Source organism: Balaenoptera borealis (genome assembly GCF_965194805.1).
Source record: "Balaenoptera borealis genome assembly, chromosome: 6".
Classification (NCBI taxonomy): Eukaryota; Metazoa; Chordata; class Mammalia; order Artiodactyla; family Balaenopteridae; genus Balaenoptera; species Balaenoptera borealis.
In genome coordinates, this window is record NC_138863.1 from 32,117,460 (window position 1) to 32,189,548 (window position 72,089).

At 40.3% G+C, this 72,089-nt stretch overlaps 1 long non-coding RNA gene and 1 pseudogene across 2 annotated transcripts in view; one reads left to right on the top strand and one right to left on the bottom strand.

The window, feature by feature from the left end:
• Window positions 1-1,454, bottom strand: part of LOC309631132 — a 372,959-nt gene extending 371,505 nt beyond the window's left edge. Inside the window, exon 1 of the long non-coding RNA XR_014246083.1 lies at window positions 1-1,454. This exon is cut by the window's left edge and continues 5,350 nt beyond it. This is a non-coding gene — a long non-coding RNA (uncharacterized lncRNA).
• An 11,944-nt stretch (window positions 1,455-13,398) lies between these two features.
• LOC309631119 (large ribosomal subunit protein eL38 pseudogene) lies at window positions 13,399-37,245 on the top strand (annotated as a pseudogene). The gene has a single exon. The product of its transcript is annotated as a large ribosomal subunit protein eL38 pseudogene (transcript).
• Window positions 37,246-72,089: the final 34,844 nt, after the last annotated feature.

Here is a 72,089-nt window from a genome sequence, read left to right on the forward strand (position 1 = left end):
ATGGAATTATCAATTTAAACATGATCTAATTAGGCCACCTTCTGGTTGAATCTGCACCTGACTTAAAATTTGTACGAATAGTGTTAAAAGAAATTTAAACGGCAAACATCTATTCTTGGTTTTGTTCTTAAAGGGCTGTATTGGCCTAGATTGTCTACAGGCTCAAAATGTTTGGGAATCTTGCAGAGTAGCTTTGAGAAAAACATGTAGTCAGTTTAAGTTCACAGTAAATTTTCCTCAGCTGATAGTGACTGAAGGAACCAGTAAAACACTAAACAATTTACTATCAGGTAAGTTCCGAATCGCCCATTTTGGAAGTAAATGCATCCAAAATCCATTGAACCAAGACGAACGAGGACAGGCAAGTAACATCATTAACATCTAATTGAAAGCAGCAGGGCAGAAAGTCCTGAATTTTCTTCCTTCCTCTGCTAGAATGTGATGGGCAGTCCTGGGTGATATTTTTATGGTATTTGTGCCTCGTCTTCCCCTTCTTTGCTCACAAGACTCCTTTGAATTAGATGCAAGCATTAGCAAGTGTTTTGAGTGTCTTGAAATCACCACCTGGGCAAGTATGTCATCTAAGGTAGAGGCTTGTGTACAAACATAATAGACAATGAGGTAGAGTGATAACAGTGGTCCTAAGCTGAGTCCCAGCCTCACCACAGTGGCAAGGGAAGGCCAGGGACCGAGACTCTCAGATCCAAGTTGCGGAAGCATGGTCGAAGGTGAAGGCCCTGAAGCCAGACCACCTAGGTTTGTCTCCCAGCTCTGATACTTCCTAGCCAGGTAATGCTTAGAAAGTGTCTTTATTGCTCTGAGACTCAGTTTCCTTTTCTGAAAATGAGTGATATTTAAGAATGCTGTTGCAAATATTAAATTAAATAATGGTCATAAAGCACATACAACAGTAGTTGGCATATGAGAGCACACAGTTAATGTTGGCTATTTATCATTATAACTAGGTATCTCTTTGTCACTGTAAGTCTCTAGATGGTTTAATGCTTGGATTTACTAATAACATTGATTGCCAAGCCTCTAGTTTCTCCCTCCTCTGAACCACCTTACAGATGCCTGCCAAGTAAAGCTTTCTAGTAAGTCTCTTCCATCATTTTACATCTCTGCTCAAAAACTTTCACGGGCTCCCTACATCAGGAAAAGGTCTGAATTCATCAGACTAGCCAGAAACACTGCGTATAGCCTGGCTCTGAGCTGCTTTTCCAACTTTCTGCTCCAGCTAGACTGATGGCCCTTTTCTTTGTATCACCCGTCTGATACATATTTCTATTTCACTTTTCATATACAATTACTAGGTACACAATAAGTGGTTAGAAACTATTTGCTAGTGTTATTTTTGCTCCGGCAGACAGCTGTGGTCTAACTAGAGGAAAGGATTGCCCAGAAACTCCAGTTTGAGCACGGTGGATGCTGGGAAACTCAGCAACAGTAAGAGGGGTAAGCTAAGGCCAGTAGCATGGAGCTACCATAATGGTTAGCCTCAGATGTGCTCAAGGAATATGTACCATGTATTAAAGCTATTAATATCCCTAATGAAGAGTTTAGAGAGAAATTCTCAGGTGAGAGGTCTCTAGGGCCCTAGAGGATGGAAAGCCATAGTTGTATCCTTGACGAAATATTATTATCCCAACTGTAAATCTTATCCATTCAAGCTTCTCCCCATAGGGGCACCCACTTTAAGAAGAATTTATTTTGATTTATTTACACAAAGCAACAAAGTAATCTCTCTTTCTAATCAACAAAAACTTCCGTCCCTATTCACAGAACTGACTTAAAACTCACTGTTATGATGGCTTGCTTCCTTTATGGTGCCACTGGGGTTTGGAGAGGACATAGCATGGAGCAGAGTGTGCCTGGAATTAAGGAGAGGCCCAGAGTAATGTGCTGATAACCCCTGAGGTTAGGGCGGAATGACAGGCATTCGCTGAGTGTTTACCCCTAGCTGTTCATTGAGGAAGTGAAGGGCAGCCCCCCTGACAATTTCCAAAATGAGTATCTTCCTTCCAAGGATGTGGTCTTCATTTTATGACAAGAGAAAAAGAACAGAGGAAAAAAAGGAATTTTACATCATGACAGGAAGTTTAGACAATAGCTTTCCCTTATGTAAAGCAGTTTTACCAGACACTTTCAACAAATAAATACAGCCCGAAATTTCAGACCCTCAAAGTTGAGTTCTCACTACATAGCAGTCACAAATTGATGCCCCTTGAGTAAAATGCAGCTCACAGAAATGTTTTGTTGGGTCAGCGTGGTGTTTTTTTAAAAAAAATTTTTTAATACCTTTATAGCAGATAAGTGTGTTGCAGTTTGACACAGTTCCCACCATTCCCTATAGTCTAACAATCTCTAACGTTTATATTATCAACCAGAGCCTTCCTAGAGGCATTTGAGTTTGCAATTCCAACCAGAGTCTGCCTCTCTGATGGGCCTCTTATGGATGGACTTAGGTGATACACCCAGCATGTGACCCTCACACATACCCTCATTTCTTTTCTACCTCTGTACATCATTTTCTTCAAGTTTCTATCAGTTTTGTACTTGGTTCCTTCTCTGTGCAATATACTGCAGAGGTCCCTGGAGGCTCTTTTTTTTCAATCATGCAATGAGGAGAGGCCACCCCCACTTTACACTTTACACTCTGCTAACCTCAGCCCTCACTTTATCCACAGGGCTCAGCCAGATTGATGGGGCTTTAAGAAGTCAGTTCACACCAAAAAACCTAGCCTTGAATGTGCCATCAATAGCTTTTGGCTAGACAATATCCTAAGGAGAAGAAATTATCTTCTCTAAAAGGAGATGTAGAAGATGATAAACTGGAATCTTAGTTGTTCGCCATTTTCAGCCTGTCCTAAAACCTCTCCCCAGTTCTGTCCTACCCCCTGCCTTGTCTGGCCCACCAAGAGACTGAAGCAGGCTTTGTTGCCTTGGGTTTCACCAGAACATTTCATGTTGAGTAAAATGCATGGCATTCCATTTTTTGGCCATGAGAGAGGAGAAAGGACAGAGTCAGCTTTTGACATAAACAAGACCCATCCAGTAAATAGCCGGAGGAAGATGTTGGCAACATGCAATTAGCCAGCTGGCCATCCTCTATTTAAATCCACCCTCTTCTCTAAATGCCAAGTTTTGAAGAACTAAATATTTTAGCATACCAGGCATAGTTCAAAGCCAAATTTTGAACTATGTTTTCACGTTGCCCCCGTCTCCTTAGCCAGTTGCACGTACAAACTATGGGTCAAGTAAGTTAATACCTCAAATAGAAGGGTGCTGAAACTTTTGGTTGGAGCCAGTTGTGAAGTCAGTATAAACATTTCTTGAACTCTTGCTCAAGAAGAAAACTTCTTGAGTCTTAATTATCTTTGAGGCTAGAACGCTCAGAGCTCATCTCACAATCTAGGATCGCTCCTTTGGTTAGACAAATATTTCCTTTATGCCTGAGTTACAAAAGATATGCTTCGTTATCGAAACAGACCCAAAGCATGCATGAAAACCATGGCTGCACTTGACAAGACTCAGGTCTCATCTTTTTTGCCCTTGCAAATCCCAGTCTCCTGTGCAGAAGCCTGGGAAGTAAACAGTCTTTCCTGGGATTTTGATAGATCTACAGCCCAGGGCTCCCCCTTCTTTTAGTTCAGCATTCCACATGCCACCTCCTCCTCATCTCTCTCCTCAACTTGGAATGTAGTTACTTCAATTAAACTAAATGCAAATGATGTAGTCCTAATCAAAGCAAGAACATTTCAGCTCATTAATTTTTCTTTTCACCTTCTGATATTCAAGTCTGAAAATCTCCATAAGTTTGGATATTCTTGGTCAAGAAATGGATAGTAGGGGGTCACAAACATAAAAGGGTTGAAGTGTCTTATCATGGAAATGTAAAAATTCTGTCTCACATTCTTCTCAGGTTCAACAGTGAACAGCTGATTTGTGACTTCAGGAAAAATGACTCTCCCAAAGGAATAGCTTAAGGCAACCATTCCACTTTGGGGTATTCATTTACTGAGATAATTTCCAATTTTGTTATTATTCATTGCTCTTTACAATGCATAATAAACATTTTTTAAAGTTCTAGTTTCAAAGAGAAGCGATAACATGTCATGTTTTGCTCTTCAAACCCCAGAGCTAGACGTTGCATATAAAATTTCATTTATATCCTCTTAGGAGTATTTAGTCTCGCCAAATATGCTACCAGTTCTTATGGGCTTTACGTGTCAGAAAAATACATGATTAGGACAACTGTATGGTGTAGCTCAGTGTGTTTCTCACAGAACATAGAGCCAACACATTTTTTTCTTTTATGACTCCTAGGAGAAAAATGCTTGCCTTTTTTCCTACCTACTTCTTTTCATGCCAGACTCTCTGATGTGGATCTGGGGTCAGATGCTAAGTAGATACCATGAGCCAAAGACAACCAGATATGCAAGTGATAAACAGCATGGGACAAGATGGGAGTCATTTGATAGACTTCAGCAAATTACTCTTCTCCTTCACTAACCCCAAATTCTTCTCTCCCCATGCCTGGCAACATCGCCCTATTTCTGAAACAGTTTCTTCCTTTCTTGTTCTTAGCACCCACCTGCTTGGCTCTCCTTGTTCCTGCCCAGTTGCACTGACCCAGACCCTCAGCTCCTGGCTACCTATGGCTGGTAGTGACTCAGGTACCCTCTCTGCCCAGTCGTTATATTATGTTGTGTACACGGGCAGGTTATTGCCACATCACTCGGTTTCAAATCCCCTGTAGTTTCTGTTGTGGGTTGAATTGTGTCCCCGCAAAAAGATATATTCAAGTTCTAACCTTGGTACCTCTGAGTATGACTTATTTGGAAATAGGGTCTTTGCAGATGTAATCAAGTTAAGATGAGCTCATACTGAATTAGGGTCATACCGAATCCAATATGAATGATATCCTTATAAGAAGAAGGAAATTTGGACACGGGGACACAGACACACGGAAGAGACACACAGAGATTGAGAGCACCATTATAAAGACAGAAGCGGAGACTGTATGGTATAGATGCCAGTCAAGGGATGCCCAGAATTGCCAGCAACCACCAGAAGGCAGGAGAGAAGCATAGAACAGACCCTTCCTCAAAGCCCCCCAGAAGAAACCAGCCTTACTGACGTCTAGATTTCAGACTTCTGGCTTCCAGGATTGTGAGAGAATAAATTTCTGTTGCTTTGAGCCACCCAGTTTGCTCTACTTTGTCATGGCAACCCTAGGAAGCTCATACAGCTTCTCTCACACTTTAGGCGAATTGCTCAGCTCATTTAACAAATATTTATTCAGCACCTACCGTCTGCCAGGGGCTCTGCTAGGTGTTGTGAAGACCAGCACAAGTGAAACACAGTTTCTGCCGCTCGGAGACTCTGACGCAGCCTCATTGGTGAAATGATGTCACGTGATACAGGCAGTGCTAGAGGCGCGCACAGCGAGGACCCTTACTCCAGCTCAAGGTTAAGGGGGACATCTGAATGAGATAACACCTGAGAAGAGCCTTGAAGGACTCGCTTCCTAGAGGAAATCGGCAGGAGGCAGCCTCTCCTGTTCCACACGCACCTCTGAAAGCAGCCTCTTCCTGCAGCAAAAGTGTGTAAATGGCAAGTTCAAGCCATGTTGTACCATAATATGATCTTCCCCAAGTGCTTTTCCACAGCCTGAAGTTTCTTGCCAGTTGGTTTTATGAAAAAAGAAAAATATAAGTCCGTTTCTTGTTAGGCTTATTGGGTAGGGATGGGGAGGAGCTATTTATTTTTTACCTTGTATATCTAGAGTTCATACAATTGGAAATATTAATGCAATAACATTTTTCTTTGTAGATATTGTTGCCCTTTAAAACACAAAATTCTTTGGATTAAATTCAAGAAGGTTAGGTGTAGGCTTTTTCAGAAAGGAGAGTTTATTGGGTCCTTCCCATTGCAAAAGTAATATAATATATAAAAAAGTAAAATAACTAAAAGAAAAGGTGATGCACAGATAATTAGGAAAATAGAAAACTAGAAAGATGATTTTTAAAAGATACTCTTAGCCCCACTATCTAGAGGCTATCATTGCATTAACATTTCAATGGATTTCCTACTAGTTTTTCATGCATAGTTTTTATTTTGTTTGTTTCTTTGTACTCTGTAAACAATCTTGTATCCTGCCTTTTTCACACAGCATTATAGCATAAATATTTTCCCAGGACTTTAGAAACTCTTTGTAAACGTAATATTAATGACTATAAAAAGCTTGGTTGCATAGATACCCATAGTTTACTTAACTGGGCTCTGTGTTGGCCATTTAGATTAGATCATAACTTTTTAAATAGCCTTCAGATAAACTTAATGAGTTTTAAAATGGAGATTTTAAGTAATTTCATCATAGACACAGTCATGTGATGATACAAGGACTATTTTATCATGAGGAAGTTGACTTTAAAACAAACAAAAGAAGACAAAGATGTTGACAGCATCAGCAGCTGTCCGCTCTGCCTCCCCACTTCCCCCAACGGTATGTGTGAGTGTGTGTGTGTGTGTGTGTGTCCCCACCTCACAGATTTCCCTTCAGTGGCTCTCTATTGCTGGGCCCACTCTTTTGCCCCTTCATGTCCTGCTTACCCCAGTTTCCTAGTCAGCTTGGCATGAAGAAATAAGTACTCTGGAGCAGCACCCCTCTCCTTGGGCTGAGTACTGATCAAGTCTCCCTGCCATTCTGGCCTGTGATGGGTGCATCATGTTAATTCAGGGTCCTGCTTTGCACCCCAAGTCATACCCTGTGGTGTTCACTTGAGTTTTCCTTACTGCTAACCTGGCTCAGAACACTGGCAGATCTCATATTCTTCCCAAGTCACCGTTCCCACCCACCTCAAGATGTTCCCTAATAAAGAACCTTTCTCATTCAACTACCCTAGACAGTGTCTCACACACACACACACACACACACACACATTGATACAACTGAGCTTCTGCATCAGTCCCTATTTCTTCAGTTTCTCTTATAGTAACCTATGTCCACTGATGCCCTCCCTAGCCCTTGACCTGAACCTCAACTGCTACCTGATACGCAGATCCCCTTACCTGTGCCTGGTACCTGGGCTTTTGAGAATCACATACTTGTGGGATACCCTGCTACTAATTGAATCCCTTGAAGGGATCAGCCATTTGCCTGATTTGTGGCTAGAAATTACTGTGCTCCTTAGGTAGAACACCTTTGCCCCCCCAGCTCAAACTTTGCTATTGGATAGGCTCACCCTTCTCCCCTCTCCCAACATACGTCAATGCCCATCTTGCTGCACAGTGGGCAATGCTAACAGCAATTCCAGGCCCCTCCCCACCATTCTGACCAGCTGTGAATGAACAAGACAGCCTAACAACCACTTTGAAAGATACTTGGGTACCAGTGCTACATACAGGTCAACCACCTATTTACAATTCCCAAAGGCAAAAAACTGACAACTCAGAATTCTTTTCATAACTCATTTGGCAGCAAAACCTGACTGAATTAGTTTCCTATGGCTGCTGTAACAAATTACCACAAACTTGGTGGCGTAAAACAATAGAAATGTATTCTCTCACAGTTTCAGAGGCTAGAGTCCAAAATTAGTTTCACTGAGCCAAAATCAAGGTGTCAGCAAGGCCACACTCCCTCCTGAGGCTCTAGGGGAAAATTCGTTCCTTGCCTCTTCCAACTTCTGGTGACTGCCAGCATTCCTTGACTTATGACTGCATCACTCCAATTTCTGCCTTCATGGTCACATCACCTTCTCTTCCATGTGTATCAGATCTCCCTGTGCCTTCCTCTTATATGGACACATTTGATGATATTTAGGGCCCACCCAGATAATCCAGGTTAATCTCACATGTCAAAATCCTTAACTCAGTCATGTCTACAAATATCCTTTTTACTACCAGGTAACATTTACAGGTTCCATGGATTAGGACATGATATCTTTGGGTGGCCATTATTCAGCCTACTATATGGACGTAAATGAAAATGAAGCTATTTATGATCTATATTTATCCCTTCTAATATGAATAGTCTTGTCTTGCTAAAAAAAAAAAATGTTCATGTGTGACATTATAGGATGCTGCCTTAGACCTCAGTAGGGTTAAGTATTATGCCAGATGGGCACTATTTTTCCTTTCTAAAATCAGAAAAATGCTGCTTCATTCTGACACACGTTTGGCCACAAAGTTTCAGGTAAAGGTTTGTGCACCTGTTTCAAGTCCACGCTGTCTGAGGCATGACATAAAGTAGGTAGTTCTGAGTTACCTTGCCTCAAGAACAGAGGTCCTTGCCATCAGCATAGCACTGTATAGCCCTTTCACATTCGCCATCTCAGTTACCCCACGCATCAATCCTGTAAGGCAAGCAGTGCAGGTATCATTACCCCTGTTTAGAGGTAGGACCCTTGAGGGGTTGAGTATCTTGCCCAAGGTCCCATAGTTTGTCAGTAGCAAGGATGAGAGCCAGAATCCGTGGTTTTGATTTTCAGTGCAGCGTTTCCAGTTCATCAGAACTGCCTCCCCATAGAGAGACAATATGAAGTGAATTACTCTTGAAAGCATGCAATTTGAATATTTTTACTGGTGAAGGTTAGAAATAGCACTTTGAATCCTGTCAAATGTTGATTCAGATAGGCCCTGAGCCAAGATCAAACAGAGGAGACAGGAAAGGTATGAGAAAATATTGTCTAGGAGCCAAAGGCAGCTATGAAGGCTACATTGCTTATTGACCTGCCTTTTTATTTCTCTGTATTATTTGACTTTCTATGTACGCATTGTCTAGTTTTGCAATTCAGGAAGAAAAATCTGCATTCCTATGGAAATTCACATCATGTTACAGGCAAGTTGACATATCATTTATAAAATGAGGATAATGGTGCTTCCTTTGCAGGATTATCATGATAATTAAATGCATGTGAAGTGCCTGATGAGACTTAATAAACATGAATTCCCTTCCCTCCTCCCTCTGCCACTTTCCCCTCCTCTCCCACCAGTCACAGTTCAAGGAATCAACCCCATAAAGTTGAGTCTTCTGAGACTGTCCATTTCAACATCCCCACCTCCCAGGATGCTGAACTTGTGTATAACCTGGCAGCCCAGCTTCCACAGCCTAAGTCCTGACCAGTACCACTTTGCACACAATGCCATTTGAAACCTACATGCATCCCTGCCAGCCCCGGGCAGGAGCCAAAGTGTAATCCTCTCATTTCATCCCTCTCCTCCCCGTCTTTACATCCCCATCACCCATGGTATTCTACGTCTTTTGTACATGAAACAAAATGAAAAGGTAGAGTGGATAGCATGCCGAGAAAGTCTATGTCTTAAACAAGATGAGGATTTTATAGTGTTATCAGCTCTTTTCTTTTCTTCAAGCCCTTTATTATTCTTTAATTACAATGTATAGCATCTAGTAGCATGTTGTTTAGTCTCCACATGTTTGTGCTTTTCCCATTTTTCTTCTTGTAATTGATTTTTAGTTTCAAACCACTGTGGTAGGGGTGGGGGGAGACTTGATATAATTTCTATCCTCCTAAATTTGTTAAGACTTGTTTTGCAGCCTAGCATGTGATCTATCCTGGAGAGCATTCCATGTGCACTTGAAAAGAATGTGAATTCTGCTGTTTTTGGATGGAATGTCCGGTAGATATCTATTCAGTCCAACTGGAATATTGTGTCATTTAAGACCACTGTTGCCTTATTGATTTTCTGTCTGGATGACCTATCCATTGATGTAACTAGGGTGTTAAAATCCCCTACAATTATTGTATTATCATCAATTTCTCACAATGTGTAAAATCTAATCAACCTTAGCATCAAATTTCCATGATCTCCTTGACTCTAATCTGTACATGCATTCCAGCCAAATATCACTGACTCCAATGGCCTCATCCAAGGTCCTGTCACCACCTGCAACTGCTTCACCTCTGAAACCTTGAGCACTCATCTCCAGGGTTCTCCTTATCATCCATTTCTCTATACCTGCACTCCAGTTCCATATGCTCTTCCTTGAGTTCAACTGAGAGTGGGTCAACCCCTTGGGGGTATCACTTCTCTCCCTATCCAATCTCCAGATTCCAATATCAATAGCAACCCTAACAATTGGCTCGCGTGCCTAGAGCCCACGAGCCACAACTATTGAGCCCGCGTGCCACAAATACTGAAGCCCGCACGCCTAGAGCCCATGCTCTGCACCAAGAGAAGCCACCACAATGAGAAGCCCACACACTGCAACGAAGAGTAGCCCCCTCTCGCTGCAACTAGCGAAAGCCCACGTGCAGCAACTAAGACCCAACACAGCCAAAAATAAATAAATAAATTTATTTTAAAAAATAAATAAAATAATGCATTTTTTATATTTAAAATAAATAAAATAATTGCCCCAAATCCTGAAGGTTGACTGCACCATTAGGATGCTCACACCTAGACCTGAGGGGTGGCGGGGGCAACTGTTTGCAGCAGTGTGGGCAGAGCTTGGATATGCAAGTTGGGGTGGCCACACGTTTGCATATAAGGTTCTTCATAACATGACTGCAGATATTAGAAGAAAAGTGGTAAGCCATGGCCATGGCTGTTTCTCTCCATGCTGCCACATTCCAACATGGAACTCGAGGAGCAGGAGAATTCCGGGTTATAGTGAAGCTATATTTTTCAAGATAGAAAAGTAAAACATACATTATTTAACAGTTTGTTAGCTTAATTTATAACTTCTAAATATTTAAACATGTAGTATGTGGCCTCCGTTTGTACTCTTCTGCAACACCACAAATGTTAAGACTAGGCCTGTGTGGGAGCTGAGTGTTCGTATTTAACAAAGGCAGCAACTAACTTTCATGAACTTAGATGCCACCTCCAGTGGATCCATAGCACCTGACTGGGGAACTGCACTGAGAGTCAGCAAGGAGGAATTCCTGGAGAGATTAGTGATGCCTGCCCTGGGCACACCTAACACTTCCTTGACCTGTCACACCTCCTCATTTCATGTAGGAGAAAATTGAAGTCAAGAGAAGTTAAAATGCTTTCCCACTCTAGTGAGGGGCAGGGTAGCCCCTGGATTCAGGTGCTCTGACTCCAGATCTGTTCTTGTAATACTGGAGGTAGGACATCCTCATCCTCAAAAGACATATGAAGAAAGGTCTTCCCAGGTTGCCCACAGAGCTCCTGGGCTTGTGTGCAGAAAAAAGATATAAGAGAATGGAACAATTAATTCAAAAAGATGTCATCTGAGAAAAATGCAATTAGGGATTTTCTAACAAAGCCAATTGTGTTCTGAATTACTGAGAAATTATTCTGGTTTAATTTTAATGAAAAGGTTATGAACAATCAGTTTGGAGACACAAGGAAATATTTTACTAGCAAGACTGAGTTTGAGGAATCTAAATGGGGATAAACTAGTTGGGTCTTCTCAATGGACTATCTTAAGGGGACAGACATAAGCTAATACTTAATGTTACTCTTGTAACAGGTCATAGGACATAAGTGGCAAACATTAGGTGAATAAAAGAGGTGACTGATGTGGTCTGGAACCTGCATCTGTGGTTGACTAGCTGCATGGCCTTAGACAAAATAACTCCCTTAATTACTCTAAACTTGAGCTTCCTCACTTATAATACAGGGGCAATCATATCTAGTTTATATTGCTATGACAATCAGAGATAATAATGAGATAGAAGACATAAATGCAGAGAGCAGGCATTTGTGTCATTATCTATGTTGACTGTATCATTCATCCAGTCATACAATAACCCTTGACTGAGCATCTATTATGCACCAAGCTCAACTGTGCTGTGGGCCCTACTTCACCATCAAAGGGAAGAGAAACAAAGCCAGATACCACCAAGTACCCACCCAACCCAACTACCATCCTCTTTTTGCACATTCAGGCCTGTCACCCCTGGAAGCCGTGTTAGTTCTGAGAATGTTTCCAATCTTCTTCATGGGAGTATGACAGAACCTCTGAGGACCATTGCAACAGATAGCGCTTTGTTTAGTGTAAGAGGCAGTTCAGTGCAATGGTTAGACAAACTGTGCAGCCGATGGCATGTGCAACTTTCAGCTGTGCCACTTACTAGCTGAGTCAGTTACTTAACCTCTCTGTACCCCAGCCTCTTCTTCTGTGAAATGGGAATAATAATAGTGCCTCTTCATAGAGTTGATGTGAGGTCTAAAGAAATTAATATATGTTAATGTAGCTAAGACAGGGCCTGGCAAATACTCAGTGCTATATAAATATAATTATTATTATTTAAATCGCCACTCATCATTGACATCTAAGATTCTCCTATTTCCATTGCAAACATGGGCCTGTGCATTTGGAACTGTTCCTGCACTGGGAGTTGCTTAGAAGAAATGTGGTGTGAAGAACCTCAAACTATTGGCACTACACAGGTAAGCAAATTATAGGTTCTTAGGAAAATTCCAGTACGCACCCTGGCACCACTTAACACAGGGTCTAGCTTACACATAACAACCTGTTTCACGCCTGAGTCAGCCTAGTAATTCCCCTTCAGTCTCAAGGTTGAGAAAAACAACCACATGTTTAGAATGAAAATACTCTTTCCAAATCCTTTGAACCAATGATTTCCCTTCTGTAGAACCATCCTAAAGTAAATTACCATTTGAGAGAAATTGAGGGACTTCCCTGGTGGTGCAGTGGTTAAGAATCTGCCTGCCAATGCAGGGGACATGGGTTCAAGCCCTGGTCTGGGAAGATCCCACATGCCACGGAGCAACAAAGCCTCTGTGCCACAACTACTGAGCCTGCGCTCTACAGCGCATGAGCCACAACTACTGAGCCCGCGTGCCACAACTACTGAAGCCTGTGGGCCTAGAGCCCATGCTCCGCAACAAAATAAGCCACCTCAATGAGAAGCCTGCGCACCGCAACAGAGAGTAGCCCCCGCTCGCCGCAACTAGAGAAAGCCCGTACACAGCAACAAAGACCCAATGCAGCCCAAAAATAAATAAATAAATTTACTAAAAAAGAGAGAGAGAAAATAACACTCCCAAAATATTTTTTTAAAAAAGAGAGAGAGAGGGCTTCCCTGGTGGCGCAGTGGTTGAGAATCTGCCTGCTAATGCAGGGGACACGGGTTCGAGCCCTGGTCTGGGAAGATCCCACATGCCACGGAGCAGCTGGGCCCGTGAGCCACAACTACTGAGCCTGCGCGTCTGGAGCCTGTGCCCCGCGACGGGAGGGGCCGCGATAGTGAAAGGCCCGCGCACCGCGATGAAGAGCGGTCCCCGCACCGCGATGAAGAGTGGCCCCCACTTGCCTCAACTAGAGAAAGCCCTCGCATGAACCGAAGACCCAACACAGCCAAAAATAAAATAAAATAAATAAATAAAGTAGCTATAAAAAAAAAAAAAAGAAAAGTGCTTTAAAAAAAAAAAAAAAAAGAGAGAGAGAAATTGAAAGATATGCATACAAGCATCTTTGTAACAGGAATTAAAACTGAAGTTTCAACTGAGGCACAAAGATATAAGTGTTGCTGCATTCCAAAAGAAGTATGAGTCCATGTGCAAATTACTTTTAAGGATTTAAGTAAAAACTGGTTACATAACTCTTTTAAATTCTTGACTCACATTGGAGATGTTAAAGGGCTGAGAGAGAGTGGGGAGAAGGAGGGTTTGGGGAAAGACCATCTTGGGGAGGAAATTGTGCTGTGGGTCCCTCTTCCACACCAAAGGAGGAGGTGGTGCTTCCCCTTCATCTCAAACCCCAGAGGGGGATTCAAAGGGACCATTTAAAAAGCATGGTATGGAAGGAGTGGGGCTCCGGAACAACTGTAATGATGGATGCTCTGGTTGAGAACTGCTCTCAGAGGCCATCCCTTATTCAGTACACAAGGGTCTGGATCCCTGACCCTGATGAAGTGTGGCACTCAGCTGAATTAACCAAGGACTACCAGACAGGTTCTAGAAAATGTCCAGAAGTAAATTCAGTCCATATAGCTACCTTCTCCCCTTTCATCAGGGTCTTAGAGACCCTACCTCAGACAGAGAAAGTGGAATGGACTGACCTGTACCCCTGCTTTTCTGGAACATTGTTGTGGCACCCCCATTCTCCCATCTTCCTTTTCTAAATCATTATTTTTTTAAAAATAAAAAGCTTGGTATGTTTAGCTATGTTTGTTCATTTGTCTTCTTTTTTATATTCCACATATAATTGAAACCATACATTAGTTGTCTTAATCTGTCTGACTTATTTCACTTAGCATAATACTCTCTAGGTCCATCCATGTTGTTGCAAATGGCAAGATTTTACTCTTTTTTATGGATAGTAATATTCCACTGTATACATATACTACATCTTCTTCATTCATTCATCCATTGATAGGCACTTAGGTTGCTTCTATGTATCAGCTATTGTAAATAATGCTACAATGAACATAGGGGTGCATACATCTTTTCTAATTTGTGTTTTCATTTTCTTCAGATAAATACCCAGGAGTGGAGTTGTTGGATTGTATAGTAGTCCTATTTTTAATTTTTTGAGGAATCTCCATATTGTTTTCCATAGTGACTACATCAATTTACATTCCCACCAGCAGTGCACAAGAGTTTCCTTTTCTCCACATCCTCACCAACACTTGTTATTTGCTGTCTTTTTGATAATAGCCATTCTGAGAGGCATGAGGTGATAGCTCATTGTGGTTTTGATTTGCATTTCCTTGATGATTAGTGGTGTTGAACATCTTTTCATATGCCTGTTGTCCACCTGTATGTCTTCTTTGGAAAACTGTCTATTCAGATCCTCTGCTCATTTTTCAACAGGGTTGTTTGGGGGTTTTTTTGATGTTGAGTTGTATGAGTTTTTTGTATATTTTGGATATTAACCCCTCATCAAATACATCATTTGCAAATGTCTTCCCCCATTCAGTAGGCAGCCTCTTCATTTTGTTGATAATTTCCTTCACTGTGCAAAAGCTTTTTAGTTTGATGTAGTGCTGTTTGTTTATTTTTGTTTTCATTTCCTTTGCCTGAGGAAACATATCCAAAATAATATTGCTATGGCCCATGTCAAAGAGCATACTGCCTATGTTTTCTTCTAGAAGTTTTATGGTTTCAGGTATTACACTTAGGTCTTTAATCTATTTTGAGTTTATTTTTGTATGTGGTATGAGAAAGTAGTCCTGTTTGATTCTTTTGCATGTAGCTGTCCAGTTTCCAAATACCATTTATTGAAAAGGCTGTGTTTTCCCCATTTTATATTCTTGCTGCCTATGTCATAGAATAATTGCCCATATAAGTGTGGGTTCATCTCTGGGCTTTCTATTCTGTTCCATTGAGCTATGTGTCTGTTTTTGTACTGGTACCATACTGTTTTGATTTCTGTAGCTTTGTAGTATAGTCTGAAGTCAGGGAGTATGATTCCTTCAGCTCTGTTCTTCTTTCTCAAGATTGTTTTGGCTATTCAGGGTCTTTTACATTTCCATACAAATTTTAAAATTATTCTACTTCTATGAAAAAAGCCCTTGGTATTTTATAAGGATTGCATTGAATCTGTAGATTGCCTTGGGTAGCATGGTCATTTTAACAACATCAGTTAATATTAATTCTTCCAATCCATAAGCACAGTATATCTCTCCATCTGTTTGTGTTGTCTTCAATTTCTTTCATCAGTGTCTTATAGTTTTCCAAGTACAGGTCTTTTACCCCCTCAGTTAGATTTATTCCTAGGTATTTTGTTATTCTTGATGCAATTGTCAATGTGATTGTTTTGTACATTCCTCTTTCTGATAGTTCATTGTTAGCATTGTTAGGTTTCTGTATATTAATTTTGTATCCTACAACTTTACCAAATTCATTGATGAGTTCTAGTAGTTTTTGGTGGCATCTTTAGGATTTCCTATGTGTAATATCATGTCATCTGCAAACAGTAACAGTTTTACTTCTTCTTTTGCAATTTGGATTCCTTTTATTTGTTTTTCTTGTCTAATTACTGTGGCTAGGAAGGACTCCAATACTGTGTTGAATAAAAGTGGTGAGAGTGGGCATCCTTGTCTTGTTGCTTATCTTAGGGGAAATGCTTTTAGCTTTTCACGAAACATAACAAAACAGATAGAGTCAAACAGATGGTTGCCAGAGGGGAGGGGAATGGAGAAAGGAGAGAAATAAATGAGGGAGATAAGAGGTACAAACTTCCAGTTCAATATAAATGAGTCACAGGTATGGAATGTACAGTGTGGGGAATATAGTCAATAATTATGTAACATATGTTATGTTACATTATGTAACATATTTGTATGATGACAGATGGTAACTAGACTTATCATGATTGATCATTTTGAAATGTACAGAGACATCAAATCATTATGTCATATAAGAGGAACTAGCATAGTGTTGTAGGTCAATTATACTTCAAAAACAAACAAACAAACTCATAGAAAAAGAACAGATTTGTGGTTACCAGAGGTGGGAGTTGGGGGAGGGGGAACTGCATGAAGGCAGTCAAAAGGTACAAACTTCCATTTATAAGATAAATAAGCACTAGGGATGTAATGTACAACACGATAAATACAATTAACACTGCTGTGTGTTACATATGAAAGTTGTTAAGAGAGTAAATCCTAAGAGTTCTCATCACCAGGAAAAATTTTTTTCTATTTCTTTAATTTTGTGTCTCTTTATAAACCGTGATGTATATAATTCAAATCATTATGCTGTACACCTTAAACTTATACAGAACTGTATGTCAATTATATCTCAATGAAACTGGAAGAAAATAAGAGGTAATAAAATTGAAAAAAATAATGAAAATTAAAAGGTTGTTTTGCGCTCCCTGAAGTTCAGAGTACAAGGCACCGGCTCCTAACGCACACTTGACTCATATTTGAGAACGTTGTAGTGACTGGCAGCAGGATAGCGAGTTTAGTCTGGGAGGTAATGCTATAGATCAAATGTGCATGTGCGTTCATCTCAGGAACCCACTGCAGAACTGTCTCCCTGAGGTCATGTTGAAAGGGATGCCACATGGGTGGCAATGTTAGAACCCCAACAGAGAGCTTCTCAATGAACTTATGCCATAGATTTTACATCCAAGTACCCAGGACTGTATGTACTATCCTTGAAATAACTTAAATTAGGAGCCAAGATAAAATATGGCAATTCTATAATATATACATTTGTATAATACTATAACTGGAGAAAGAATGACCGACTTGGAGAAGGAACCAGAACCTGAAGAAAACACAGAGAGCTGTACCATTCCATACCACTCTCCCTGGGAGAGAGCATGTCGGTTTTGCTCCCTAGCAAGAGTAGTGAGAATGTTTCTTACCCAAAAGGGCCCCCAATCCACACACAGAGTTTGGAAATCTAGGTCAACCAGCATCACGCTACCACCTCACTACCTCTGTTTTATCCTGCTTCCTTTCCTGCCTTCTTCATCTATACCCCAGGCACAACTGGGGGTACCCAAGGGCACTGCTTAACCACCAGCAATCAAGAAGCCCCTGCCCCCCACAGTCATGCAGCCTAGCCTGGGCCACTTCTCCCCCGGTCCTCTCCCTTATTCAGTGTTTGCAAACTGTGTTCTGTGAACCATTAATTCCAAGACATGCAATTCCTATTAACACATTAAATATGTTTAATGCCTTGCAGAAAAAGTAATTCCTTGAAATGTATTCAACCCAGGATTTTCCACTTTTTTTTTTTTTTTTTTTTTTTTGACCACAAACAGTGGTTAAAAATACAAAACAAAACACAATTCAGCAGTTCAGCTTCTTGCCGCTCGCTGTTCCGGCCACGCTCCCCGCTCCGCGTCATCATGCCTCGCAAAACTGAAGAAATCAAGGACTTGCTGCTCACAGCCAGGCAAAAGGACGCCAAGTGACGCCAAGAAAAATAAGGGTAATGTGAAGTTTAAAGTTCGATGCAGCGGATACCTTTACACCTTGGTCATCACAGACAAAAAGAAGGCAGAGAAGCTGAAGCAGCCGCTGCCCCCAGGTTTGCCAGTGAAGGAGCTGAAATGAACCAGGCACGCTGATCTGAACTGTATTAACATTTTAAAAATTAAAAAAATAAATTAAAAAATCATCAGTTCAAGCAACTAGTGTTCTGGGGAATCCTGTTTGGGAAGTGCTACCCTGATTTTCAGTTCAAATATTATTACTATGGAACTGGGTAGCTCTGGGAGCCCACTCCATTCTTTCCAGCAAGACTTCCTGACATAAATCTTGCTGCTTTGCCCCTTAATAGAAAACAGAGGAGGCTCACCCCACCCATTTTAGCCGGAGATAGCTAAAATGAAGGGAAAATAGAACTTTGATTGAAGGTTGCATCCAAGTCAGAGGACTTTTAGAAGCAAAGTTATAGCTTGGAGAGTTTCTCTGGACTTTGTTACTTTACACCTCAATGCTTTATCATTTTGAGGGCGATTTCTCCACTATGTCTTGGGTAGATACCACTCTTTGCCTTGCTGAAGTCCAAAGCTGGAGTGCCTTAAATGAACACTGTGACTGATCTAAACCTAGGCAGTAAGAGCAAGTTGTGTAAGAGGAGCGAAAAGGAATATCTATCTAACCCTATAAATTCAGGCACAGAGATCTCCCTGTTCCTTAAAGTTGCCTGGAAGTAGGGACTCCCTAACTCCCTTCCTATTAGCAAGGCCCCAAGGAGTCATCTCCAAGGCCAGTTAGCTGCACAGAAAGCCTTCAGAGCCACTAACACAGTGGTGCATCTGGTGTGGGCGTAGGTCCTTTTCTCTTTGCCAAATAATTTCCCACAGGGATGCCACCCAGTGACCTGAAGTCCTCTGCGGGAGTTGACATACCACTTGGGATTTCATCACACACACCTAAACCTTAACCCTCCTGGTACACAACTTCATTCCTCCTGACCAAAAGTGGCCAAGCCTTGTATCCTCTGACATAGTGAGAATTTTGTTGTTGTTATTTTATGTTTGTTTGTTTGTTTGGGGGGGTAGGTATAATTTCACTACATAATGATTGAAACTTTCTTCTTATACATGTGCAATATTTATTTCACCCAATTTTATGTTTCGCAAATACTAATCTCTTAAAACACTGACTTTATCTCCATGTTCCCACTTTTGAAACTGAGCAGGGAAACTCCCGAATGCTAAGCATTAGCAGATAAACGCTTACATCCAGAGGGAATCGAAGACATTTTTAAGACCAGCTGGAAACCATTTCATAAATGTGTGGGAAGTGTTTCCTTTTATAATCTATATTCCACTTTAGAGCTATGTGCAAGAAGTGTGTGGTTTAAAACACAGTAAGTGGACAAGAAAATACTGTGACCAGAGGAAAAAAATATGCTATATTAGAAAAAAACACCAAAGGCATAAATAATATATTGAGAAGGTCACTCAGTGTGAGCGTCCAAGTCACTCAGAGTTATTAAAATCATTCATTATTTATGGACCCATTTTTACAAACCATCGTTCTGCCTTTCTCCCACCTGTGTTCTGAATGAATGATGTTGTCCCTCTTGTGCTGCTCTGGTTAATTCAGAACTTCAGTAATTTTCCTAACGGAAAAAAAATCAAACTCATATAAAATGTTCACTGATTACCTGGCAGAGGACCTGAGACCATATTCAGGATGTGATATAACACATTTATTTGATTGCTATCATTTTTCAGCACACATTGGAACTCTCCAGAATTAGTTTTGCCTCCATTCCAAACCCTGTTGGCACAGCTCTTTCCTAGGTCCTCTGAGGGAGTAAAAGTATCCACTGTTGGAGTCTTATCCAAGGAAACAGATGATACAAGTGAATAGATCCAAATGGAAACAGTCTAACATGAATGTCACGTGAGAATTCACCTTGATGCAAAGGGAGCCTCTGAGAACAGTCCCAGGCAAATCATGCCTGAGGCCACAGAACAAAAAGGCTCAAAGACTCAAAATTGAATATGCTCATATTGCGTGTTTTAGTAAATCAATTAAAATACACCATTAGAAGCAAAGGGAAAGAGATGGGGTAAGTGAATACACTTAGAGAAAGCTGCAAGTTAATGGAAGGACCACACTCATATCTCCTCTCTCTCTCTCTCTCTCTCCCTCTCTCTCTCTCTCTTTTCAGACTTCCCCATGGATGGTGTGATTATGAGGACCAGAGATTCGGATGCAGCAAGGGGGACCATAGACAGAAGGTACCCTGGGCTGGTGACACACACTTACTATCTCAGAGAAACACAGGCGCAAGTTCACCTGGCTACAGCTATAGCTTCCCAATAACTGCTGAGAAGCTCTGGGGTTTATGTTCATTTCTTGGGCAGAGGATATGTGGGACCAGAACGGGTATCACCAGTGGGTGGCCAGCTTGGGGATGACATAGCTGTCTGCCCAGAGGTGGCATGATCATGACCTGACATCTTCAACCCTTTCTATCTATAAGCAACATGCTTGTCTTTTCCCATAGATATTTTATTTATTCTATCTTTCTTTAACATGTTTTAAAGACTGCTAACTTACTATCTGTATGTAACACATCTTATGAATTCTGCTTGTCTCACAAGCTATTTCCTTACTCATCATCTGTATATAACATCCTAGGAGTTCCACCAATATCTCATAAGTTGCTGGCTTACTTTCCATGCATATTCAATATTTCTTGTGAGCTTTATCTTTCCCATTTGCTTTCTTGCCTTCTACAGCAGAATTGAACATATAGAATCAAATGTAGAGGCTATGAGCAGTACGGCAAATGGACTTTCTCTTGTGCCTTTCAACAGAACACACAGAGAACATCACAAGAGGCAGTGAAATACTAAGCATTGTCTTCAGCCTTCTCTTATATTTTACAAACTTTGATTCCTTCCAGGAGAGCATGAATAATTATTTTAAGTGTATTTTGAGTATTGGTCTTGGGGGCTTGACCTAAAACAGGGAAGACTGATTACCCTATAAAATCCCCAGAACCATGGACTGTTTCAACTCCATTTTGGGGTCATTTAGTTGAGCACATGCAAAAGACAACCCTTAAGCTAATTTCTCCTCAGAAAAGTCACTTAGAATGAATCAGCCATGTAGCTAGAAAAGAAGCCTGGGAACATCACCCCACTGAGACAAGGTATAGAATTAACAGTGTAGAAGCTGGTAACGCGAATGCTCAAGTGGTCAAAGGACTCGGCAGTCCTTTCACTGGGATGCCAGAAACAGAATCATTCCATGAGATGGAAACTCAGTCAAGCCATCTGCTGACACCTAATCTCCTGTATACGGCCATCTGTGCAAGAAGGGCAGGATAAGATACAGAAAGAAAGAAAGGTAAGGAAGACCTCTGACCTGTTTCAAAAGGGTCCCCTCAAAGCTTAGCTTTCTCCAGTACGGCACAGAGAGTGAGTCCACGGCCAGTCTCTGAAGACACACGCACAGAGGGTCAAATCCCAACTCTTTAACCTTACTAGCTGCATGAGCTAAGCAAATTACTTAACCTCTCTGAGCCTCAGTTTCTCCATTTATAAATTGATCATTATAATTACACCCACTGTAAGGCTTATGGTGAGGATTAAATGAAATGATTTACATAAAGGGCGTGGCACGCTAGAGCCTAACACATGCCATTCGGATGGTTGCTGCAATCATCGTTATTACAATTGTTGTTGCTATTATTATTAGCAAGGCCAGCCTTAGAGTGAGAATTATATTATTTTAGGAGTAGTGCTCCCAAAATACTGGATAATGCCCTAATGTCTTCAATGAAATAAAGTCTTCTATTTTAGAATTGGTGTAGGACCTTAAAATGAGACTTTCTCCTTGGAATTGTGACATGTTGATTTAAATTCACACAAAGACCTAGATGTCTATGGCAAATTCCTTTTCTGTTGGAGGTTTTGAAAAGGATAGGATAAGAAATAGAAGATACCTGAGAAAGAAGAAAGTCAGAATGGGAAGACTGGAAACTTTCATCAAGTTGCACAGCCTTTGAAATCAAACAGAATGGGGTTTGATTCCAGACTCAATCACACCAGCGTCAGTGTGACCTTTTGTAACCTCTCTGAACCCCTAAGTCCTCATTTATAAAATGGGGATAATTATGGTACCGACCTCCTGGGGCTCTTTAAGTGTTCAAAGAGATACAGCATATAAAGCACATTGGCTGACACTTAAATTCTCATTAAGGATCATAAGGATCGTTCCTGCACATTTACAGTGCTGCCTGGAACTGACTTGTTTTCTCACACTGGGTTCTCCCTCCTGGCTAGTGCTGGCTTTCCTACAGACCATGAACAGAAAGATCAGAGATTTTTAAGATTAGATTTCTGTGTGAAAGAAACAGCAAAGAGGAGCTGTATGTTGATGATGCAATTTAGCTAAGAAATCTAGACGCTATCACCCTGCTACCACTGCCAGGAGATAGCTAAAGTCTCTCTAGCCCTGGATGAAATTCCAGACTGGAAGTCTTCAGTTCATCCAGACCTGGGTGACCTTCCTAAGCCCTGGATTTCCCGGGACTGCAAAATTCACCTAAGGTCAGGCTGGTTAGCAGATAGAGCTAAGAGTTCTGCTCTGCTCTGTAGTCTGGAGTCTTCTCTGAGCCTCTGGGTCTTTCTCAAGAACCTGGGCTCTGCTCAAGCACTACAATTTCAACTGGTCCCCCAGATCCTTGGGGCCATCCCTGAGCCCCCAGGGCTGAGCCCAGGCGAGGGAGGGCAGGCAAGAGCTCTCAGTGCTCTTGCACAGCTAAGGTTTCTGGGTCTACCACTTTCTCGCCACTGATGTGTTCCTGCTCAGGTCCCTGGGAGACAAGGGATGGTGCCCCACAGATCTGGGGAATTGAGGCTTTCCTAGTAGCTCAAATTTAAAAAGAGAGGATGAGCTATACAGTCTGAGAATTCCAAGATTGGAGGTAAGGAGTGAGGAACAGGTAGGAGAAGCATCTAGTCAACAAAGTTCTCTTTACAACATAATGAAAATTATGAACAGTTTATATGGTGCTCACTGTGTGCCTGGCAGCGTTCCAAGGGCTTACTTCATTTAACCCTCACAATCACCCAACAAGCTGGTAATCTTGTCCCCATTTTACAGTTGAGAAAACAGGAGCAGAGAGGCTGAGTAACTTGCCAAAGATTGCACAGCCATTAAGTAGTAAAAGCAGGATCCAAAGCCAGACATGCTGGCACTGGAGTCTATGTGCTTAACCATTGTGCCTAAACCATAGTGACAGCAAATGTTTATTAAACTCTATATTCCAGGCACTGCACTAAACTCCTGTTTTACATGGACCATCTTCATTTAATCTTCACAGTAACCCCATATGATATCACTTTAATTCCCATTTCACAGATGTGTAGCTGAAGTTTAGAGACACTGATGATTTGTCCAAGGTCTCAGAGGTCTAGTTTGTCCAGATCTACAAAGAGGAAAGCTATGAAACCGAAAGAACCCCTTTGCCATCCCATACCACAAAGCCAAAGTCTTGAGTTGTTGCTAATGAGTAGACGTTAGACAGTTTTTGCCACATCTACTTCAAGACTCTTCATTTTTATTGTTTATGGATATTAGGGCATATTTTTTTTAAAAAGGGTCTATATGAGGCTAGAGGCTTCACGTGTGCTTTGTTTTACTGGTCAGTAAAAATCTAGACTGTTCATGCTGCATCAACCATGGTTTTTATTTGTGTTTCTTCTACCCAGTTGTAAAAGACATTAGCTAATGAGTTCTGTGCTTATGTCGGGGAGGGAAGGGACTCTATTATTCCTCAGAACAATGGCAGTCCTTTCTACGTCCTCTGATCATCTGAAACCCATCCCAGCTAATGAATCTTGCATATAGTAAATGATTCTAGTTTTCTTACTGCCTAAAAATAATAAAGCAACTTCTAAATTTCCATATTTTTGATGATTTTGTTCCCCTTTTTTCTTTTTGCAACTAGTATTTGACTGCAGTCACTCCTCAGTGTCCTCTCGCTTCCTCAAGCATGGTGAGTTGGTGGTATTTTTGGTTTGGGGTTTGAGGCAGGGGACGTTTGGGGAGGAAGCAATGGAGCAATCTGTGATTTCTTCTTAAGTCATACGCACAATTGACATTGATTCTGAAAAGAGCGAAATTAAATGGGAAGGGATCCACCAGGCCTGACTCTGAGGTAAGCCCCACCGGAAAACCTGGCTGGCAGAAGACACAGCTGCCTGAGTGATGGCAAAGGGCTACTGCATCCTGAAAGTGAAGAGCGATGTTGTTGGGCGTGGGAAGGATTTTCCTGGGGTTGTCCCACAGGAGCCAGTGAAATATGTCAGGTCATCTCTCGGCAGCAACGGAGGTTGCTTCCCTTTTGAGCTCCAAATCAGGGCTGCACCCTGGCCTCGTTACTCAGACCCCAGCCCTGCCCTGACAACCAGCAGGACCTAGACTGGGCTAAAAGAGCCCGGGCAAGCCCAGCACCTCAGCCTGCAGGAGCTCTCATTTGTGCATTCGTTAGCCCTTGGACAGAACCAGAGATCGGGAGCCAGAAATGCCTGGAAAATCTATCTGCCCTCGAAGCACAAGGAAAACAGCAGGATCAAGAAATGGTCTCCGCATTTGCAAACTCTTGCTTCCACTTTCTTTCCTTCTCTCTGTTTTGTAGACCATCTTTCCTGTAATTCACTTCCTGAGTTAAGGCCTCCTTCTGTTTCTCTGTTTAAATCAAGTGAAAGAGCATTTATCTAAGGCCAGGCCCTACGGGGAGTGCAGAAGTAGATCCGACAGACCCCTGCCCTCAAGGGGTATACGACTCATTGGAGAGATATGGAGAGCCCCAGGGTGGTACTTAGGGGCCAATCAGGACCACCACGAGTACATTCGATGTGAGAATCTGAAAAGGCACCCCTTTGGCATGGAGAAAGGAGCATGGGCTGGATGTCTCCCACACACAACTCCTTGAGATGAACACAAAATACATGTGAAACATGAGGGACAACCCTGGGAACAGTAATAAAAACTTTCAGTCCAATGTAACCCATGGCAAATAGGCATAGCACAGAAACCACCCGACATAGCCAGAAAAGGGAGTAGTAAATATTGGTTAGTTTTATTTGGAAGCCTTTGTGTAGAAGGTGGGCTTCGGGCTGGTAGGGTAAGCTGGGAGAAGGTCACTATTCCCGACAGGGCAGGGCATTCCAGAAGGAGAAAAGTGGACACACAGAGACACGGAGGTGAGAGAGAACATCAGTGCTGTACTTCTTCAAGTCCTTTCTTTTTCCCTTTTGCTCTTAAGTGCCTTCATTTAAAAGATTTCCTCAGATTCCTCAGTTGCGTTAATCCATCTTTTTTCGGCAGATCCCCTTAGGAAGGGATGGGCAGACACTCTGCTTACATGAGGAAGCCTGTACTGGTTCTGTCAGAGCTGAACCACCTCAGTGGTAAATAAATCACCAGTCTCCATAGTTACTAACCTCGATCATGTCATAAGCTTCAGACACACAGTAAAAATAAAGATACTTTAGGCTGCATAAACATCAGATTTCGTGAGCCTCTGAGATGACGTGGCATTGGCCCTCAGCCCAGCAACTTGGTTCCCAGAGCCTGATTTTTCATGATTATTCTCTTATTCTTTCGTCTCCGTTTGTAACTGGTTTTAAGGGAAAGGGCTGAAGAGTAAGAGACATCAGCACCGATGTGCCCATGGTCGGTGGATAAACAGAAATAAGATTGACATAAACATATCAGTGAGTCATTTATCTGGACCAGCCTGCATCATATTTTTTCAAATGGAATTTTCTTTTCAGACCTCTCTCAGCTCTAGTTAGCAAACTGACAGATGAAAACATAGCAGGTTGCCAGAGTATTTCTTTGTTTATTTCCTTCTCAGTCCAATACAAATAAAATAACAGTATGGAAATGAAGAAGATTGTCCAATGTCTTTGTCTATTCAGGAATTCTTTCTACAATATCCCTGAAGGACTTTTATCAAATCTCCACTGGAAGAGTATCCATGACAGAGTTCACCACGACTTTGAGGGGCCACATCTTCCACTGTTGGAAAGAACTTCCTGGTTTTTTCTTAAAAACTTCTTTATGTTGCATTTACTGCCTTCTGGTTCAGCTGACCCATTGGTCCTAGGTTTGCCTTCCACAAGAGCACAGAATGTGGAAGTCTTAAGTTTTCTATTGCTTAAGGTAATTGAAAGAGCACTAAACACAAGTCAAGAAACCTGCCTTCTAGTCCCAGAATCTCCATTCAACTGCTATTCTGTTTTGAGCAAGTGAAGTTTACCTCGTTGACCCTCGTTTTCCTCATTTACAAAATGAGAGCAGTATCAGCCTCGTCTACTTCACAGGCCAATGTAAGAATCATGTTAAATAATAAAAATGAAAGAGCTCTAAAGATTGTGAGGTTCCATATATAATGTAAGGGGTTACTGTTATTCACATGCGAGCCCTCCAAATATTTGAAGACAGCTGGTATTTCCTTAGTCTTTGCTGCTGTAATAGTTTCTAGATTTCTTTCCTTGCCAGCTGTCCTCATCTAGGAGCTTCCCATTTGTCACTGTGTCCTTTAAGCTTGGTGCTCAGAATAATACCCCAAAGGTCATAAAACCAGCAAAGAAGAAGGGAGTGCTTCCCCCTTCCTCCCGAGTTGAGCACAGTACAACACTTCAGTGACTGCTGCCTAGATTGTATCAGTGCTTCTAACAGCCTCTTTGGACTGTTGCTAAACATTAAGTTAAGGACACCTAACACATCTATGTCTCTTTCACATGAACTGCTGTCAAATCAGGTCTACCCTTTCCCGAATTCATTTAATGTTAGGGTTAACATCAATGAATAGCTTTATATTTATGCCCATAGAATTTATTTCTGTTGATTTTCATCTCATTTGTATCAGCTCATGGTCAAGGAATAGAATGCCATTCCACTATTCTCCAGCTACTTCAACTGACCTTGGTGTCTTGAATGGGGGTTTCTGCAGCAGTGTATAACCCAAAGACTTCTGAGAAGTCCCAAAATGTTCAGTAAACAAAAACACTTGGAGAAAGATCTATGTACCACAGAAGGAAATCTCCCTAATCAAGGTCTCATAACTGGCATTCCTGTGGTGAGGAAAGATTGTTTTAATAAGATTTTATTATTAAGATGATTGATCTAGTAAAGTATTTTTAGCATTAAGAGACATTTCCGTTTCTAGAGAGCTGCAAATATAATTGCAGTTCCAAAGTTTGAAAACATTTTTCTATGTTCTGAGCATTTAACATGAATTTTTTTTAATTAAAATACTTTTCCAATAAACAACACCTACAGATTCACATTATCCATCATGTGAAACAGAAGTGATGAGACTTTTTCCAAAGGAGAAGCCAGTTACAAAGTCTGAAAGCAAGAGAGTCTTGAAGAGACATCAAAAATGCTACTTTATCCTTGGCCTCTTTGAAGGGAATTAGAGGAGGCCAGGCAGATGAGACAAGGTGTCCCTTACCTCCAACAGGCAAGGATTAGGTAGGAGTTCTTCGGTTGCAAGTGACACAACCCATTGTCAAGTGGCTTAAAAGCAAAAAAGATAATTTATGTGGTTTATGTGGTAACTGAAACACCCAGTAGTTAGTTTCAGCAATTCCACTCCTGGGTATATCCCCAGACATGTGTGAAGATGTCAACGACAACATTGTTCATGGAAACAGGGAGATTGAGCCAACTTGGGAGCCCTAACTAAGTCAGGTCAGTGAATTTCAGACAGTAAGGCAATTAGAGCTTAAAAACACAGTATTGAGTTGAAAATAACAAAAAAGGAAGCAACTTAGTGAAGTCTATAATACAGTGCCATTTATTTATATTAAAAACACAAATACACAAAACCATGCCAATATATGTTCTTTGCTATGTGTGTACGTTTGAAAAATATAGAAACACATCTAAGTAGGCGCCTGTAATGGAAGGAGAATGGCACAAGGGATAGGGGATGAAGGAGAACAATAATTTTTTAAATGAGAGGCATCTTTTACAGACCAATAGTGATGTATGCCAAGAACCGTGGGGTATGATTATTGTCAATTGACAATTCTAATTGTCAGCCTGTTCATGCACCTACCTTTGTGATAGGGAAGGCAAGGCCCTTTGATTAACAGCCCCACTAGTGGTGACCACCACCAATGACAGCAAAGCACCTCCAGCACAGTCCTGGCATTCAAAGAAGTCCTAAGCAGACCAAACTCAGAGAGAACTGTACTCTGACAAAAACATGTTTTTTAATCAGGCTGGACTCTGTAGAGTGCAATCAGGAAATTACTTAATTTTTCTCCCATTCTTGTGCTTCAAACCTGCTCTGGCAGATCTTTTCCTGACCCCAGACAATAACTTGAGCAAACTATATAACTTCTCCAGTGGCTTTTTACTTTGGTAGCAGTCTTGTTTCAAAGCATTATACAGGTTCAATTTTCTCTAATATCCAAACTTCACTCTTTTCTCCTCTTCAAATCTTCCTCCCCTATAGTCTAGGTCAGGTCTTCATAGGTCTCAGTAACCTGCAATAGGGAAGGGGCGGCGGGGACAGTCCTTCTTCCAACCACACCCCAGTCTTGTTTGACGTTCCTTCCCATTTGAGGTGTGGAGGAGAAAGGAGAAGTAAAGAAGCAAAAAGGTTTTCGTTGTTTGGCTGATGCCATTTTATTTGGCCACTGATGTCCTCTGTGAGACAGATGCTCAAAAGCCAGCCAACTCTCTCCCTCACGTAAACGCGGAACTTTCCTGTGTTCTTCAGGAAACCCCTCAGTCCCCACTGGGGATCTCCCACACTTCCCTGTTCCCTCAAGTGGACCCTATATTCTCCTGCTGACCATTCACAAGTCTCCCTTAGCTCTTGCTCAGACAGTAACCCTACCAAGACTGTGTTCTTGGGCAGGGTCTTTTTAAGATGGTTACACCTCCTCTAGTGTCCACGCTAGTCCTTGTAAGACCCAATCATTACCCTGCTTATTATGGAATTGTAGCTCACTCCCACTACAACCTCCTCTCTCCTCTTTGTTAGGGGGGCAGCTCCAGCCAAGCCTCATGACAAGGCAAGGAACAGATGCCATACTCTGTGCTCGCAAACTCAGAGAAACAGAGGTCAAATTCTCCCAAGACCACACAAAAACATGTATGTTAATGTTCATAGCAGCATTATGCACAATAGCCCCAAAGTGGAAATAACCCATATGTCCATCAGCAGATGAATGGATAAACAAAATGTGGTATAGACATACAATGGAATGTTATTCAGCCGTAAAAGGAGTGAAGCTCTGATTCATACTACAACAGGGATGAATCTTGTAAACGTTATGCTGAGTAAAAGAAGCCAGACACAAAATGCCACACGTTATATGAATCCATTTAAATGAAATGTCCAGAATAGGCGAATTCATAACAACAGAAAGCAGTTGAGTGATTGCCAGGGGCCAGGAGAAGAACAGACGGGGTGTGACTGCTAATGAGTACAGGTTTATTTGGGGCGGGTGATAAAAAATGTTCAAAAGTTAGATAGTTGTGATTGTTACACAACTCCGTGAATATACCAAAAACCATTGAATTGTACACTTTGAAAGGGTGAATTTGATGATATATGAATTATATCTCAATAAAGTTTTTATTAAAAACAATTCTCCTTTGGGCTTCCCTGGTGGCGCAGTGGTTGGGAGTCTGCCTGCCAATGCAGGGAACACAGGTTCGAGCCCTGGTCTGGGAAGATCCCACATGCTGCGGAGCAACTAGGCCCGTGAGCCACAACTACTGAGCCTGCGCGTCTGGAGCCTGTGCTCCACAACAAGAGAGGCCGCGATAGTGAGAGGCCCGCGCACCGTGATGAAGAGTGGCCCCCGCTTGCCGCAACTGGAGAAAGCCCTCGCACAGAAACGAAGACCCAACACAGCCATAAATAAAATATAAATTTAAAACAAAACAAAACAAAACAATTCTCCCAAGAGCTCTCTTGTTGGAATTGGGTGAGGGACCACAGGTCATAGAAGCAGTTTGGGGCACCTCTTAGCAAGCCCTGGTGTTGATCTAGCTCCTCTTGATGGAATGTGGAGGTACTTGTCTCCAGCTGTGCTCTGCTTTGGTGTCTCAACGTGAGCCCACAGGAACGTCCCATTTAGTAATTTTACACAATTTCTATTCCAGGCTCTAAGAGTGATCAGGAGGCATATAGTGTCCTTGACAACGTCCACATGAGCTATTCGTTTTTCAGATTTTTCAGCAGAAGTAGAAATTCTTACCCACGCAGCTGCAGAAAAAGCCACTCTCCAAAAACCAGGGACACTCCACTGCCTTGTGATCTCAGACCTAAAGAAGTGATATTGACTAAACATCGTCATGGAAGGTACTACATGAAGCCCTGGAAGCTTAACCTCACACAGAGAGGCTGTTTCCTATTTTTCTCACCTTGTAGCATGATGCAGCCATTTCCACCCTTGATGATTACAATCATTGTTATTATAGTCTTAGGAGGAAGATGCCTTACTCACCCACAATTTTGTTGAGGGTCTCCTATTGCTGGGCACTCAGGTGACGAGGCTGAATAACATAGGCAGGCTCCCTGCCCACCCTGAACTCACCTCATTTTAGCATCAGCTAATAAGTATTCCAGCGATGATGCCATGCTTCTGTCAGTGATTACTGGTGATCAAAAGAAGATGATGGCTCTAGCAGATACCAGTGAGTTGCATTATATAATCAGAAAAAACACCTAAGCTATTAAAAATATAATAACACACACACACACTGCATCATTAAAGCACTAGAATTGAAATCCTTCAAGATTATGTGTTGCAAAACAGGTACTCTTGTGGTCACACCCTTTTCTGACTAAGTATTAGTGCCATAACATTGTACCTAACACAATGAGAGGAAGAGAACGGCTCCCCTTTCCCAAAATATTACAGTAAGATTCTTATGCAAAGATTAAGTAATCCATTGTTTCTAAAAGACATTTCACAGCTTTGTATTTGTAGAAGTAGTTACACTTTGAGGGCTTTTTTCCAAAATTCGAATGGTTATGTTGATAACTGGGGTGGCTATGAATGTGGGGGGCTGGAGGTGTATGAGAAATCTCTGGACCTTCCTCTCAACTTTGCTGTGACCCTAACACGGCTCCAAAAAAGTCTTTAACATTTTTTAATGGTTACCATGTTTCATTAACCATCATAAGATAAAAATTTGTAATTGATGTCTGGTTTGCTTCTCCCTAAAAGGAGATACTTTCCAACCTCTCCCATTCTCTAATTCCTCCAAATTTGCACTGAACCGAACCAGCTAGGACTTGCCACCTCACTCTACCTAGGATGAATATTACACATTTTCAAGAACTGATCATCTCTTCCTATATCCCCAATTCCCTTGTTCTTACAGCTAGCAACACCCCTTACTTCGGGACTGCTTGACTTCAACTTGTGGGTCCAAAGTAGTCCTTGGGGGGTGTGTGTGTGTATGTGTGTGTGTTCACATTCCTCACCTGTCAGAGGTTGAGTAGGGGAAGTAAATATGAATACAGTCATCCCTCAATATCCGCAGGAGATTGGTTCCAGGACTATCGTGGATACCAAAATCCAAAGATGCTCAAGTCCCTTAACACCCTTATATAAAATGATGTAGTATTTGCATTTAACTTATGCACATCTTCCAGTATACTTTGAATCATCTCTAGATTGCTTTTAATACCTAACACAATGTAAATGCTATGTAAATAGGTATAAATACTATGTAAATAGTTGCCAGCAACAATAAATTCAAGTTTTGCTTTTGGAAATTTTCTGGAATTTTTTTCCCAATATTTTCCATCTGCAGTTGGTTGAATCTGCGGACGCAGAACCCGTGGATACAGAGGCCAGGCCAACTGTACCTGTTTAAACAAATGTCATCCAGACTTAGAATCAGAAGAAAGCATGTAGACCATCAAATCTAAGTCCCTCACTTTTCAGATGAAGAAACTGAAGCCTGGGGAGATTAAATGGCTTGCCTAGAGGCACACAGTTAGTAATCAACAGTGCCAGAGCTGCAAGCAGTGCTGGATCTTTCCGGCTCCCGCTCCAATGGGCTTTTTTCCCCCAGTGCAATTTTTACATTATCCTCCTGCAATCTTTCTCTGAGCCATTATTTCCTCATCTACAGAATAAGAATAACAACAGTTCTGCCAACTTCACAGGGCTCTTGTGAGAATTAATGAGATAACATATGTGAATGTGCTTTAAAACCCTTGCAAAAGTCAGATGCTATTTCAAATGAAAATTATTTCAATCAAGAAAATAAATGCATACCATAAAGAATAGATAATAGAATATTTCACAAATGAGAAATATTCTGCAGATGACTTCGAGCACTTACAATTAAGTTTTCAATCAGACCTAAGTACCCAATAGAACTGAAGGGAAAATAAGATTGTCTTGCGTGCATAGGGGTAAAAGAAATCAGCAGGTGCCTAATGGAAATTAGGCAGCTACATGGGGCCTAATGAAAATGAGGTTACATCGCTAAAAGCAGGGGATTATGCTATGGCCTTTATTTCCCTTCCACTGTTGCCTCACTTTCGCGACACCCTTGTCAGCAATGGAGTTTTGAGGTTATTATCTTAATGGAGATGATTGCCTTTTTTTACTCAAAAAGAAAGTGGCATGCTCAACAGAAGTGAATCCATGGAAAGAGAAATTTGTTGGGCTAACATCTAAACTATACTCAAGTTTTAGAAAACTCTGAGGAAGCAAAAATAGGAATGATGGGGGGAGAAAACAGAGGGGAAACCCATGGCTTCCTGAAATGTTTAACCTGCATGCAAACACTAAGATTGAAAGATGGGTAGAAAGAACTGAAGTCAAAAACCAGAACTACAATATTATGACTTCATTAACTGAAGAGTTGTGGGACAATGTTGTATGACTAGTATTGAGGAAGACTAGTTATTCAGGGGGATAAATTACAGTAGTGAAGAAATTTCCTTAATTTGGGCCTCAAGAGGAGAAAGTCCCCAAGTAGAAACTTTATACACAGCCACCCCCTCGTAAGCAGACCTTTGCTTGTGCACAGTTATTTATTACAGCTACCCCCTAATACATTCACCACCCCCCCTCCCAAATCCCTTTCAACCAGCAACTAAACTGTGTAGGTCACTTCATGAGCAGCACAGAGAATATCTGACTCAGCCTTTTTTCCTCACCACCTTCTTTCTGTCAGTAAAAAGATGAAGTGGTGGCAGAACAGCCCTTATGTAAGATGATAAGAACTGAGACTAAATACCTGCCTTTGAAGACCAGGCAGAAGCTTGGGAAACAGGCACTTGGGAGAAACCAGCCGCATGGGCAGGGCATGGAGTCAGGAGAATAAAACGAGAGGGGTGAGTGAAGCATAGCAATGGGGAATCCTGGAGCCAGTCATGTTCAGAGATCCAGGCAGCAAAAAGGTCTGGCTGCTGGTGTCTGGACTCCTGCTTGGAGAATGGTGTTCAAGGGCAGACAGGCAAGATCAAGGCAGAACTTCTGCTCCGGAAGAGCTGAAGCCTTGACCAGAAAGTCAGGCAGGGGCTAAGGATGCAGGAAAATAGGACAAAGACTCAGCCACTATGACGAAGATACAAGATAGCAGTTTGGTCCAAAGAATGGGGTGAAAGGCTCATTTCTGGAAATAAAGTCCGAGATCAGGACAGGCTGACCTGCGCTAGGCGGCCCTGATGCCCAACAGCCAAACTCTGACCTGGCGTTTTTTTTCTACTCTCCTGAGTTGGAAGAGGTCCTCAGCCTGGGGCAGAGCTGAGTGGAAACAAACTTTTGATCTTGCAGTGGGACTAGCCAGTCTTACACATATACCCTGGGTATACCTCTATGGTTGCACTTATTTATTTAACACTAGATAGCACTTACTATATTTCAGGCACTCTTTTACAAATTTTATAGATATTAACTCCTACAACAGCCTTATGAGGTAGGTACAATGACGCTCCCCATTTTACAAGTAGACGTGGAGAAATTAAGTAGCTTGTCCAAGGGCACACAGATAGGAAGTGGCAGAAGAAGAATTTGAACCCAAGCACTCAGGCTCAAAGTTCACGTTTCCATTATCCCACATCACTTTGCTACCTTTGTCATAATCCGTCTGTGCTTCTCTTCCTATCTAGAGTCTAAGATATGGTCCCTGCCATAGAGAACTTGGGTCATCTCTGCATCTTCAGCGCCTAGTGCAATGCCTGGTACATAGTGGGCCTTAATAAATGCCTGACAGATGGATGGACGGATGAGTAAAGAAATGAATGAACAAATGAATACTTGCTGGGCATATTAAACACACAAACACCAGGGACTGCAGGGGCCTTGACAAAGGGAGTAACAAAGAGACGAAGTAACACTCCCCTTGACAAAGGGGACACTGAATTCGGTTAATGTGATTTGTAAGGCTGTGCGAGAGACAGCAGCCAGGATGCAAGCTGGGGAGTGGCTGGTGGAGCTGTGTGGGGGAGGTGTGGGGATGTGGCCCATAACAGGAGCTGTGGATCAGTGGCTTAAAAAAGCAGCCGAGGTCAGAGGAGGCTGGGGCACAGGAAATGGTTGTACAGTAATGTGCTACATGTCAGTGCCCCTCCTACTTGCTATGTGGTATTTCAGATGCTCTGCCCCACACCTGAGAGAACACATGGATTTGGTCAACCATGATTTGTGTGCAGAAATGACTGTCCCCATAGATCACTGTCAACAGTCTTACAGGATTGGCACGCCACAACTGCTGGGTAAAATAAGCTATAATAAGCATGGCTTGAATTCAACCATCGAAAGGACAGACCAATATTAAAAAGAGAATTGATCTGCCTGATAGCACAAAAGCCAGAAAGATCACTTCTGAGAGAAATCTTCATAAATGTATGAGCACTCAGTAGGCCCGATTTTGTTCTGGGGCACGGATGTGGGTACACATAGGCGTTAAGGTAGATAGATGGCAGATTCATACACTTCTCATTCTCCTATAATTCCCTTTCCAACCATAACCATCAAGCTAGACCATGAGTCAGAGGTCAGTAGGTATCACCTGTAATTTTAAGAGAGGGAGAAAGTAAAAGTAGCTAATGTTTATTGAGCACTTACCCAGTGCTGGGGTATATTCCAAGGGTTTCACATATATTAATTTATTGAGACTTCATGACAATCCCTACTTTACAGAGGCAAAGAAAGAGGCATGGCAAACTTAGGCAGTTTGTCCAAGATCACATGGCAAAAAACTGGTAGAGTCAGGTTCAAACTCAAGGCAGTGCTTAGAACCACAACTCTACAGGGACCATCCACTCTGAGTACAGCAAGTAATGGAATGACTGGAATGTAAAACTGGCTTCTAGCAGCCACACCCAGCTCACCTTTGTACACCCATTTGGAGGCCATGGACTGTAAATTACCCAGAATGCTTATCCTCTACGATTAATAGATGTAACGGAGCATAAGCATCCCAAAGGCATCCGTAGATGGACAGTAGAGTCTCAGGATAGAGCCTTCCCTAATCTTTGGTGGAGCACAAACAGATCCAAGAAGTATTCTGTCCAAGGTATGACAATGAATTCTGCTCCAAGCTAGGTTAGCACAAGCTACCATTTCAAGTGACTATTCTTTCAAGCCACTATTACTGTGTACCCTGGGCTCCCCAACACACTTTCTTCAGACCAGTCTTATTCAAATTAGAGAATGCCTCTACATGACTAGGAAGCCTTTGGCATCAAATTTCCACCTTGGCAAGGAAACCGAGTAAGAAGGCCCTCCTCAGCCCATGAGGACCAAGCCCATCCAAAGCAAACAGTTCCCATAACTGTTTAGGGTAGAACAAGCTTCTTCCTTTAAACAGGGCAAATGTGGAAAATCACCCAGCCAGACGTTGCTTGTTATTTTAGCACTTCTGAAATTCAGGGAGGAGGCCATCCCAGGCAGAGATCCATCCCCCTCTTCAAATGGGGAATGCACAAGTTAGGAAACACATCAAATGTCCTATTGGAGGCTGTAAAGATTTAGTTGTTCTCTAAAAGCTTGTTCTTATCATAATTACTTAAACAGTGACTATATTTAATATCTCCACTTAACTAGCACCTCCTGGCACAGCATGCAAATCCTCCCTACTTTTTTGTGACACTACCCAGAGGAAACTCGCAATCTGTATTCCTCTGGCCCGGCACTAGCAAGACCAGGGAAAGAGCCTTGGTTGAGTTGCTTCCCAGTCATTGGCTCCCACTGCTGGATGATTCCAGCTTTCTAGTTATAAATAAGGACTATTACGTGATTACTGACGTACTTTAAGACTACCAGTACATTTTTAAAGAAAATATTTGTGAGTATTCACAGACCCAAGTCTGAAATTTGGTAAGCCAAAATAAGACATCTAGATGATATGAAGGTTAGTTGACAGCTTTATGAAACACCAGATAAGGTAAGTATAAGGAATATGACATAAGCTAGTCTCTGAGTGATTGGAATAAATCTACATGGATTTGAACTTGCCTCTTTTTTCTAGTTTCCCAAGAGCCAGACATCCCTTATGCAAGCTTAATTGAGCATTTACTGTTTTAAATTCTAAAATGACTAGGCCAATTAAAATAATAGGTGGTATTTATTAGAGAAATGCAAATCAAAACTACCATGAGGTATCGCCTCACACCAGTTAGAATGGGCATCATCAGAAAATCTACAAACAACAAATGCTGGAGAGGGTGTGGAGAAAAGGGAACCTTCTTGCACTGTTGGTGGGAATGTAAATTGATACAGTCACTGTGGAGAAAAGTATGGAGGTTCCTTTAAAAAAAAATAGAACTACCATATGACCCAGCAATCTCACTACTGGGCATATACTCAGAGAAAAGCACAATTCAAAAAGACACAGGCACCCCCAATGTTCATTGCAGCATTATTTACAATAGCCAGGTCATGGAAGCAACCTAAATGCCCATCAACAGATGAATGGATAAAGAAGATGTGGTACATATATACAATGGAATATTACTCACTCATAAAAAGGAATGAAACTGGGTCATTTGTAGAGACATGGGTGGACCTAGAGACTGTCATGCAGAGTGAAGTAAGTCAGAAAGAGAAAAACAAATATCGTATATCAATGCATATATGTGGAATCTAGAAAAATGGTACAGATGAACCAGTTTGCAAGGCAGAAATAGAGACACAGATGTAGAGAACTAATGTATGGACACCAAGGGGGGAAAGCGGGGGGCAGGAGTGGTGGTAGGATGAATTGGGAGATTGGGATTGACATGTATACACTAACATGTATAAAATAGATAACTAATAAGAACCTGCTGTATAAAATAAAATTCAAAAAAAAGAACTGTATAAAAATAAATTAATAAAATAAAATAAAAGCCATTGAATTGTAAAAAAAAATAATAAATTTGAATGTTCACAGTAAAAAAAATAGATGGTATTAAAAGTATTGGGAATAGCAAAAATATGTTTAATTTTTATTTATATGGGAGTCAGTTCTAAAAATGGAAAAGACTCTAGACAGCATGCAAAGAGAAAAATCACTCACTTAAATCTCCATGCTCCTATACCATAAAAAGGGGAGGGGTGGAGCAGGAATCTTTAAGAGGGGCTTACTGACTTATGCTTAAAATAAAGTAGGTATCTGGTGCCTTCCAGGGGTTAATTCGTGATTACCCTAGATCCTGATAACCAGTGATCCAGGAAAAAAACCTCCTGGGATGGAAATGACCACCAGAACCTCTGGCTTTTCCCTTCTATATGTGCAGTTAAGAATGAGAAGGCCTTTGTGGCAGCATTTGCTTCTCTTTGTCCCGACGTGAAAGGCTGAGAGGGGACATCAGTGCCGCTGTCAGATTGGCCAATGTGCTGGCCCGCAGCAGCTGCACGTGCCTCCAAAAAACTCTCCTTCTCCCCACAGATCAGCTTTTGTACTTCTAATCCCAGAATCAGGGTGCCACTCATGGAACTACAACCTCGGCTGTTATCAGTCTGGGAAATAAATAGCACCAGCTTCAGGCCCCAGGGCTATCAACGTGTTTATAATTCCAAAAAACGGTAAGAAGAAAAAAAAAAACCCACAAACATGCACATTTTGTATACATATTTTAAATGAGGACTGCTTGAAATGTGAAAAATGTATTTTACTCAGCTGTTGCTGCTGCTATTTGTTTTTAAAGAAAGAGAGATTAATTGTAAAGAGCCTTGGCTCTTATATAGAGAGAATTTTTAGTTTTGAGCAGAGGCAAAAAGATGAAGAAATAATGTTATAATTAATGCTGGATTATTTACAATTAAAAACAGAATTTGGAAACATATGCAATGAGTATTTAATACTCTAATGACTATTATTAGCATGCTGTTATTTTGTTTTATTAAAATGCCTAATACCCTTCCCCATTCACTGTCATTTCATATTCTCATTTGCAGAGCACTATAATAATCATTCTATTAATCACATGATTATTACAAGTTTTCAGCACTATAGATGATTCTTTGAGACGATGTTGAACAGTGATTGCATATATATAGACTCCAGCTTTCTCTCTTATGCCAGGTTGAATACACCCACCACACCAAACGAAAGCCACAAATTTGTTTTGAGACACTTGTGTTTGTTTTCCATTTATTTACAAATCCTGCCTCTTCCCAGAAAGGATTTGAAGCTGCTGTTACCGTCAGTTAGTCACATCAGTCCTTAGGACTCCAACTGTTGGTAGAAACCAGTATTTCTCGTTCCTTCCTGCCTGTGGAACCTCACAGCAATCAGAGACCTGTGCAGACTGGCTCAGATAACTGCCAGTGGAACTGGCCATTCTGGCTTCCTTCATCAGCCAAAAGTGGAGCCAGCCAAAGTCGTGATCTCTATAGAGACTATGTCTTTCTTATCAGTATGGAATAGGCAATCACTACACAAATACCCCTCCCTCTCCCAGAAAAAAAAAAAATACCGAACTTCAGAGCAGTTGCTCAAAGACACTGTGTCCTAGAGTCTGTCAACTGTTGACACAGTCAACATAATCACACTTCTGCCAACTCATAGGGTACACATCTGTGTTCTGTCATCACTGTACTTTCTTCTCATACAGACAGCTTTCCAAATCTAGTCTTCCCATTCACATATTTCTACTGTTCATTAGAAGCCAAAGATTTTCCAGGGAATCCCTGCTAAGTGACCCGACGGATGATCAATGTTTTGATAGCCCATAGACACAATGTTCCTTCTGGGCTATGAACTTGTCACCCCCTCATTTAACCCTGGACAATTCTTATATAAGAGCTCCCAGAGAGAGGGAAAAAAATCTGATTCCACAGAAACCGAGATTGATGACCTAAGTGGCAATTTTCTTTCCCAAGTAGGAATTAAATCAACACACTAGTTGAAACATGACCTCCAGCCCTGACATATTTTGATTTTGTGAAAATACAAAGATACTCTTTAAAGGAATATGATAGAAAGGATAACTTGATTCATTCTTAAATTTCTCAGAGCTTCTAGTTAGAAGCTGCTCTTGACTTTCTCTCTTCAAACCTATTGTGAAGTCTTACTGGTGCAGAATAACCAGAGCACAGTTCCTCAACCACTTACTGAAGCCCAGCAGAGCCTCAAGTCAAAGGTTTATCCGAGAGTTCTCCAATCTTCCTTCTGCAACCATCCTTTCTTCCTAAGGTTCAGCAAGATTCCTGATGGAAAGAAAAGCTGGCTGCGGCAGTCTACTCCTCATATTGTTCAGGAAGTTCACTGTCAGCCTTCCCTTTCCTCCTCCGCTCCTACAGCCACTGACCATCAGCAAACTTTTCTCCAACTCCAGGTTGTTTCAAGGCTTTCAGGAGAACTTCTCCTCTCAGAAGAATATTATGTCCTTCACCAAAGCGACTCTATGTCCAAGACCCAGCACCAAAGCTGGCACATAGGGATATCAATAAATGTTAAATGAGTGAAAGAATGCATGAATGAATGGTTTTCCTTCTCTGTAACTTCCCCCCTTGTAACCCCAATCCCCTGAATACCCCTTCTTTAACTCTAAATACCTCTAACTATTATCCATTAACTGTAAGAGCTTTTATAGAAGGATTGTCAGATTGAAAGGGGGGAAAGATTCTTTAGGAATAAGGTAAAGTCAGATGGCCTTACCCTAACCCTTTATATTGTTGGGTATGTTTTTTCCACTTTCAGCATTACTTTCAATAAATAAAAATAATTACCTAATTTTATTTCAATGATGTTTCCATTTATTATTCTTTTATGTAGAGTATCAGTATTGGATATTTTACTCTCACAGATGTCAGGAATTATATCTACCTACCCAATCTCTAAGAACACATAAGCTTTTTAAAAATAATGATACAGAAATATTGTCTATCAACATATCTTCTATTTAACTAGAGAAGATAAATCGCTTAAAAATAAAAAAAGGAGATACAATGGTGCTGAAAACAGTCAATAAACAAATCATATATTCCCTCTGTCCCTTTATTCCCATGCAAAAGATCTCTGTTTATCCCTAGTAGAACTGATTAGAGGTCAAATGGGAGCATGTATGCAAATAGGGTTTGAGAGGTAGAAAGCAATATAGAAATGAAAGATATTGTTGTTGCAATCTTATTGTTATTTCCATAATCGCCAGCTAGTTAATTCAACTGAAAGGGGCAAAAGGGAGGTTTGCCGGATGATTATGTAACCATAGTCCTATTGCTTAGTCTGCAACCACTCAAAACACCATTAAAGAAAAAAGCTTGGGGCCCAAAGAGAAGCACAGAAGTAAAGAGGAGAAATCAGCGCTCCAAGATAAGGAAAAATCAATGACTCAAGTGGCTTCACATGCTAAGCCCTTTGAAGTGGCATCTTCTCTGCTATTTTCCATCACCTATTCCAGACATGCCCCACTTCAGTGCCTTACTATATGTAGTTTCCATTGGTAGTGCTAACAAGTGTGAATGATACAGAAGACAAGCCACTCAATTATCTCAACAAAGGGTTTACATTAGCATGTGTGAGAAAGACTCAGATAACCTCACCAAATGGTAATTTTTTTAATGCTTAATCCATCGTGAAATAATTTCCTCTAGCTATTGCGTTATCTCCCTGACATTAAAGAGCGTAGTAGCTGTCCTAACATGAAAATTTGTGATCTTTGTGTAATTTGTTTTGTATACTTCAGCAAATTTTTTTTTAATTAATTTATTTATTTTTTGCTGTGTTGGGTCTTCGTTTCTGTGCGAGGTCTTTCTCTAGTTGCGGCAAGCAGGCGCCACTCTTCATCGCGGTGAGCGGGCCTCTCACTTCCGTGGCCTCTCTTTTTTTTTTTTTAAACATCTTTATTGAAGTATAATTGCCTTACAATGGTGTGTTAGTTTCTGCTTTATAACAAAGTGAATCAGTTATACATATACATATGTTCCCATATCTCTTCCCTCTTGCATCTCCCTCCCTCCCTCCCTCCCTATCCCACCCCTCTAGGTGGTCACAAAGCACTGAGCTGATCTCCCTGTGCTATGCAGCTGCTTCCCACTAGCTAGCTATTTTACATTTGGTAGTGTATATATATCCATGCCACTCTCTCACTTCGTCCCAGCTTACCCTTCCCCCTCCCCGTGTCCTCAAGTCCATCCACTAGTCTGCGTCTTTATTCCTGTCCTGCCCCTAGGTTCTTCAGAACCTTTTTTTTTTTTCCTTAGATTCCATATATATGTGTTAGCATACTGTATTTGTTTTTCTCTTTCTGACTTACTTCACTCTGTATGACAGACTCTAACTCCATCCACCTCATCACAAATACCTCCATTTCATTTCTTTTAATGGCTGAGTAATATTCCATTGTATATATGTGCCACATCTTCTTTATCCATTCATCCAATGATGGACACTTAGGTTGCTTCCATGTCCTGGCTATTGTAAATAGAGCTGCAATGAACATTCTGGTACATGACTCTTTTTGAATTATGGTTTTCTCAGGGTATATGCCCACGTGGCCTCTCTTGTTGTGGAGCGCAGGCTCCAGACGCGCAGGCTCAGTAACTGTGGCTCACGGGCCTAGTTGCTCCGCGGCATGTGGGATCTTCCCAGACCAGGGTTCGAACCCGTGTCCCCTGCATTAGCAGGCAGATTCTCAGCCACTGCGCCACCAGGGAAGCCCCCAGCAAATTTTTAATAATTAATCTGGTTTCTATCCCTGCCATTCTACTGACACCGCTCTCTTAAAAGGCATCAGTCACCATCTAATCACTAAACCCCATTTCTTCTTGGTCTGTATCCTCCTTGAGCCCTCGATTGCAATCCTTGCTGTTGCTCAACTTCGTCCTGAAATCCTCTCATATTTTATCACACTGCATTCTCCAGGTCCTCCTATTGCCCAGATCATTCCTTCAGTATCTTAATACCACTTCCTCTTCTTTCTACTGTCTCCTATACCCAGATTTTCCCTGAAAGTTCCCAGTGCTCTTCTTGTTTCTCCTGATGTGGTTTTTCTTGATGATCTTATCTCCTCCACAACTCCTACTATTATCTCTGCAGGTCCATCCACATTCCTACTCTCAAATTCTCTCTAGCTGGGCTTCCAACCACCTCACAAACTCAGCATATTCATAGGCAAGCCTACTCTTTCTCCGGACTTCCATATTTCCATGAATGGGGCCACTATCTTCCCAGTAGCCCAGGTTCTTGGAGATTCACATTTATGACCTTCATTTAACTTTTTCTGGACATTCTTCTGCTTCAAGCCACCATGGCATATTGCATGTAAACTCACTTATGGCATCTAACACATCCTCCTTTGTAATTTAGTCAATTGTACATTTACCTATGTTCCCTACTCTATATAAGCTCCTTGAGAAAAACACCATGCTTTCCTCAATTTTGTACACCCTGCAGAGTCTAGCACAGAGTCTGGCACATAATAAGTATGTTTAGTTGAGAAAGTAAACCTGAGCATTCATCGATGCATTTTATTCACATGTTCCACTGTCCTTTGTCATCTACAGTCAACAACACTAAACTAAGATCATACTTAATCTCAGTACTCTGAGGAAAACTATGAAAGAAACATTCTAAATAATACCACAACATGCAGAGTTCTTGCTGTACTGAATTTATTGTGTGTGCAGCCCACAGTTTCAGCCATTGGTTCCATATGAAAAAAAAGTTTTTTATATTTGAAAGGGACACTGGAATGTGTGGGGAACCAAATTCGCATCTCATGCAAAAGCTATTCCCTTGGTCTGCTTCCTCAGTAGTGGAATCCCTTCTCTAGTTCCCTATAATTTGCTTGTTCTGTTATTACTCCCACACTCAGTTATGAGAGCTCTGTATTGTTAAAAGCTACACTCAAAACATTGCAACGTTAATTCAGTGAAAGCACGCACCTCTGAGGGTGACTCAGCGTTGTAAAGATGCCCACCTTCCTGTTTTTGCTGATCACTTCACCGACTCTGGGTTTGGTGTTAACTGAGAACAGATCACAAGTTTTAGGTTTAGGGGCTGGTTTTTGTTTTGTTTGATAACAGAATAAGCAGGGTAATGGAAAGTAACGTGGTCAAGCTGTCTGACATCCTGGCCAGCATTCCAAAGCCAGATGCATGGCTTTAAATCCACCAATAGGAGGAGAGCAGATGTTGGGTTTATTATAGCCTGAGGAACTGAAAAGAAGCTTGCACCAACCTGCACTCTGACACACACAGAGGTTTAAGAAAATTTGAACAAATCATTCCACTGGTCTCTTCTTACTTAAAGGGCTATAAACAGGTAAACTGATAGATTCCTACCTCTGCTCTAAGGATTTTTCCAGATTCATCATTTTATAGAAAAAAAAATAGGCAATTCATGCTCAAATCTGCATTTTCAAGCGCAGTTCATCCAGCTCAACAGTAAATTTTTTTTTTTTTTTGATGCCTGGCTAGTGGACAGTGTAATGCTAACATCCATACACCAACACCATTCACGTGTGAAAAGTTTAATTTACTAAGTCAATCAGGAACGCTACAACCACAGAATTGAAGACACATTTACACCTCAAGTTTGTTTCACATCTAATAATGGTTGACAACATCTCAAGCTAATGTTTGGACATGAGCGGATTGTTGAACATTAGCTGAAAAGAGATCTCTCCCTGAAACAGTGCTGCCAGATTGTTTTTAAGGAAGTAAAGTTCAGACAGTACCACTCATCTGTTTACTCTTCCCCACTCCCTACAACCTACTTCTCCTACCTGTTTGCAAGCCCTCTTTCATCACGCTCCCACATTCCAGCCAATTGAACAACTCTCTCCTCCCCTACACCATCTCTGGATTTTTGCCTCTGCACATTTAATGTTTCTGCTCTGATCTCACTCTCAAATCTCAGATCCAATGCTACTTCCTCCACAAGACTTGACCCTCTTTCCTCCAGCCAAAATCTCACTTTATCTGTACCTCTCAAATAATTCACATCACTTTCTATTTTGCATTTTTAAATTATCTCTGCCTATCTTGATTTCTCCTGTTAACATGTAAACTCTCTAAGGAAAAAATCCACAGAGAATTCTCTTTTTTTAATATATATATATTTAGAGTACAATTTTTGCATGTAGAGGTCTATTAATATACCTTGGAATAAAAGCACAAATGCTTCCCAAGGTATAAATGAGAATGGAAAACTGTCTGTGGCTTGACTGTACTCTGCAGGTCAACAATCTCTGAGTCCTCCCCTGAGGTTAAGAGTCATTGGTATGATTAGCATGGCCCCTCGTGACTTTCTTTCCTCAAAATGAGCCACTTCATGTTTGCTGGGTGCCAAGCTCATCCATTGTCAGTGGCTGTTTTTCAGCTTCATGACACAATTTCCATAAGCTCTGTTAAAAGCAAGCGTGAGACGCGTTTTATAACTTGCCATGAAAAAGAGAAAAAAAAAAAAAAACTACCAGTAAGTAGCAATTTTACTCTTTCTATTCTAAGGCAATGCCAGCGATCCTGAAGCAGCCAGCCCATGGTCACTAATGTCTTGCCAAGTGTTCTTAAATTATCAAGACCATTGATGTCAAAGCCAGTCATCCCCATTGTCTACTGTTTATTCAGTTGCCACATAATGTTTGGCATCAAACTGAGCACTTGAGTAAAAATGTACCTTAACTGTTGAAAGCACAGTCCCTGAGTTCTTGGAATTTTCTTCTGAGTCAGACCACATTGGCATGAAGTGTCACCAGTAAGTTACAAAACTAAATTTCCACAAAAGAATCTGAAGTTAGATTTTTAAAGCAGTCACCTTGGAAGGCAATGTAATTCCAATGATGTTGGCATTGCCTAAAGTTATGTTAGAGCTTTAGAACTGATTTGTTTTTAAAGTCACCTTCTATGCCACATCTATTGTAATCTTTTATCAGAATTTAACATAATTACCACATTTTGTTTTGTTTTAACCTCAAGTGGAATTATCCAGCTTGATTACCCAGAACTGGCTCCAAATGACCGTTGGTGGTTTTTGGAAATCACATCCATCTTTGAAAGATGAAGATTTTCCACGACCAAGGACATTTCAAAGAAAATGCTAAAGGCCCTGAAGCTTATACTAAACCTATTTTGAACAACAGCAGCATTATTAAAGTAAATGTAAAATCTTACTGGGAAGGAAAAAAAGACTTGGCATGCTTGTATTTAGTCATATTTACTGTATGGTCACACTTAGCATGTTTCCCCAAAGAACTATAAAAAGCATATAGAAAAATCATTTGGGATTTTTTTCTTGCATTTACGCGTATCACCTTTTAAAGAACATTTTCAATTAATAAGAACATATCCTCTGATGAGAATTAACTTATGTGGGAGCCAAAACATCGGGTCTGAGAACCAAACTGGACTCAGCAAAACCTACAAACACACCTCACAGCTATGTAGTTATTGGAGAATGGCCCACAAATTTTAGTTGTTTCTTATGATTCAGTTTAATTTGATTTGGGTACTAAAGGATCTCTCTCTTTTTCTAAATCATGCAAAAAGTTTAATGAATTAGGGCCTCCAACATAGATGTTTTGCATCTCTGCAGACTCTCTCCAAACCTGATACATAAGCGCTGGAACCTTAGCTGCACTTGAACTTGGGGGCATTAAGATGTCACAGTGGACCCCATAGGGTATTTGAGAGAGCGCAGCTGAGCCACACCATTTGGTCACATTATACTGTGTCATAAGAGGAAAAAATGATCAAGACCAAAGGTGGTGAGGTAGACCCAGTTTCCTGTGTCATGTAAGTGTACATTTTGTCAGTATTATATGTGTTACAAATACAGATTGACTTTTCAACCACTTAGCTGACCTGCTAATGGTATAGAAAGAACCTACCTAGGATGATCTAAACAATCTAAGCTATGAATATGCTAAATAAAGTCCTGCAAGTAATACATTGCAGAATTATTATTATAAATATCATCTTTATAGAAATAATGCCTTAAGAAAATACCTCCAATATTACAAAGGTTATGAATTATTTAATGAAGAGTTCTAATAGTAAAATAGTTTCAATAGTTAAATAGTAGGGATTATAATAGCTCCATTTACTGAGCACCTATTATGTACATGTAGTGCATTCTTTCAGGTAACTATTAACTGTCCTCACTTGACAGGTGGAACAAATGAACCTCAGAGCTGTAAATGGGTAAGGTCTATGCTGTGTGGCTAGACCCAAAGTGAAGGTTTTCCCTAGAGGCTAATTTCTGTAAATTTATCTCAGTTTTCACGAATAATATGAGTGGCAATCAGAGAAAGAAGGAAAGGAAGAAGGGAAGGAAGGAAGAAAGGAAGCAGGGAAAGAAGGAAGAAGGGAAGGAAGGAAGGAGGGAAGGGAAGAAAAGAGGGAGGGAGGGAGGGAGGGAAGGAAGAAGAAGGAAATAGGTACTGCAACATAATATCCATTGCAGATACTCTATTCGTGGTTTCAGTGATTCCATCTGCAAACTGACAACTCATTTACATGCTATTAGTTCTCTCTTTTTAGTGAGCCCAAGGGAGTACACAGTCATTTGCCAAAGTGAGAAGGGAGTTCTTGCTGGTATAAAACAATGCTAACTCCATATATTATAGTCCCTACCTTCCTGAGCTTATAATCTGTAAGAGAGTTTGTCTTTTTTTTCTCACTAACACATCCCCAGTGTGTTAGTGGCACAGTGCCTGTCAAAAATTGTGCCCAATATATTTTTCACAGAACTAGAACAAATAATTTTACAACCTGTATGGAAACACAAAAGAACCCAAATAACCAAAACAATTTGAGAAAGAAGAACAGAGCTGGAGGAATCACGCTCTCTGACTTCAGATTATACTACAAAACTGCAGTAATCAAAAGAGTATGGTACTGGCACAAAAACAGACATATAGATCAATGGAACACGTTAGAAAGCCCAGAAATAAACCCACGCATTTATGGTCAATTAATCTACAACAAAGGAGGCAAGAATATACAATAAAGAAAAGACAGTCTCTTCAGTAAGTGGTGCTGGGAAAACTGGACAGCTATACGTAAAAGAATGAAATTAGAACACTCTCTAATACCATATACAAAAATAAACTCAAAATGGATTAAAGCCCTAAAAGTAAGACCAGATACTATAAAACTCTCAGAGGAAAGCATAGGAAGAACACTCTTTGGCATAAATCACAGCAAGATCCTTTTTGACCCACCTCCTAGAGTAATGGAAATAAAAACAGAAATAAACAAATGGGACCTAATGAAACTTAAAAGCTTTTGCACAGCAAAGGAAACCATAAACAAAACAAAAAAAACAAACTACGGACTGGGAGAAAATATTTGCAAATGATGGGCTTGACAAGTGATTAATTTCCAAAATATACAAATAGCTCATACAGCTTAATATCAAAAAACAAAAAACCCAATCAAAAAATGGGCAGAACTAAATAGATATTTCTCCAAAAAAGATGCATATTTGGTCAACAGGCACAAGAAAAGATGCTCAACATCATTAATCATCAGAGAAATGCAAATTAAAACCACAGTGAGCTAGCACCTCACACCTGTCAGAATGACTATAATCAAAAAGAACACAAGTAACAAATGTTGGCGAGGATGTGGAGAAAAGCGAACCCTCATACACTGTTATTGAGACTGTAAATTGGTGCAGCCACTATGGCAAACAGTATGGAGTTTTCTCAAAAGACTAAAAATAGAACTACCATATGACCCAGCGATTCCATTCCTGGGTATATATCCAAAAACACGAATCTGAAAAGATACATGCACCCTAATGTTCATATCAGCATTATTTACAATTGCCAAGGTATGGAAGCAAGTGTCCATCAACAGATAAATATAAAGAAGATGTGGTATATATATGTGTGTGTGTGTGTATGGTAAAATACTACTCAGCCATAAAAAAGAATGAAATTTTGCTATTTATAACAACATGGAGGGACTTGGAGGGTATTATGCTAAGTGAAATAAGTCATAGAAAGACAAATACTGTATGATATCATTAAATACTGTATGATAGCACTTATATGTGGAATCTGAAATATACAACAGTCTAGTGAATATAACAAAAAAGAAACAGACTCACAGATATAGAGAACAAACTAGAGGTTACCAGTGGGGGGGGGTAGCAATATAGGGGTGGGGGAGTAGGAGGTACACACTACTGGGTATAAGATAGGCTCAAGGATGTATTGTACAACACAGGGAATATATCCAATATTTTATAGTAACTGTAAATGGAAAGTAACCTTTTAAAATTTTTAATAAAATTAAATTAAAAAACAGACTCACAGTTATAGAGAACAAACTAGTGGTTACCAGTGGAGAGAGGGAAGTGGGGAGGGGCAAGATAGGGGTTGAGGATTTTTTTTTTTTTTTTTTTTTTTTTTGGCTGCACCACACAGAATGTGGGATCTTAGTTCCCCGACCAGGGATTGAACCTGCACCACCTGCATTAGGAGCACAGAGTCTTAATCACTGGACTGCCAGGGAAGTCCCAGGGGTAGAGGATTAAGAGGTACAAACTACTAAGTATAAAATAAGCTACAAGGATATATTGTACAACTCAGGGAATATAGCCAATATTTTACAATAACTATAAACAGAATATAACCTTTAAAAATTGTGAATCACTATGTTGCACACCTGAAACATATATTATACATCAACTATACCTCAATAAAAAGAATAATAATAAACTTTTAAAAAACTGTGCCCAATAAATATTTGTTGCTGAAAGCATGTTGAAAGAGTATTTTCGGGGTGGGGGGGTATGGGCAAGTTTAGGGATGAGGTTGCCTGAGCCAATCATAGAGCAACAGAAACCAACCCTACTCAAAAGAACCACTCAGGGACCTACCACCACTTGGAATTCCAATTGTGTTAATAGGTTTCTCTTTGAAAAGGTAAGATAGAAGTCATTCACATCTCAGTGCCAATGTTTTTATTAGGTAAACATCTTTTGGAGGGACAGGGGGAGTCAAAGAGAACGGATTGGGGAGTTTAAAATTTTAACTAAGAAAAAGATTCCTATTGCTCCCCCAACTTCCCCCCCTCTTCACTCCAACTTTTTAATAAGTTGTCTTCTTGGGCAAGAGAGTCCTTTATTAAAGACTGAAATGTATCTAACTGCCATATCAGTGTCTCAATAAGGAGATGCCTCAGTTTGTGCCTGACCTCAGATCTAACTTCTGCTACTTTTATGCATAACTATAAATGTGTATTCTTAGCCTAGGTTTTTTTGTTTTGTTTTGTTTTGTTTTAATTTATTTGGCTGCTTTGGGTCTTAGTTGCGGCATGCGGGATCTTTAGTTGCAGCATGTGGGATCTAGTTCCCTGACCAGGGATCCAGCCCAGGCCCCCTGCATTGGGAACGTGGAGTCTTAGCCACTGGACCACCAGGGAAGTCCCTAGCCTAGGTTTTCTAATTCACCATTTGGTTTTAATTGTATAACAACATCTATGTCTTAAGCTGTGATTCTCACAAATTATTTTTCCAAGTGCATGGAATATAGTAATATAGAGTTATAAATAAACACACAACATAGTGCAAAATAACCTGCATTCTTCTAAATAGGAACTGGTTTGCTCTGAGTCTTTAGCAGTGTCATGGAAAAAGTGATGCTCTTACGTTCACAAGTCTCCAAGTCCTAGCCCTGCTATTTATTATGTGTTTGACCTTGGGCAAGTCACAGCCTCCCTGAGCTTCATTTTCCCCATCTGTAAAATTTTATAATAACGTATACCTCATGGAGCTGGTGGGAAAATTAAGGCAATAACATATGGGAAAGTACATTAAAAACTATAGAACTCTATACAAATATAAGGTACTATCATCGTTTGAAGAAGCAGAATTATAGGAGTTAAACAAACTTGGATTCCAATCCTGGCTCCACTGCTTTTGAGTGGTGTGACATTATGCAATTATATAATCTGAATTTCAATTTTTTAGTTTGTAAAATAGAGGTAATAATAAAGACCTCAAAGGTGTGTTGTATGGATAAAATAAGACAGTTCTCCTGGAGTACTGCCTGGAACACAGTAAGTACTCAATAAATGTTAGCTCCCTTTTCCTTCCCTGCTGCAGTTTTAAATGCCTTTATTTTCCTTAAATCAGAATCACTTCCACCACTCTCTTGCCCAGTAATAGCCAAGATGAATCCTGAGGATATGATGAAACAACAAAGCAGAAAATCAATGATAAGACCTAAGTTGTGGTATTTTCCCATCCAGTAGTAATCTCTCATTGTGCTGGAACCATCAACAGCTAATTACATCAAATGCCAAATAAACAGCCAAGGAAACAGCATGAAGCAAACATGGCAAGGTAAATTAACCTGGAAAGCTACCATAAAAATATAAGGAATAACCCTGAAAATATTCCTATTTGTACTCAAAAACATAATTGCAAATTGCTTAGGCAAGCAGGGTATGTTCAATTAGATTCTTGAAATTTTATCAGACAAATGGTTTTGGCTCCCTAAGACCTTGTGGTGTCCTGGGCTCACAGTACACAAGCTATTGTGCAATTTATTTGGGATTGCTTCTTACCACAAACAATTTTTTTAAATGCAAAATATTGCCTACTCTGTCACTAAGCTCTGCTGTGTGTTATTTGCTAATTAAGGATGCAGACAGCCTGTGCAGTAATGGTGATTGATGTCTGCTGCACGTCTTAGTGAGAAGGATGGTGAGGACAAGCATTAGCTGCAGCCCACAAGAGAAACGAGGTAATTGGCATTGCTCACTGCACTGCAAATCACGTCTTCCTGGAATTACAGAAGAGGCACTTAAGAATAGAGAATTATCCTGCCTAAAATTGTAGTTGTGCTCATGCTGAAGAACAATCCTGTGAGGTCCTGTTTTCAATTATTGTTGGTATATAAATTAATGACAATGTAATATCTATCATTTCACTTCAGTTCACATCACAATACTGATAATTAATAATAGTTCATTTCTGACTTTTTAACATGGACCTCTTTTCATCTCTTGTGTTTTAAACTTTTTTGTGTCTGGAGATCAGTCTTCTAATCTGGATTTATACATGCTAGCTTGAAACCAACAATTTTAATGGTAATGGTAATAACTGTCCTTGAAATAATGAGAAACACTTAATGAATAAAGATCAAGTTCAACAGCCAAGCGTTGGCTCTTGGCCCACTCCCACCATCCTGCAGCTCAATCTCTCAGTAACTCACTTCTTTCCTCTAAAATGAAACACAGTAATTATCATCAATTAACAAACGCCACGCACAAGTAATACAAGTGACTGTACCAGGTATCATGTCGATTTGGCAGCATTAGGAGAGCTTTGCCTACAGAGACCATGCCTACTACTAATGAAGAAACACAGAAAGTGGTCTCTGCTCTGAAGAAGACACTTTCTACCCCAAATTAATCTTATAAAGCAGACTTCTCTAAAAAGTGTGGTCTCTTTATCTATGCTCTCTTACTTATCCAACTAACAAATCAAAAAGTAGAGTTAAAATGTTCAATGGGGGACTGGTTCAATAAACTACAGCATACCCAAACAATGAAATATATTGTACAATCATGGAAAAGAAAGCAGAAGTGGATGAATACTGTGACTTCGTTTATGTAAAAAGAAGGAAAGGATGAAAGAAAGAAAGAAAGAAAGAAAGAAAGAAAGAAAGAAAGAAAGAAAGAAAGTTAAGAGATTAGATTTAAAAAGTTATCACCACACACACAGAATATGTAACTATGAGAAGTGGTGGATGTGTTAACCCTTATTGTGGTAATCATTTCACAATATGTATATATATATCAAACCATTACGTTGTATACCTTAAACTTACTCAGTGTTGTACATCAATTATAGCTCAATAAACCTGGAAAAAATTAAAATAAATAAATAATTTATTATTTATTGGTGAGAGACTCAGAGAGCCTCTATCTCTTGGTTTCCATTAAGAGAAAAAGGAAAGAGAAAGAAAGAGAGAGAGAGAGAAAGAAAAGAAGAAAGAAAGAAACAAAGAAACAAAGAAGGAAAGAAACAAAGAAGGAAAGAGAAAGGGAAAGGAAAGGAAAAGGAAAGAGAGAGAAAGGGAGGGAGGGAGGGAAGGAGGGAGGTAGGAAGAAAGAAAATAAGCATATATATGTTTATATTAATTGAAAATTTCTGGAAGGGTTCTTATAGATCCTCTTCATTTATTCATATTATTTACCTTGTTTGCTCATTACTTTTTAATTGAAAGCAGGGATAGCTTGGATCTAAAGTTCTCCAAGCTCTGCAAATCTGTTTTATCTTATTGCTGCTTTGATCAGGAGCAACTCCATTCCAATACAGATTCCGATGTGTTTCTTTTCTCCCATGGAGCACATCAGTGAAGGGACAGAAGGAAACAAGAATGACAGACCTGGCCTCTCTCTGACCATGACACAAAGTGTGAGAAAAGATGTCTACTCACATTTACGTAATGATTTCCAAAAATCAGAAAGAATGCAATAACTGGATTTTGTAAGAGGCTAGGTGATTTTTTAAGGGGGAGGGAAGGTCAGAAAAACTGGCACTACCGTTGAAAGTGGTCCTGAGTGAATCAGAATCAGCCTTGGTAAATTTCGACGCATTCTCTTTAAAAGGCAATTTTGACCAATTCTGAAAAGAAAGGAGGGAGTAAATCGGAGACTTAGGGTTCAATAGGACAGAAGAAATTGAGTCGTTTGGGGCTATTTCATGCTCCAAGTGAGGAGCAGTGTCACTAAGCAGTGGGTTCACAGCTATGCTTAAAAAAAAAAACTTTAAAGGTGAGTACAAGCCCAGCTAGGTGGGGCTCAAAGTGGGGCAAATCCGACCACTGGGCCATTGCTCCCTCATTAGGAGCCACCGTCCACCTGAGACAACAACTCAAGCTGAGATCACAGAGCTGAACAAGAATTGGAAAGCTCCTTCAGCACTTGGCCTTCAAGTTCTCTGGCTTTGCAGGGACAGAAACGTCAGGGACAACAAGACTCATTGTTCCCTTACCTGGTTCTACCTCACTCTGCCTTCTCTGCCTTAGTAGAGTTGTAGAAATTTAGAGCTGAACAATCCTCTCATTCTACCAATGTGGAGAGAGAGGCTGGGGACAGGGAGTGATTTGCTCACACAGCTAGTTATTAGCAAAGTGGTAATTAGAGTTTTGTCCTTAGTCCCCCAGTGGTTGTTCTACTATAGCAGTGGCCTCCTGGTCTTAAGTCTCCTAATGTTACCCAAAATGAATGAATTGCTTATCCCTGAGGTGCTAATAGCAAACAGTGGTCCAATGTTGCCTTTCAACCAGCAGCTTCTGAATTTTAAACATTTCCTGGAATGAAATATTTGACTTCAAAGGCATGAATCTCAAATGATGGGAATTATAGGGAACAGTGCTGTCTGCTACCAGCACTTCCTTTCATTTCTTTGCCTGCCTTCACTGAAGTCACACAGCCAGCAGGGATGCCAACAAACTTGAACTTGATTAAGTTGGAGGGGTTGATGGCATGAGCTTCCACAGGCAGTTCCGAACTTCAAGGTTGTACACAATATGTCTGATTTTGTAACTACTGGGCTTTCCAGCTAGCACCATGGCTATTTTTCTGAGTCAGTTTCATTGTGTGGAAAATAAATAAAAGAAATATCTTCATTTCCCAAATATATAATTTTAAATTCAGATGTTTAGAAATATGTTGCAGGAAATAACTGCAGAAAAGAAAGACACTGGATATTAACATTTTCAAACAGAGCAGGAGAAAGCTTTTTTTTTTTCAAGTAAGGATTAAGAGTTCTACTTGCAAATGGAGAAAGATGACTAAATATTGACATTTTACTATAATTAGAATTATATATACAAGAAATGGTTGACTCAATAAGTCAGACAAAAGCACACCTAAAGCAATTCTCTTTGCATGTGAACAGCAAGGAATGATGCCTCAGAGTGAGGTATTATAAATATTCAAGCCCCTTTATTCTGAATTGCAAAAATTATCTAAGATTCTTCGTTTGTAAAAAGATGACCTCTCAGGTCCTCTCCAGCTCACAGGGAGCTTTTCTTCCTTCAGCAGGAAAGGAGTTAGTCAAATTAGCTAATTGCAATGAATCAGTGACAATATGACTTTTACCCTGGGCGATTCTTTCATGTCTTTCCATGCTAAGAAAGTCCCTGGATTTAAATGAAAACCCACATGGTTTCATTTGTAGCTTCAGAAATAGGAACGAGATATTTTTCCTTGTAACAAACCATTTATCTCAGAAGGCAGAATAGTGAGAACCTTTCCAGATCTTTTTATACTGTTTTTTCAGTTTCCATTGTGTTGAAATCTGTTGACTAATTGTTCAAATAGAGTACTGTCACAGGATAGATCCCATAGGAGATCCCCTGCGTTTGAGAAACACAGAACAGCATATTTGGCAAGAATACTGCCTTCCCATAGTAATGTGTTAATTCCCTTTCGATGAAAAACGGATTCACCAATTCAGAGGGTTACATTCTTCTGACCATTTCCTTTTTCTTCTAATCACACTTAACTTTCAAATTAGGATTTGCATAGGGCAATTAAATTGTTTCTAGTAAACATTTTAGTGCCCAAAACAATCTGATTCTTACACATAGCCTTTTCTTGAAATAAGCACTTAAGATTTTTTGTTTGTTTAATATACCTCCTACACAATTAAATGCATATCCTAGTTGGAGGGAAATTTACCATCACTGTCCCCAAAATTTAGATGACAAATATAATTATAATGAGGGGAGGCGGAGGCAGAAACTCAATAGTTTCTTTTTCCTGAGAACTATAGCTTCCTAAGAACTTAAATTTGAAAAATGTGAGGTTGTTTTGTTATTTGAATTTGGATCAACATTACTGTTCCCTGCCTAAGAAGGAGTGTTGTCTAAAAAATGAAAAATAAACTTGAACCTCTGACCATAATGCTTCAAGTACCTATTTATTGCTGCCATCATGGTTTCCTTCCACTCAGTAAATTATCCATTCTGAAAAGTAAATTACATTTTTATAGTCCTTTGCAAATAACTTTTATATGTATTATCTCATTTAATCCTAACAACAAACCCATCAAATAGGTAATTGTCATCCCCATTTTACAGATGAGAAAACTAAGCCCAAGAGGGTAAGTGCTACTTAAAGCAGACTTTCTAACTCTAAATCCAGTGTTCTTTGCACTAAGCAAACTGCTTCAGATCATTAGAAATATCAAATTTTGCATGAGGTCTGTCAGTGGTAAAACATGTTTAAGATCAGTTATCACTAAGGGGAATTAATAAGTATGAGCTCCAGAGGACATGACCAAACAGTTATATCTGTTTGTGAGTTCCTCCAAAGAATCCAGGAGCAGACTAGAAGCAGAGCTGGAGATAGATGGCCATCAGAAACAGAAAGGTCTTGGCAGGTACCAATCTCTGCTAGGGAACTGGGACCGAGAGCAAGAAGTTCAGGTCCAAGAGTCCTAGAGAGTAAGGTAGAACTCTAACTCCAAAGAGGGTTGTATCTCAAGTCAAGGACATGGGCAAAAGGGAACAAGTCAGGGGCCTAATGACTATAAGTAACATTCACTTATTTACATTACATTATAGCTATTGTATTATATGATATGCATTACATACATTATGTATTATATTTATTACATTATATCTATTTATGTGCATCATATTATCCTTTGAATATAATGCAATTAACTAGGGGAAAGCTCAGACACTAGGACCAAAATTTGGAGGTCTTCCATTCACCCTACTCTACCCCATGGCCTAGGGCACCCAGGACAATTATTGCTTCCAATACACAATAAGGGCCTTGGGAACAAACTAATCTATAATGGGTCCCCATAGCAGATAATCAGTCTAGGTCATGATTAGCCCCATCCTGAAAATCTAGGTCCCTCTTTCTCCTCCTTCCTCATGCCCTTGTTTTGGAGAGCTCGTGAACACCTAACCTCACCATGCTTATCACGCAGAGCTGCCACAAAAGGCTGTGCAGGTTGTGCACTACTTGGGGGGACACATCACAAGGCACTAGCATCCTCATTATTTGGTCACACATCCCCCTCCCTGCCAGGTGCCAATCCCTCCTACAATCTGCCTTCTGTATTTTCACCCGTGGTTCATCACTTCACCCAAGCCCTGCAATTCTCTCTTGCCATTGCCTTTCATTTCACCTGTCTAATAAAATCCCAATCCTGTCTTCTCTACTCCTATATTCAAGTCTTCCAACCTCCTACTCCATCCCCGACCCACTCCCTCTGAACCAAAGACTAAGCCTCCTACTTCCCAAGACAATGCTGACAGAAGAGAATTCCCTCAGCTTCAGTCTCTCCATCTTCCTGCATCCATACGCATCCTGTCTCTTTCCCTCCTGCCCCAATGCAAGAAGAGTCTCTCCTATCCACAGTGGACACCTCCCCACAGCTGCTCCCTAAACTACCTTAGACACTCTTTTCTCTCTCTCTCCAACTACCACCCCTATCATCTTCTTTCTCTGCTGGCTCTCTACCACCAGCATTTAAACAGCTTACCCTTCAACTCCGCAGGCGTCTCTACCTATCATCTCCATCTCTCCCTTTTTACCTCTCAATTTCTTGAATCCACTAGCTTCCCAAACTCACTATCCTCTTGAATCTTCCCACCTGAATTCTACTCACTCTCCTCCATTTCTCACCTCCCATTCACCTCTCAGTCCTCTGCAACCTGGCTTCTGCCAAACGTTCCACTAAAACTCTTCTCGCCAAAGTGTTCCCTGTCGCAAATGGAGTATTTTCCCTTCTTATCTCATGCACTTTCTTAGCAGCATTTGTTGATCGCTCCTGCTTTCTGAAGTGACTTCCCCCTTTTGCTTAGATAACACTAGGCACTTCTGGATTTTCTCCTGCTTCTCCAGTTACTCCCTCTCAATATCCTTCAAGGGCTCTTCTTTCGCTCATGTCTCCTCAGTGATGGTCTTTCTCGGCGTTCTTGGAACCTCTCTTTTTCTCCATCTACTCAGCCTCCCTGGATAATCTTAACTCTACTTCTAGACCTTTAAGTATCCTTGTAATGCTGACTACTTCTAAATCTTGTCTTCAGAATTGAATATCCAGCTACTCAAAAGACATTTACACAAACACTTCAAAGACCACGTGTGAACTCGTCGTTTCCCCAGCCCGTCCTGTTCCCCTAGTGGTCTTTCCCAGTGGCCACTCAGTGGAGCAGAGGATGGAGCAAGAAGCTCGGCATCTTCCCAGCAGGGGCTGCAGGCAGAGCAGACTTCTTCCAGCTGGACCCCTCCAAGTAGACGTCTGCACTGCAGCAGAGTGATCTGTTTAAAGCGGCAACTTGATGCATAATGTCCCTGTTTATCCTGAGGCCAACAGGAATTCAGTAAATGTTTTTAAAGTCCAAACTTCTTACCATGGCACACAAGAGTTTTCTTTGGCCACTCCCTGTCTTTCACTTCATACTATAGCTAAATGATAGCAAACCCTTATTATTATGCAATATGCCCAGCATCATTCTAAGCACTTGAACATATTAAGTTTATTATTCCTCACAACAATCCTATAAGGCAGGTTCTATTATTATTTCTATTTTACGGATGAGGAAGCTGAGGCAGAAAGAGACTAAGTGTCTTGACCAAGGTGACACAGCAGCAGTCTGAATTCAAATCTATGCAGTCTGGCTTTGAGATCGTGATCTTAACCACTATGTTATATTGCCAAACAGAGCTACTTAGAGTTCCTGGAACATGCTATTCTCTGCTTAACCTCTGGCCTGTCTCTCTCTATATATGTATAGATAGATGGATGGATGTAGATAGATAGATAGATAGATAGATAGATAGATAGATAGATAGATAGATATAGATAGATGATAGATAGATAGATAGATAGATAGATAGATAGATAGATAGATAGATAGATAGATAGATAGATAGATATAGATAGATGATAGATAGATAGATAGATAGATAGATAGATAGATAGATAGATAGATAGATAGATAACACACACACACACACACACACACACACTTCTTCCCTACATACTTAGGTAACTCCTCCTCACCCTTCAGATCTTGGTACAGAAATCAACTCTTCTGGGAAGCTTCTTTCTGACTCCCCCTTCTGTACCCACACCATGTTCCCACTGTTGGTGCCTCCCCTACAGGCTCCCACAGCATCCTGCCCTTGAGCCTGTCAAGGCACTTACCACTCTACTGTGATTACTGGTTAACTTGTACATCTTCACTTCAAAATTGAAAGACTCTCAAGATGAGGACTATGTCTTGGTATTTGTTGTGTCTCCATAGCTTTACACAGTGCCTGGCACATGGCAGGGAACGAATGGTAGCAGAGGTAAGTGTTGAATAAATACTCGCCAAATGTTCAAATGACATCATCAGACAGAATGACTTGAGCCTGAGTTTTCCAGATACTGGCCTAGGGCTCTTTAAATTGTTCCAGACCTGACCGAGAGCTGTTCCCAAACATAAGTGTAGGACTGAGCCTAAGAGTGAGGGTTTGGGGATCCCAGCTGTTAGGACCAAAGAAGAGGAGATTGATGAGAGCCAGGAGGAGACTAAAGCATTAGCCTTGATAGGAGCCTGAACGGATCTTATAAAATGGATTAGGATATAAGAAAAATGAAAGCAGATAAGCAGGAAGGACAGCAAAGGATTAAAGAGAACATTATTCTGGGAGGTTAAAATAAAGAGGGAGTGTGGGAATTTGATATGGGAGCTTTATCTAAATTTAAACTGTGGAGTTGAAGGTTTCCCACCCCACATGACTGATTTGGAAAATGTAACCAAGTCGACAGCAGTCGTAGTGTATTCCCAGTAAGCGTTTTTATATGATCTGAAGGGTGCTCCAAATGACGATAATGGTTCATTTCGTGTAGGTAGGGGCAAGCCTGGTATTTTTCTGTGTTTATTTGTAGCTCTGGAGAGTAGTGCTGGAGTCAACACAGCAAAGGATAAAACTCCTATTCTAGTTGAAGGTCCATTAGCAACCCTTTGGTATGCTTTCTGGATGAAGATTGATCTTAGGTTATAATCATTCCATTCACCAACTCTTTTAATAAGGTGCCTGGGTCTAGGGCAGAAACATTAACAGTACTGTGGCAGCCCAGGCTAAGAAAAGCAACTCGGTTAGAAAAATCAGGGCAGTTATCACCACAAGCAGTAAAATAGCAGAAATATGGGAAACATGTCATGTTTGTGTATCTATTTTAATGAACATTCATATTTACAATAAATCTTCTTATAATTCTGTTAAATATCCTTCTTTATATTAAATTCATTATCACAGATTCATTAATTTAAAATATGTGATAATCAGTCCTAAGTTTGAAATATAAAAGGGAGTTTTGCCTCTCAATACAGTTTTACTTTTCCCTCAATAGAAGTCTTGCACTTTTTTGTCAGATTGCGATATTATATAAAAAGCACTTAGAGGGGGAGGGAGAGTACAAACTACTGGGTGTAAGATAGGCCACAAGGATATATTGTACAACACGGAGAATATAGCTGATATTTTGCAATAACTGTAAAAAAAAAAAAAAAAAAAAGCACTTAGAACAGTGCCTGGCACATAACAAGGGCTGTACCATATTAAATGTTATGCTGTGCTTGTACTGAAATTAAGACTTCAAGAAAATAGTTTACCTCAAGAATATAAACAGTTATTAAAGACTTTTTTAAAAGTCTCCATTTTTTGTTCAATGGGTACACAGTTTCAGTCATGCAAGATGAAAAAGTTCTAGTGATCTGATGTGCAAAAATCTGCATACAGTTAACAACACTTTAATGTACAGTTAAAAATTAAAAGGGTAAATTATTCATGTTATGTGTTTTTCACCACAATAAAAAAATCTGTGCCCAAAAGTTCTGCTAATTGCAAGTGAGTCTCATCTGTTCATTAAAGTAAGTCCAGAAGAATCTCTTTTTGGAAATTTCTAGTAAATGACAGTAACAAGGGTACCTGTATTGCTGGGATATCACGAGCTGCTGTAACAAGTAAATTCCCACTATCTTGCAGCTATTACACATCTTGAGGTCTATTTCTTGCTCATGTAGTGCTTCTGGTTGGCAGACAGCTTTCTTCTAGATGGTGACTTGGGGACCCAGGTTCAATTCATCTGCGGCTTCACCTCCATTAGGCCCCCGTTGTCATGTGCCTCCAGCCAGATGGAGGAGGACAAAGAAGAAAGGGAAGAGGAAATTGCAGATAGAAAGGCATACTTGCTTCTTTAAAGGCTTGGCCCTGAAGTAACAAAAGTCACTGCTCACATTCCATTGGCCAGAACTGTCACATGCCCCCCCCCCAGATGCAAAGGAGGCTGGGAAATCCAGGCCCTAGCTCAGCAGCTATGCTCTCCCCACAGCTCTAACCACGAAAGGGACAAGGGATTTTGATGGACAGCTGCCCGTCTCTGCCACAGCACTTGAAAATAGTTTTTAAAAACATGTTTAATTTTAATTTCAGACCTCTCACAAAATCAAATTATCATTCTCTTTAGTACTCTAAATGTACTTTAATTGCAAAAGTACTACAAAATTATTTTACGATTCTCTTTTCTCATAATTTCTTTCCTTTTACTTTTGTCATGTCCTTAACTTCCACATAGCATACTTTTAAATGTGACTTTATTATTATTTTTTTTTATTTAACATCTTTACTGGAGTATAATTGCTTTACAATGCTGTGTTACTTTCTGCTGTATAACAAAGTGAATCAGCTATATGTACACATATATCCCCATATCCTCTCCCTCTTGCATCTCCCTCCCATCCTCCCTATCCCACCCATCTAGGTGGACACAAAGCACCGAGCTGATCTCCCTGTGCTATGCGGTTGCTTCCCACTAGCTATCTATTTTACATTTCGTAGTGTATATATGTCAATGCTACTCTCTCACTTCGTCCCAGCTTACCCTTCCCTCTCCCCAGGTCCTCAAGGCCATTCTCTAGGTCTGCATCTTTATACCTGTCTTGCCCCTAGGTTTATCAGAACCTTTTTTTTTTTTTTTAAGATTCCATTTATATGTGTTAGCATACGGTATAAATTTTTCCCTTTCTGACTTACTTCACTCTGTATGACAGATTCTAGGTCCATCCACCTCACTACAAATAACTCAATTTCGGTTTTTTTTATGGCTGAGTAATATTCCATTGTATATATGTGCCACATCTTCTTTATCCATTCATCTGTCAATGGACACTTAGGTTGCTTCCATGTCCTGGCTATTGTAAATAGTGCTACAGTGAACATTGGGATGCATGTGTCTTTTTGAATTGTGGTTTTCTCAGGGTATATGCCCAGTAGTGGGATTGCTGGGCCATATGGTAGTTCTAATCTTAGTTTTTTAAGGAACTTCCATACTGTTCTGCATAGTGGCTGTATCAATTTACATTCCCACCAACAGTGCAAGAGGGTGCCCTTTTCTCCACACCCTCTCCAGCATTTATCGTTTGTAGATTTTTTGATGATGGTCATTCTGACTGGTGTGAGGTGATACCTTATTGTAGTTTTGATTTGTATTTCTCTAACGATTAATGGTGTTGAGCATCCTTTCATGTGTTTCTTGTCAAGCTGTATATCTTCTTTGGAGAAATGTCTATTTAGGTCTTCTGCCCGTTTTTGGATTGGGTTGTTTCATTTTTTGATATTGAGCTGCATGAGCTGCTTGCTTATATATTTTGGAGATTAATCCTTTGTCAGTTGCTTTGTTTGCAAATATTTTCTCCCATTCTGACAGTTGTCTTTTCGTCATGTTTATGGTTTCCTTTGCTGTGCAAAAGCTTTTAAGTTTCATTAGGTCTCACTTGTTTATTTTTGTTTTTATTTCCATTTCTCTAGGAGGTGGGTCAAAAAGGATCTTGCTGTGATTTATGTCATAGAGTGTTCTGCCTTATGTTTTCCTCTAAGAGTTTTATAGTGTCCGGCCTTACATTTAGGTCTTTAATCCATTTTGAGTTTATTTTTGGGTATGGTGTTAGGAAATGTTCTAATTTCATTCTTTTATGTGTAGCTGTCCAGTTTTCACAGCACCACTTATTGAAGAGGCTGTCTTTTCTCCATTGTCTATTCTTGCCTCCTTATCAAAGATAAGGTGACCATACGTGCGTGGGTTTATCTCTGGGCTTTCTCTCCTGTTCTATTGATCTATATTTCTGCCTTTGTGCTAATACCATACTGTCTTAATTACAGTAGCTTTGTAGTATAGTCTGAAGTCAGGGAGCCTGATTCCTCCAGCTCCATTTTTCTTTCTCAAGATTGATTTGGCTATTCGGGGTCTTTTGTGTTTCCATACAAATTGTGAAATTTTTTGTTCTACTTCTGTGAAAAATGCCATTGGTAGTTTGATAAGGATTGCATTGAATCTGTACGTTGCTTTGGGTAGTAGAGTCATTTTCACAATGTTGATTCTTACAGTCCAAGAACATGGTATATCTCTCCATCTGTTTGTATCATCTTTAATTTCTTTCATCAGTGTCTTACAGTTTTCTGCATACAGGTCTTTTGTCTCCTTAGGTTTATTCCTAGGTATTTTATTCTTTTTGTTGCAGTGGTAAATGGGAGTGTTTCCTTAATTTATCTTTCAGATTTTTCATCATTAGTGTATAAGAATGCAAGAGATTTCTGTGCATTAATTTTGTATCCTGATGCTCTACCAAATTCATTGTTTAGCTCTAGTAGTTTTATGGTAGCATCTTTAGGATTCTCTATGTATAGTATCATGTCATCTGCAAACAGTGACAGCTTTACTTCTTCTTTTCCAATTTGGATTCCTTTTATTTCTTTTTCTTCTCTGATTGCTGTGGCTAAAACTTCCAAAACTATGTTGAGTAATAGTGGTGAGAGTGGGAAACCTTGCCTTGTTCCTGATCTTAGAGGAAAAGGTTTCAGTTTTTGACCATTGAGAACGATGTTGGCTGTGGGTTTGTCATATATGGCCTTTATTATGTTGAGATAGGTTTCGTCTTTGTCTACTTTCTGGAAAGTTTTTATCATAAATGGGTGTTGAATTTTGTCCAAAGCTTTTTCTGCATCTATTGAGATTATCATTTGGTTTTTCTCCTTCAATTTGTTAATGTGGTGTATCACATTGATTGATTTGCATATATTGAAGAATCCTTGCATTCCTGGGATAAACCCCACTTGATCATGGTGTATGATCCTTTTAATGTGCTGTTGGATTCTGTTTGCTACTGTTTTGTTGAGGATTTTTGCATCTATGTTCATCAGTGATATTGACCTGTAGTTTTCTTTCTTTGTGACATCTTTGTCTGGTTTTGGTATCAGGGTGATGGTGGCCTCGTAGAATGAGTTTGGGAGTGTTCCTCCCTCTGCTATATTTTGGAAGAGTTTGAGAAGGATAGGTGTTAGCTCTTCTCTAAATGTTTAATAGAATTCGCCTGTGAAGGCATCTGGTCCTGGGCTTTTGTTTGCTGGAAGATTTTTAATCACAGTTTCAATTTCAGTGCTTGTGATTGGTCTGTTTATATTTTCTATTTCTTCCTGGTTCAGTTTCAGAAGGTTGTGCTTTTCTAAGAATTTGTCCATTTCTTCCAGGTTGTCCATTTTATTGGCATATAGTTGCTTGTAGTAATCTCTCATGATCTTTGGATTTCTGCAGTGTCAGTTGTTACTTCTCCTTTTTCATTTCTAATTCTATTGATTTGAGTCTTCTCCCTTTTTTTCTTGATGAGTCTGGCTAATAGTTTATCAATTTTGTTTATCTTCTCAAAGAACCAGCTTTTAGTTTTATTGATCTTTGCTATTGTTTCCTTCATTTCTTTTTCATTTATTTCTGATCTGATCTTTATGATTTCTTTCTTTCTGCTAGCTTTGGGGGTTTTTTTGTTCTTCTTTCTCTAATTGCTTTAGGTGTAAGGTTACATTGTTTATTTGAGATGTTTCTTGTTTCTTGAGGTAGGATTGTATTGCTATAAACTTCCCTCTTAGAACTGCTTTTGCTGAATCCCATAGGTTTAGGTCATTGTGTTTTCCTTGTCATTTGTTTTAGGTATTTTTTGATTTCCTCTTTGATTTCTTCAGTGATCTCTTGGTTATTTAGTAGCATATTGTTTAGCCTCCATGTGTTTGTATTTTTTACAGTTTTTTTCCTGTGATTGTTATGTAGTCTCACAGCATTGTGGTTAGAAAAGATATTTGATATGATCTCAATTTTCTTAAATTTACCAAGGCTTGATTTGTGACCCAAGATATGATCTATCCTGGAGAATGTTCCATGAACACTTGAGAAGAACGTGTATTCTGTTGTTTTTGGATGGAATGTCCTATAAATATCAGTTAAGTCCATCTTGTTTAATGTGTTATTTTAAGCTTGTGTTTCCTTATTTATTTTCATTTTGGATGACCTGTCCATTGGTGAAAGTGGTTAAATGTGACTTTAAATGATTCAAGGATCACAGAATTCTTTTCTAGACTCTAAACAACAAACATTCGATGTTGACAAAAATGGCCTCTAACAGTTTTTTCTAGCTATAAAAACGTATTTTTATGTTTTTAACATACCCACAGCATATGTTGAATGTACAGTAGGGAAAATAATATTAGCCAAATTCCAACTTAATTCATACAGAACACTCAAACTTTTGCACATTAAATTCATAATGCAGATTCATAATGCAATAATTTTCTGGTAAAATAAATACCTCAGGCAATATTTTAAAAATCATTTACTCAGAGATTAAAATGGAAATAAAAACTCCTGAGTTGGCTTTAGAGGTGAGGGAACTCCTAAGAAGTAAAAGTAAATGGAGACAGGGTATCACAGATATGAGGAGGGATGATAGAATTTCATCTTCTTGCTATTTGAGAAAGAGAATCCACCAACAGTTTGGGTGAATCACCTAGATTCGAGCATTTTGTGTGTTTCTGTCACGAGTAACCTCTGCTCATATGTACATTTGTGTTGTCGTCATTGTATTCTAATTCATAGAAATAGTAACTAAGATGTTAAATAATAGCTTCCTGTGGAAACTATTCTGTCTAGAATGAAACTGCTTTATAGTGAAGTTGGATACACACAAACATTCACACTCATCCTTCTCCATAATGAGAAGTGTGCGTTGTTCAATTGAAAAGCCGTATTCTTCAGTGGAATAAATGACATTTGCCTTTAAAAGCCCCCAACCTTCCCCTCTTAAAAAAGAGTCATCTAAGTCTTCCTGCTCCATGCAGGCCTCTCTCCACCTCATCACCCACTCCAAGGACCCAGTAACTTCCCTCAAATCAGTCACTTAGACTTGTCGATTACTTGCTTATTACCCTGGTATGAACGAGTTTCAGTGTATCTCTTCAACTAGGCATTTGTCTCTTATCTCTAATTGTCCATGAAAGGACTTGTCAAGAAAAGAAATTTCAGGCATAATCAAGCAGGTAAAGAGATTTCTGTGGGGTCAGGGAGACTCTAGAATCACCTATGCCCACCCTAACTGAAGGATTAGTTATTCTCCCATATGTTCAGTGTGGCAGAGCCCCTGTTGGGATTACCCTAGTAAGTGGAGGACAGACCTCCTCAACAAAATTACTCTGTCTCCCTGAGAAAGGGGATCACTTCGATGTAGCCCCAAGTCAGGCCAGAAACTGAGGTCTCCCTCATTATTCTTGCTCCTAATCAGATTTCTTTCTTTCTTATTTTTTATAAATTTATTTATTTATTTATTTATTTATGACTGCGTTGGGTCTTTGTTGCTACGCGCAGGCTTTCTCTAATTGTGTTGAGCGGGGGTTTGCTGCAGTGCGCGAGCTTCTTATTTCTGTGGCTTCTCTTGTTGTGGAGCATGGGCTCTAGGCGCGCAGGCTTCAGTAGTTGTGGCACGTGGGCTCCATAGTTGTGGCACATGGGCTTCAGTAGTTGTGGCTCGCAGGCTCTAGAGCGCAGGCTCAGTAGCTGTGGCACACGGGCTTAGTTGCTCTGTAGCATGTAGGATCTTCCCGGACCAGGGCTCAAACCCGTGTCCCCTGCGTTGGCAGGCGGATTCTCAACCACTGCGCAACCAGGGAAGTCCCCTGATCAGATTTCTTAGAAGGAGTCAGCCATTTGGTCTGTTGAATGAAATTTCTTAGGGAAACAGCCTTAGGAACCAAGTCTGAAATCAAAGAGTAGGGTCTTTTGAACAGCAAAGTGACTCTGCATCAGTGCAAAGTTGACAATGAGTTCAGGCTTCCTAGGAATGAGACCTCGGTTGGACCTTACACTTTGTTAAAGGCAATTCACACCCCAGGCTCTATCCAGTGGATCAAACTCTTTCCAGATGTTGTGCTATGTAATCCAGTGGACCAGTGTTTTTTTTCGGTGAGCCTGGAAATTTGACATCAGGAATATCCAAAGTCAGGCGAGGAGACATCTGCCCCAACCCACAGTTAAACTCTAAAATCATCGCTATATTCAACATATACCTTACCTGGCTTCAGGTAATCTTTATGCCTCCTGCTGCCTTACCCCACACCTGACCTCATCTAAGATGCTACTGCTCTGCTCCTACCTGTAAAACTGTGCCTGGTACTATTTCCTAGACACCTTCCTGCCAGTCAGAGAATAGGGAGATGTCAGCTATGATTACTTTCTCCCCCCTGGAATGTCTTTTTGCTCTCTTTGGGAAGGATGCTAGACTCTAGCTCCCGGAATTCTATTCCCAGAAGATAACAGGATCAGAGGAGCAAGAGTCTCATTTTCACCACTAATGTCCAGGAGGGAGCCCAGTCTGTCCTCAGGGTTCCTCTGTCTCCTAGAGCATAACTCCCTGCTCCCTCTAGAACAGCTATGTTCTCACCTTTCAACCCTACACTTACCCCTTCCCTTCTTTTTCCCCAAGACTCCCAGATGTAGATCTTGGATTCCCAGAATGTTTTCTCTAATTCCAGTTAGAATTTAATTATATATTCAGGCAACAAGTCTAGTTTCCCTACAACTTACACCTTCTCTATTTCTACTTTTTAATAATAAGTGTTTTAACCATCTTTAAATGTGACTCATTTCATTTGCTAATATAATACTACATTTAATGCAAAAATTCAAAAATATACTACATTTATATTATTGTTATACCTTTTATACTGAAATAAAGTCTTCATAGGTGTTCGTCTTGTAAGATAGACTTCATAGATAATAGTCCTATAAGATCTCTGGACTCTCATTTTTGTAATTCAGATCAATCACGTTAATAGACATTTTAACCAGCTTATCAATGAGGGAATAAACTTTGTGATTTTCTAAGAATAACTCTGGCAAAATAGTGTTTACTTTTTTGGTTTATATGATATGAGACATTGTCTTGGAGCTCTTAAATAAAGGGATAAAATTTTAAGAGGAATTTGACAATGAAGGACAGAGACTTTGATACTTTCTGTCTCCTTGCTCCCCAAAACTTTCCATGCCCTAATCTAGCCCCCTTGTCCCAAAACTCTCCATGCCCTAATCTAACCCCCTTGTCCCCCTCCTAGGTTCTGAGTCCATCCTGCTTCTGTCTGTGGGGAATTCAAGAAGCCTAAACACCAGCCTTCAGCCAGTGATGCTCTGTCTGAACGCATTCCCTTGTTCTAATCACTGAGTTTTGACCTTGTTTCCTGTACGCCATCTCCCATCTCTTACCCCCACTTCAATAGCTAAATCCTCACCTCCACCACTTATTTTCCATGAAGTGTCCACCTTGGTTTCTATTTCAGTTCAGCATGTGTTTGACTATGTGTATTTCATATAGTTCAAAGTATGTAAGCAACAGAAATCCCAACAGTGGTTTAATCAAGCAAGTGTGTTTTGTTTATCTGTTTTTGTTTATTTGTTTCAATTACAAGAAATCTGGAGGCAGGACATTTAGGGCTGGGACAGTAGCTGCACAATATCAAAGACCCAGCCTGTTTCTCCCTTCTTGTTCTACCATCCTTAGCATGTTGCCTTTGATCATTATATACTGATTCAGCATGCAGCATGCTTGTATTCCAGGCTGGAAAACAAAAGAAAGAAAAGGTTCTTGTCAGTAGTGCTTAGCCCTAATTATTAGGAAAGCAAAATATTTCCCAAAAGCCCGCCCCTTAGTCCCAGCAGACATCCCGTAATATGTCTTGCTTTGGAATTGGATCACATGGCCACCCCTGACTGCCAGGGAGGGAAGCTGAGGATGCTTTGTCGTGGCAAGCAGCAGTAGCTTTTGTAGTTCCCACTCTGGTTATTCTAGGCCTGGGATCCATCTTGCTCTCGTCTTCCTTAGAACTAGAATAGCGCCTCAAAACCTAGACCCATAATCGTGTCAGTGCAATCTATTTCCAGTCCTCCCTTCTGCTGGCTACCTCCCCAAGGTTCTGCTTATCACTCTGACATGACTCATGGCTGTCACTCTCAGGAGACTATCTGGCTGAATAGCTTCCCATCATCTCCTTAGCTGGCCTCATTCTCCAAGCACCCACTCTATGCCAGATGCTTGGCCTGAAACTCTGAGTCCCCCATGTTCACCCCTCAAGCCCAGCTAGGCGGTAGAGCTGAGCTCCCATCCTGACCCAGCCATAGGGACAATTCAGCATTTCCGTCCTAGACTGCCTTTGCTTTTATGTTTCTAGCAATATACCCAACACATGGTAAGCCCTCAATAAAAGCTTTTTTTTTCTGAATGAATATCCAGGTCTAGGTAGACCTGGATTAGAGTGAGAGAAGTTCAGGCAAAGCCAAAAATCCAAAGGGAATCATCTATGATAATTCTTTGTTCTGTATGACACTCTAGGAGTAGACATTTCTATGTGATAAAAATCGGCATGCAGATGATTTGTTCTTCAGTTGCTATACTGCTTAGAGAATTTTGGAGGAAAAAGTTTTTTCTCCCCCTTCCTGGAGCCTCAAGGAAAGAAACAGGCACACATCCTCTCATTACCCTGAGAGCTAATAACTTTTTTGGTTGGTCTTCCATGCATGCAGTTTTCATGCCCCTGATTCTATGAACCATGATATAGAGACGTGGATTATCAGTGGCAGGTGCACGTCTCTTCCTCTAGAATAAGTGTAAAGAAATATGATCTAGCTAAGGAACGTTCTAAACAAGCACTGATATTTAATTAAAGGTCCCTTTGGACAATACTTAAAGGAAAGAACGTTTTTGCTACACAAATAAAAGCATAAAATATAAATAGGAAAGACGGTAAAAAATATTTAGGAAAAAAATCTTTCACTTAGAGTTTAGACAAATATTCTACATGGATAGCCCTTCAAATACAAAAATGCATGAGAGGCCCTTGTGGTTTCCCATTATTTGTTGTGGTAACAGCAAAGAATCTCTGGAGTGTATGTATACATATATATACACACACACACATACTACTCATTCTACATTACCATGAGATTCTAATTAGAACTTCTACTTAGCATTGCCATCACAGGCATAAATGCACCCAAAACTGGAGCAGAGGAACAGAGAATATGAAATCTCCAGACAAAATGGAAACCTATGTTTCCCTTTGTCAACTCGTGCGTTTCTGGGGAAAAAAAAACAAACAAAACAGTAATTATACAGTAAAAGTTATCACAGAGGTTGCAAATACATCAGTGAAGAAACTACTGGTAGTGACTTGCCTTGCTCTTTACCAAATCATTTCAGAGAAAAAAAATCAATGAATGAGTTAAACGTAAATGTGAGGAGACTTCCTACAAATCACACGGTGATTCTTCTTACGATGTAATTGTAACTATCTAAATTACATTGTCATCAACATTTTTTAAGGGAGAATCAGGCTCTCCAAGGACAAAATCACTACTGAAATTTCCTAACTTTATCAACTGGTCTGTATTACAGGTGCTCATACTTCTAACATTTTTCCTACTGGTATTAGTAAGCCAGTAGGAAAAATGTATTGTATTAGTAAACGTGATATTAGTAAACGTGAACTATGGAATGTATTCCATGCATTTCTTTTCCTCATGTCTCTGATCTTCGACTTTTCCTTCTCAGTCAGAATGTCTGACTGATACCAAGTGCTTTTGCACTAAGGCTTCAGGCAAAAATTTCTGTCAGCTAAGCAAGCCTGGGCAATCTGATGCTGTGGGAGGATGAGACTTTCAAGATATGTGTTTATGGCCTCCTCGAGTATTTTCCTCTTTTCACATCCTATCCTAAATTCAGGAAGGTAGTAAGACCCCGTGCTTCTTTGCCTCGAGGGAGAATTCACATGTCCAAAGGAGGAAAGCAGATGTTGCCTGCAAGATACTTCCCTTGTTGGTATTTGCAAGTGTCTAACCCCTCCAGAAGTCTCTGCTGGATTTCCTGAAGGAAAAAGAGAAGTGGGTTTGCCTCTGAGGGGAAAAGGTATTTTCCTTGAGGAAAATGAGAAATGTCTGTGCACCCTGCCCTCTTTTCCCTTTGAGTAGCCTGAGGATGTGACCACACTTTTCCAGCTCATCAAAGACTCAAGTATCCAAGGGTTGAATGAAAGCAACAGAGTCCTGAATCTGAAGGACTCCGAACTAAGGCAGTGGGCGCGTCCACAGAACCCAGCGGGGGCGGATGACGGAAGGGACCTCCCCAGGGCTTGGAGGCTACGTGAGGCCTCTGTACTTCCTTGGCAGGGGGTAGGGAACCACGGGGGAGGGAAGCCCCAGGAATGAATGAGGTTGAATTTCTTACATTGTGGAAAGGGAGACTCCAAGTCAAAATTAATTCAAGAAAACAAAGAAATGTGATATTTTTGCACATTAGTTTGAGGACTAAGATTTATAGCCAGAAAAATTGAATATGGCTGCTAGAAAGCACAGAAAGGAAGATATACCTCCTCCTCCTACTGAAAAAGGGTAGTGATCCCTTCCACCAACAGCTTATATTCTTTAGAAAAAACCCAGTTGTGCTTACTGTGGGGAACCATACATAAGAACTAGCTGTGTTCATTTGAGAACGTGATCTTGAAATACATATGAAGCATTTGGTGTACCAATGTGCATTTAAATATACAGTCCTATATCATTGCTCAAATCGTCCCCATTCATTCAAATAAGTATTTCCTTCCTCTTACTCATTCGTTCCCTGAGCTCAGACAGCATTTGTTCCCTGAGCACATTCCCTGTTATGTGTTCCCACATACCCTTTTATTTGCCTTTAATAATACTCAGTGCCCAACTTCTGCACTAGGCTGGAAAGGCCATAAGAGAAAGGGTTTGGAAAGGAATTATACTTTCTGGAAGACTGGCATCCCCATTGTTTGTTCAACTTCTAAAATACAGTGTAATGATGAGAAGAGTGAATAAAAATACTAACTACTTTCTATCCATGAAGGGAAGCATTGATGTCAATATGGCTTTTTTTTTTCCCCTCAAAATTAAGGCCAAAATGGATTGCTGATATAGAAATGGAAAGGGGAAATTTGTTCCAAGTACTTTCAGTTACTTATGGAGGACAGTTAGGTATTCTCCCTAATATTGGTTCATAGTGAGTAAACAAAGCCACAAAACAATGTCCATGGCTTCAAATTTAATTTATTTTCAATGAGACTATGATCCTTAGAGGATTTTCCTGGGTATTTAAAAGATTGGGGAGATAATTTATTACAGACAGATATTGGTTATGAGTAATATTCTTACCAAAAGATAGCTATCAATATTTTATGCTTACTTTCTTTTCCCTAATTAAGGATCAATTCAGGTGTTTGGAATCATTTTTTTTTTTAATGAGGCTATTTTTAAGAGCAGTTTTAGGCTTACAGAAAGTTTAATTGTAAGGTACAGAATTCCCATACATTTCCCTTTACCAACTCCCCACTGCCCATTGCCTTATTATTAACATCTTGCATTAGTGTGGTACTTTTGTTA